The sequence below is a fragment of the Daucus carota genome, chromosome 5 (genome assembly GCF_001625215.2).
Source record: "Daucus carota subsp. sativus chromosome 5, DH1 v3.0, whole genome shotgun sequence".
NCBI lineage: Eukaryota > Viridiplantae > Streptophyta > Magnoliopsida > Apiales > Apiaceae > Daucus > Daucus carota.
In genome coordinates, this window is record NC_030385.2 from 34,940,408 (window position 1) to 35,010,983 (window position 70,576).

General features: G+C 34.6%; 8 protein-coding genes and 1 non-coding gene across 11 annotated transcripts; 6 read left to right on the plus strand and 3 right to left on the minus strand.

The window, feature by feature from the left end:
* Positions 1-7,157: 7,157 nt before the first annotated feature.
* On the plus strand, positions 7,158-7,865 carry LOC108221653 (ethylene-responsive transcription factor 11). The gene has a single exon (XM_017395517.1). It carries the CDS (start codon positions 7,158-7,160, stop codon positions 7,863-7,865), a length of 708 nt encoding a protein of 235 aa, XP_017251006.1.
* A 3,899-nt stretch (positions 7,866-11,764) lies between these two features.
* Positions 11,765-26,910, plus strand: LOC108224142 (double-strand break repair protein MRE11). Of its 2 annotated transcripts, XM_017398713.2 has the most exons (23): positions 11,765-11,885; positions 12,888-12,928; positions 13,400-13,535; positions 13,828-13,985; positions 14,855-14,945; positions 15,608-15,727; positions 16,372-16,440; positions 16,519-16,610; positions 16,741-16,843; positions 16,933-17,040; positions 17,144-17,206; positions 17,276-17,347; positions 17,460-17,537; positions 17,673-17,735; positions 17,807-17,867; positions 18,779-18,861; positions 22,929-23,042; positions 23,237-23,314; positions 23,579-23,647; positions 23,766-24,019; positions 25,485-25,599; positions 26,060-26,257; positions 26,561-26,910. In XM_017398713.2, the coding sequence occupies exons 2-23, from the start codon at positions 12,912-12,914 to the stop codon at positions 26,591-26,593; spliced, it is 2,175 nt and encodes a 724-aa protein (XP_017254202.1). In that variant the 5' UTR covers positions 11,765-11,885; positions 12,888-12,911; the 3' UTR covers positions 26,594-26,910. The 2 variants fall into 2 exon arrangements, with proteins under 2 accessions (XP_017254202.1, XP_063950377.1); XM_064094307.1 differs by lacking the exon at positions 11,765-11,885 and having other exon boundaries at positions 12,899-13,002; positions 26,561-26,744.
* Positions 26,911-30,241: 3,331 nt separating this feature from the next.
* Positions 30,242-31,563, plus strand: LOC108222527 (small ribosomal subunit protein eS24z). Its single transcript, XM_017396441.2, has 5 exons — positions 30,242-30,444; positions 30,537-30,578; positions 30,794-30,964; positions 31,069-31,155; positions 31,338-31,563. Exons 1-5 carry the CDS (start codon positions 30,361-30,363, stop codon positions 31,374-31,376), a joined length of 423 nt encoding a protein of 140 aa, XP_017251930.1. The 5' UTR covers positions 30,242-30,360; the 3' UTR covers positions 31,377-31,563.
* Positions 31,564-37,797: 6,234 nt separating this feature from the next.
* LOC108223372 (uncharacterized) lies at positions 37,798-47,197 on the plus strand. 2 transcript variants are annotated; one of them, XM_017397582.2, is made up of 11 exons: positions 37,798-38,134; positions 38,252-41,259; positions 41,381-41,519; positions 41,695-41,777; positions 42,603-42,841; positions 43,724-43,810; positions 43,926-44,025; positions 44,559-44,772; positions 44,848-45,284; positions 46,465-46,666; positions 46,894-47,197. In XM_017397582.2, exons 2-10 carry the CDS (start codon positions 38,368-38,370, stop codon positions 46,498-46,500), a joined length of 4,227 nt encoding a protein of 1,408 aa, XP_017253071.2. In that variant the 5' UTR covers positions 37,798-38,134; positions 38,252-38,367; the 3' UTR covers positions 46,501-46,666; positions 46,894-47,197. The 2 variants fall into 2 exon arrangements, with proteins under 2 accessions (XP_017253071.2, XP_017253070.2); XM_017397581.2 differs by having other exon boundaries at positions 37,799-38,134; positions 44,842-45,284.
* A 2,121-nt stretch (positions 47,198-49,318) lies between these two features.
* LOC108219983 (small ribosomal subunit protein uS13z/uS13y/uS13x) lies at positions 49,319-51,066 on the plus strand. Its single transcript, XM_017393595.2, has 4 exons — positions 49,319-49,462; positions 49,561-49,721; positions 50,504-50,692; positions 50,804-51,066. The coding sequence occupies exons 1-4, from the start codon at positions 49,460-49,462 to the stop codon at positions 50,907-50,909; spliced, it is 459 nt and encodes a 152-aa protein (XP_017249084.1). The 5' UTR covers positions 49,319-49,459; the 3' UTR covers positions 50,910-51,066.
* A 3,113-nt stretch (positions 51,067-54,179) lies between these two features.
* Positions 54,180-54,252, minus strand: TRNAV-UAC (transfer RNA valine (anticodon UAC)). The gene has a single exon. It is a non-coding gene; the product is annotated as a tRNA-Val (tRNA).
* A 1,457-nt stretch (positions 54,253-55,709) lies between these two features.
* On the plus strand, positions 55,710-57,219 carry LOC135152925 (uncharacterized). The gene is made up of 2 exons (XM_064094232.1): positions 55,710-56,445; positions 56,639-57,219. The coding sequence occupies exon 2, from the start codon at positions 56,647-56,649 to the stop codon at positions 57,202-57,204; it is 558 nt and encodes a 185-aa protein (XP_063950302.1). The 5' UTR covers positions 55,710-56,445; positions 56,639-56,646; the 3' UTR covers positions 57,205-57,219.
* Positions 57,220-65,267: 8,048 nt separating this feature from the next.
* On the minus strand, positions 65,268-65,861 carry LOC108222088 (transcription repressor OFP16). The gene has a single exon (XM_017395982.2). It carries the CDS (start codon positions 65,859-65,861, stop codon positions 65,268-65,270), a length of 594 nt encoding a protein of 197 aa, XP_017251471.2.
* A 1,322-nt stretch (positions 65,862-67,183) lies between these two features.
* Positions 67,184-68,791, minus strand: LOC108222416 (late embryogenesis abundant protein D-34). The gene is made up of 3 exons (XM_017396336.2): positions 68,194-68,791; positions 67,613-67,897; positions 67,184-67,527 (listed from the first exon to the last, which is right to left on the minus strand). The coding sequence occupies exons 1-3, from the start codon at positions 68,512-68,514 to the stop codon at positions 67,363-67,365; spliced, it is 771 nt and encodes a 256-aa protein (XP_017251825.1). The 5' UTR covers positions 68,515-68,791; the 3' UTR covers positions 67,184-67,362.
* Positions 68,792-70,576: the final 1,785 nt, after the last annotated feature.

Consider the following 70,576-nt stretch of genomic DNA (forward strand, 5'->3'; position numbering starts at 1 on the left):
TTGTTAGTATTTTAACCTTTTTATATTATTTGTAATTTGTATAACGAAAGTGTTGATTAGTGGGGGTCCTCAAAAATTAGAGTTTGAAGGGTATCTTTTTGATACACCACTTCACTATACTCAATAACTACACAACTTGATCTCACAGATGTAAGATGGAAGCTGCCCAGTACACTCTAAGAATCAACCAACAAGAAAAGTAATTCTGAAGAGTAATACTGAATATTAATAGGAACCTAGAAAAGATACAGAGAGCATAGAGATATTCATAATTCAAGCTAAGATCTACTTTTCTCTTTCCTAGTACATATATCCTTAGGCAAATGCAAATGCTAATTAAATGTAACCGAAATGAAATGCAATTAGTGACAGCCTGACATGTGTCCTTCATTCCAACCGTTAGAAAATCAGCCTCGCATTCCTCCCACCTGCTTTCCCACTCACTGTTTGTTGCTCAGGTCTGCCAGCTCAGCTTTGTTTTTTTCCATTTCTTGCATGTTTTCTTTTATTAGGCCTCCTTCCATTGACTTTTCCTTGCTCATCTTGTCCTGATATTCTGTGATTGTATCAATACTTCCCCCATTAAGGGATCCTTGACCCCAAGGATCAAATTGAGGGTATTGCTGCATTATCATTGTAGCTGATTCCCATGTAGCTTCTTCGACAGGAAGACCTTCCCATTGCACCAACCATTGTACTTCTGCAGCCTTGTTTTTCTTAACACTACGAAGTTGTAATACATTTGCAGGGCTTTTGGGTTGCATTGGCGGGGAGGGTTCGTAAATGACTGGCAGAGACATGTCCATTCTCGTTGGAGGTGGTCCAAAATGAGGTTTCAGCAAAGAGACATGAAAGGTAGGGTGGATCTTTGAAGAGGGAGGAAGCTGTAAAGTATAAGCAACAGCGCCTACTTTCTTGAGCACTAAGTAGGGACCAAAGAATTTGGCTGCCAGTTTAGGTGCTGTCCGGGCTGCTACAGAGACTTGATGGTATGGACGGAGCTTAAGATACACCCAATCCCCTACTGCAAAGTCACGTTCCGACCTTCTCTGATCTGCAAATTGCTTCATTCGATTCTGGGCCCGCTCCAAATTGTGCTTCAACATAGCAATAGTTTGGTCCTTGAGAAATAAGCTCCTGTCCACTACATCCAAGTTGCTTGAGCCTGCCAGATAAGGGCGATGAATTGGGGGAGGCTGATTATAAACCACCTCGAACGGAGTTGTCTTGGTAGCAGTGTGGAAGCTGGTATTATACAAAAATTCAGCTAATGCCAGCCACTTAAACCAATCCGTAGGCTTTTCATGGCACATGCACCGTAAGTAAGATTCCACACAACGATTGAGTACCTCGGACTGACCATCAGTCTGTGGGTGATATGCCGTAGACATCTTATGTTGAACACCTTGGAGCCGCATAAATTCTTTCCAAAAGTGGCTTATAAAAACCTTGTCACGATCAGAAATAATACTCTTGGGAAATCCATGAATCTTGTAAACAAAATCCAAGTAACATTGGGCGACGGTGAGGGCAGAAAATGGGTGAGACAGAGCCATGAAGTGTGCATATTTACTCAATCGATCAATTACTACCATAATAACATCCTTCCCTTTAGATTTAGGGAGACCCTCAATAAAGTCCATTGTAACTTCCTCCCAAACAGCAGTAGGAATGGGAAGTGGCTGTAAAAGACCAGGATAAGCAGCCCTATCATACTTACATTTCTGACAAACAAGGCAGTTTTTGATGAAGTTGGACACAGATGTCTTGATGTTATGCCAAAAGAAAAGAATTTTCTTCAACGTAACAGTAATGCCAGAGTGACCCCCCTGTGAAGAATTATGCATCCACTGCATAATCATAGTTTTTATAGAGTCATCATTCCCAACCATTAATTTTCCCTTGCGCGTAAGCAGACCTTGTTCCCATCGGTACTGAGGGTGTGAGGTTGGATTGGCCTGTAGATCCTGTACTAATTGCAATAAAGTCGGATCTGTCTCCCAGTGCTTCTTTAAGTCATTCAAAAGAGTCGAATGAACAGAGGAAACTGCCATGGTTAGTAGTTGGGACCCCGGAATGCGGGATAGAGCATCTGTAGCTCGATTCTCCTTACCAGCCTTGTACTCAATAACAAAATCGAGACCAGCGAGTTTTGATAACCACCTGTGTTGAAAGGGAGTAGACATCTTTTGATCAAGCAAATACTTCAGACTTCTCTGATCAGTCCGGATAACAAATTGATGGACAGACAAATAGTGTTGCCACTTTTTAACAGCAAAAACAATAGCTAGTAACTCCCTCTTATAAGCCGATAGTAAGGCGTTTCTGTCCGAAAAAGCCTTGCTAATATAAGCGATTGGATGTGAATTTTGCATGAGTACTGCTCCCATACTCGTGCCAGATGCATCAGTCTCAATGCAAAACGGTTTGGAGAAATCTGGTAAGGCCAATACCGGAGGATTGGTCATACGTTGCTTCAACAAATCAAAGGCAGCATGTGCTTCCGTAGTCCACTGGAAAGCATCTTTCTTCAATAGAGCAGTGAGTGGCCTGCAAATATGGCCATAACCTTGAATAAATCGACGGTAATAACCCGTCAAACCCAAGAAACCACGAAGGTGTTTGCTATTTTTCGGAATTGGCCAATCAAGTACAGCTTGAATCTTATCCTTTTCTGTGTGTACACCGGCCCTTGTAATCACATGTCCTAAGTAGTGTATCTCTGCAACCCCAAATGAACACTTCTTAAGGTTGGCCCGTAAAGAGTTAGCAGCCATTAGTTGCAGGACCATGCGAAGATGTTGCAAGTGTGCCTCCTTGTCAGGACTATAGATTAAAATGTCATCGAAAAAGACGAGAACCCCTTTGCGTAGTAGTGGCTGAAAAACATGGTTCATAACAGCTTGAAAGGTCGAAGGTGCGTTCGTTAAGCCGAAAGGCATCACCAAATATTCAAAATGACCGAAGTGGGTCTTAAAAGCTGTTTTGTAGACTTCCTGTGGATCCATGCGAATTTGATGGTACCCGGATTTGAGGTCAATCTTCGAAAAAAATTGGGTACTATAAAGCTCATCCAATAGCTCTTCGATGATTGGGATTGGAAACTTATCCTTGATGGTAGCTTTATTTAAGTTGCGGTAATCTACACACATCCGCCAACCTCCGTCTTTCTTCTTAACCAACACAACTGGTGCTGCAAATGGACTATTGCTGGGACGGATAACCCCTTGATCGAGTAATTCTTTTACCATTTCTTCAATTACATCCTTCTGCAGTGTGGGGTATCGATAAGCTCTCATATTAATGGCGTTGGTGCCTTCCTGAAGCGGGATTTTATGATCAAACCCTTTTCTAGCCGGGGGCAATCCACAAGATGGAGTAAACACTTCCTGAAATTCATCCAACACAAGTTGTATATCGGCATCAGTGCTCTGTCGGCCCTCTGTATCAATATCTGGAGAGTGATTATGTATGGCAGATAATTGGGGAGAGTAGTCCACGTCCAGCGGAATTAGTTGTAACATTGAGAGCTCCCCTGAATCATGCACCAGTTTATTCAGTTTTTGAGATGGGATGGTATTCCACTTCTTAGCCTGGATGCCCCGCAATCTTACTTTCTGGCCATGATAAGTAAATTGCATCGTTAGTGCTGAGAAGTCCCAAAGTACCGGACCCAGTTGTGAGAACCAGTGAATGCCAAGCACAAGATCACTGCCACTTAGCGGTAGCAAGAGTACATCTGCATTAAACTCCACGCCTTGCATTTTCCATTTGAAGTCACGAATGATTTTGTTGCAAATTAATTGGCCCCCATCCGCCACTTTTACTCCCATAGGAGTAATCTCTTCAATGGGACAGTCCGACCTTAAAGCCTTGGCCGAGTCAATGAAATTGTGGGTGCTGCCACTATCCAAGAGTAAGTGCAACCCTCTCTTGCCATGATGACCTGTTACGCGCATAGTCTGGTAAGTGGAGACCCCATCCAGAGCTTGCAAAGAAATTTGAGCACATTGATTGTCCGGTGCTGCAGTTTCAGCAACCTCTAATGTGGGTTCAATTTCTGGAGCTTCTTCCTCCTCAACCTCCAAGTGAAAGAGCTAAGGCTTTTTTCCTTTACATTTATGACCTGGAGTGTACCTTTCATCACACCAAAAACAGATATTCTTCGCCCTCTTGTCATTGAATTCAGCCGGTGTTAATGTGCGCCTATTAGTGTTTGTGGTTGTAGTAGTAGGCTGATGGGTTGAAGTGTTGGCTTTGGGTGGAGGGGTATATTGTTTGTTGTATTGAGGCGTAGGTAGGAGGGGTGGTTTGTGGGAGTTTTTGGTTTTCTTTGCAGAAAGAGAGGCCTCTTGAAGTTTTGCCAGGCATAAGGCTTGTTGTATAGATTTAGAAGCAAACATCCGGACTGACAGCTGAATATCATCTTCTAAGCCTCCCAGGTAGCAGCTGAGTAAATACTCCTCTGGTAGGTTTAAGCGACTAGTAAGGGCATCAAAAGTGTCATGATAATCCTGTACCGAACCCACTTGCTTCAGGGCTTTAAGATCAGCCATGGGATCATCATAAATATCACCAAATCGCACAGTAAGAGCCTCGACATACTTATCCCAACCCGGTAACACATTGTTGCACCTCTTAGCCAGGGTCTGGTGCCAAAGTAAGGCCTTCCCCTCTAAGTGGATTGCTGCGAGTTTCACCCTTTGTGGATCTGCAATCTCATCCAATTGAAAAAACTGATTACATTTGTAAATCCACGAACGCAACTCAGTCCCATCAAATTTGGGAAACTCAATCTTAGTCATACGAGAAGAAAAGCTGTTGTTTCTGCCTCGAAACCCTTGAGGGGTCTGCGTATTCTCACTGTCACCTTCAGGCCCTGCATTAGCAGACCCACGTCCCTCGTTTGCAACGAGTTTAGAAACTTGCATAGATAAGCCTAATAACAGTTCATTTAACTCTGCTATAGACTTTGCATTTTGCTCAATATTCAGATTGTTATTGTTACAAGTTTGAATCAAGCGTTGGTTTTGTGCCTCAAAGAGAGAGTTGAGATTTACCTCAATCCGCCGGAAATCTGTGCGTTCTGTTTCCTCATCTGATACGGCGCCAGAGCGAGTGTTCTTGCCTTGTGCCATGAGTCCAAGGAAGTGCTGGCTTGATACCAATGATACACCACTTCACTATATTCAATAACTACACAACTTGATCTCACAGATGTAAGATGGAAGCTGCCCAGTACACTCTAAGAATCAACCAACAAGAAAAGTAATTCTGAAGAGTAATACTGAATATTAATAGGAACCCAGAAAAGATACAGAGAGCATAGAGATATTCATAATTCAAGCTAAGATCTACTTTTCTCTTTCCTAGTACATATATCCTTAGGCAAATGCAAATGCTAATTAAATGTAACCGAAATGAAATGCAATTAGTGACAGCCTGACATGTGTCCTTCATTCCAACCGTTAGAAAATCAGCCTCGCATTCCTCCCACCTGCTTTCCCACTCACTGTTTGTTGCTCAGGTCTGCCAGCTCAGCTTTGTTTTTTTCCATTTCTTGCATGTTTTCTTTTATTAGGCCTCCTTCCATTGACTTTTCCTTGCTCATCTTGTCCTGATATTCTGTGATTGTATCACTTTTACACATATCGTTTGATCTCTAAATTGATGTGGGAAGTCTTTACTAATTAGAAAGATAGTTTAGATTTTTTCGTTGGTTCTGAATTATTGAATTGCAGTAATCTAGTTTGTACTCTCAAATAAGTTTAAATATATACAAGGAGTGTCATGAAATTGCAGTTATTAGTTGTTGTTGTTGGGTTTTCGATAATAGAGTATTGTTATTTTTTAATTTGAGTTAAAATTAATTTAGTTCATCTATTTGTGTTATTTTTATTAGGTTAATTATTGTTTTAACATCGGATCTGTTAACTTTAACAGTTAACTAGACGAGAGATGGTCAAATGGGTGCATATCGAAGCGCTTCTTAAACTTTCGGATGCGTATTGGAAAGAAATATCATTTGAGATCAAATCGAAAAAACGTTTAAATTTCTGGGATGCAAAATATTAATTACTCAAATACTTACCGCATAGAATTCATCTCGAGGGTTATTTTAGATTTTAAAACTATCATTTAAACATAAAATTAAGGATTTGAGTATACAAGTTTATTCATTGAATAGGAATTATTTGATAGAATTTCGTTAAAATTATTTTCTGTTGAATTTAATCCGCTGAATTGGACAAATTTTCTTGTATTAAAAGTTACAGGTGGTTATCACACTACTTGATTCTCTTTAGTCCCTCAAGCTAGAAAATTATAAAACAATTTGCTTATGGGGCAGGGGAACAAAATCAGAATACAAAGGGTGAGTTTCCCTAATTAAGTTGAAAGAAGTTATTTTTTTTAAATAAAAATGTGAATAATAAATGATATATAATTATGTTTAGATTCATAAGTTATTGTGGGCTATAAGTTATTTAAACGTGTAAACAATTCTAGAATGTTTAATGATTTAAAAAATAAAATATTAAAGTATCTTTATTGGGGTTTGACTAAAATGATTGTGAATATAATATAATATATCACAAATAACTGACAAGAGTAACGCTCTATAAAAATTGATTATTTTTATATAATTTTTATTCTTTTTATTGTGTGTATAAGTTATTTTTAGCCAAGAATTGAAAGAAATGCTCTTCCTAAATTAAAAAGAAGATAAAAAAATTAGAAACCATAAAGGAAAACCTTTAGCACAGTAATTCCGCTTCTGTAGACAACAACCCCGACAACAAAAACATCGATTTACTTTATAATTTTACAAGATTTTGATTTTCGACTTTAATTAGCCACAAATTATTGATTTGAATTTCAGTTGGGTTTGGGATTTATATGTGGATTTGTTTGTCCACAACCTCATTCTACAAAATTAGCTGATCGGTCAAGATCGACCCATGACGATATATTAATTTTAGCTCAAATAATTGTACGTTAGTGTTGAAAACCAATAATTAATCACCTCATTCAAGAATTTAGACCTAGTTGTAGTATAAAAGAAACCTAAGCAACTCAAAGTCTAGTCGTAATTCTTAAGTACTGGCTAGCTAGCATGCATTCAAGCTAGGTTCCAAAATTTCATGAATACTTCAGAAATGTCAAAACAAACAAATTTATCCGAATACGAGATATCATGTCTTCAATCTATTGAGCAGTTTCTCCTCAATGACAACTCAGAATTTTCTGAAGAAATTATTTCTAGTCACAATAGTGCTGCAGGTTCTTCTTGTGTAGAGGAATATTTCATGAAGGATATGCAAAATCTGATTAGCGAGGAGGATGGGCCGAACAAGAGGGTGGAGAAAGATGTCAAAGATACGACGTCGTCGTCATCGACGGTCGTGGCAGCTGCATCGAAGCGTTACAGAGGTGTAAGGAGGCGTGCATGGGGAAAATATGCGGCGGAAATAAGACACCCTATTAAGAAAGGGTCGAGGTTGTGGCTTGGAACATATCACAACCCTGAAGATGCAGCATTGGCCTATGACCGTGCTGCATATCTGATTCGAGGTTCTCGTGCGACTGTCAATTTTCCACACCTCATCAGAAGATCTTTGTTCTTGGATTATGCTCAACAGATTAATTATAAGAAGCCCATCAAAAGGGTTTTTCATGAGCCACCACCTTCACACACTTCTCCTTTAGCTAGCTCATCAGCCTCATCATTCATATTAAATAATTCTTCACCGCTTGATCAGGAGCTTTCGTCATTACACGATTTCTCTTCAACCTCATGGTCGAACGACAATGGTTTATTGAATGATATTATACTAGGTGCACAAGCTAATAAAGACCAGTTCTGATTCTGATCACTTTGGTTGCTTTATGGCGAGGTTACCATCATCTCTCTATTTCAGTGATATATATATCAACCCTAGCTATATACCTCATGTGTAACAAATTAAAGATGAAGTCGAAGCTATCAACAGTTTGTGTATTTTGTGTGTAAAATATATAGGAATAAAAAAGGGAGACTGAAGAACCTGCAGGCTGCAGGGAGTACATGATGTAGAAAACTATATGTTTGCATGCATTTATTGGATTCCAAATTGAATTTATTGCAGTAAAGATCAATTCCTAGTTAATTATATAAGGAGTTAGGCAAGTTTTTTTGTGTTGTAAAATTTGATGAGTTTGTTATAAGAGCATCATCATAAATGGTGTGGTAAATAAAGTTGTTTAAAATGACAAATCATCAAAAATATTACTATTTTATTTTCTTTATTTTCATTTGTATTTTTGATAATTTTTATATAAAAATTTGCTTTAATAGTTGGTATCACGTTGCCACATATTTAAACAAGTATAAGTATATTAATTAGATAAGAAATTATATATGTTTAGAATGATATATACACTTTTTTATATTCTACGAGGGTTCCAAAAGTTGGCAATTTTGCTTGGCGCTCCTTTCACTTCAATGGAGAGCTAACAAGAATGTCATGCCATATCATGACACATGACACTTTAGCACTCTTTTTGACACTTCCATTGGAATTGCTTTGATGGTTGACTATATTTTAAAAGAAGTTTTTTTTTGTTATTTTAATGTCGGTCCTGCATTAGTAAAGTTTAGTTATTCAATAGCCGATTGTATTTGGCGGGTAAATAAGTCTGTCGAGAGTTAAATTATGTACTCTAGAATGATTTGAAGCATTAATGCAATAAATTAAATTTATTATTATAATATATCTTTTTACATATTTTCTATAATTTTTGTTTATAATATTTTTGAGCTAACTGTATATAGCTAAACATTTATTATGGTTAGAGGTCCTTTTGTATGTATGCAATTGACAATAAATATATGAAATTACTCATATATATCGGATTTTTTAAAATGGATTTCTTCTTCATTATGCATGTCTGAAAAGCCAACCCTAATTTAAACTGATGATTGAACTCGCCCGTTTAGGTATTGAAGCTCAAATTTGACTAATATGTTTGTGAAGTAACTTCTAATGGGAAGTAATGATCCGTGACTAATTTTTAAGTTAAAGTAATATGGCCAAATGGTTCGTTGATATATTTATTTACTTCTATGAAAGCACAACTCAGATCTAACAAATTTCCAAGAGTACATCCATTTCAATGCAGAGAAGAGAAGCTTAAGTTCCTTTCAATACATGAGTATACTCTTTTGCTTTGCTTAGACAAACAACACCAATATGTCACTCGTTTTTTTTAAAAAAAAAACACCAATATGTCATTGTTGCGTTTACAACCTACCTACTGTTGGTGTCAAAAACTGAAAATTGTTTCAAAATTGACAAACATTCTGATTTCTGGGATCTGCTTGTCAAACATAAATAGGGGTCAAGAATTGACTTTAGGATCTTCGTTGATGTCGGAAACTTTAAATAGCTTCAACAATTATGAATTTAAACTCAAAACGGGCAAGAAATACTTGCATGCATGCGCGCAGCTGGACCTGTTTAACTCAAGATTTAAGATTGGAACTTAATTCCAAGCCGGAAGATAAATAACCAAAAAATAATTTTGACAATAAATTTTAATTTGTAACTAGGGAGAAAGGAACATAAAGTCAGCTGTCCCCAATATACTGGTATATTTAATAAGTAAAAGTTCATTAATCGAGTAATGCTAGGTGTTTATGAATCGCTACAATCTTTTTTACAGGATGACTCGTCTGAGATGTACAAAAATTAAGATACTGTTCGATATATGTGTTTCAGATAGTAATAACAGTTCTTTTTTTGACAAACATGTGAAAAATTGTTTGATAAATGTAAAAATGCTTTTTCTAGAAGAGCGGTATTTAGCTGAAAACTATTTTTATAAAAAGGAACTTAATATATTTTAAATGAACACAAACTAGAAGACCGATCTCTAATCCCAATCAATGCACCACCGTTCATAGTCCCACAAGAGCTCCGAAACTCAAGAATCAATACTTGCCTCTACCTTATCTTGTCACTTCACAAAAACTTGAGCGCTAATACTTGATCTCATTCCTGTTCACGAGACCCTATCTCGACCTTGTCAAGTTTCAGATTTAATCAATTCTCAGAAATCACAAACCTCAGGGATCTATTTATTGGTTTATATTTTAATTGTTATTTAACCGTTTATACTATAACAGGGCTATGCATATATCATCTAGTTATGCTCTGCTTGCAAGCACATTCATCATTAAAATCTCGACTTGACTAGTTACCAGAAGGCAGATATATATATCATTCAATACATGTGTAATCTTTTTCTTTAGTCCATCCCACTTGCACTTGCTAGCGGTTAGTCGATATTAACTCGAAGATATTCTGATGAAAGAAAAGTTGAGTAAGAACACGAATATATATGTAGTTTCCTTAGAGTTTAGTCTACCAGGAGGATGATATATATATTATATATACATAGAGGCCGTTTGGGTTAGCTTAAAAGAAGTGACTTCTTGTTTATAGTAAAGAAGAGGAGTAGAAATGAGAAGTAAATAAGTTAATAAAGTGTTTGGAAAAGAAGCTATAAGAGAGAAGTTAGCATTCTCAGCTTCTTAAAAGCGCTTCTACTTTTTTACACAAACGGGTCAAGAGAAGCAGAAGTCAGAATCTCTCAACCAAACAAGCCCATAGTCCGCAGGTCATAACAGGTAGGAGTAGTTTAAAAAAGATATATATTAAGCTTTTACTTGTAATAGAAACTGAAAAGAACTTTTGGATAACAAGGGGTAACGTAGTGAAGCTGATTCGATATTGGTCCGGCTCTCCTAGAGTGCGGGATAGAGGTCCTGGACCACATTCTTCATTTAATTCCAGTGATCTACTCCATTGGATTGCCAAGTCTATTTCCCAGTTGTGAAAACTGGGGAGTCCCCAGAGCTGCAGATGCTATGATTTCAGAGCTGGCTGGTTTCGTTTTCAGCTGCAGATGGGCAATTTGACATGACTCTACACACACATTCAATGTTAGCTGATCGTATAAACAACTAAGACTTGACACCTGTACAGTACAAATTAACTCATTTTATTTTGAATCATTTCTGAGATGCCAAGGAGATGCTTTCAGCCGTGTGCAGTTTGATGGTGATGTGAATGTGTTACAACTTTGAGACTGATCACTATGCTTTAACTGAACAGTTTGATATATAAGTTAATTTTTCTCCCAACAAATTAAGATTAATGTATAAATACGAGCCGAAAACTTTTAAATATGTCTCAGATCACCCCCTAATTATGTTTGGACAAGGATTAAGCACACTCCTAAGTACATTAAATTAAATAGCTCGGACTCATCCAAAAAGTATTAGAGCAGATAGTATCGAGAAGTGCTTAGCACGTCATATGTGTGCATTTAATTGGAGTAAATGCACAGTCATTCGAGGGAGGATGGATGATGAGCGTTGGTACACAATAATATTGTTAGAATAATTTTTTTGTTGAAAAACATGTGATTTTTTTTTTGTGAATATAAAAATTATAAACATTTTTTCTGAACACCTTTTAGTTAAAAACAAAATTTGGTCATTCCAAATTTTTGCAAAAAAAAAAATTTCGATATTATATTTTGATACAATTTATTGACATAAAAATCTTATGATAAAAAGAACATATATAATAGTGGATTTTTTTCTTTCAACTTTATGAGAACAGCAGTGAGATTTTTTAATTTGCAGTTTCGGGCTGGTGTAAACTGAACCCGTTAAATATTGTATTAGCCCAAAGTTAAATCCAACACAAAACCCAAACCAAAACATACACATGTATGCCTAGTCCGCGGCCTTTACTTTTATTCCCTCTGTCTTCCATTTTTCAACAATCTGCTCCTCCCTGCAACTCTGCTTCCTTCTGCTCTCACTTCGACAAGCGGTAATTTTTAGTTTATTTTTATTTATCGTATTCTACTTTCTCTTTTATATCTTATTTCATTTTGTTTTTTTGTCTGTACCGAGTCGTGATTTAAGGGTTTTTTTTTATATTTAATTTTTGCCTTTGAATTAATTAGTTCCCGGTGATTCTGGTATATGAATTGTGCTTTTTCAATGTTTATGAATTATAATGAAATGCAAGTACTTCGAGCTACTAATTCTCTCTTGTTTTAGTTGGAAATTTAAATTTTAAATAATGATGATGTTAATGCAATACGGGGATTATTGTAGTTGCCTATTTTACGAGCTAATTTCGATGATGAATCTCTAATATCTGAGCAGAAAGGAATGTGGTTTACATTCTCCCGAGTCGAAGGGAGTATTTATAAGTATGCTTATATGTGTTGTGATTTCGTCATTTGGAAAACTAATTAAGCTTACGCTTCGGCTTACTAGGCACCAAGTGATATAATAATACTAGTGACATTAGCAATAATATGCTGTATATGAGAAATATAAGATGAATTAAATCAAGTTATGATGTTACCCGGTCTCCATTTTTGTGCTATACTTGTGTCCACCAGACATGACATGGGTGTGGGTATGGGATCTGAGTTGGATCCTTCTTACTAAAACCGGACACTTCATTAAGTTAGACAAACCTGTATGTTCTTTCGATATTTAAATCCCACGATGGCTTAGAGTTCAGGTTTTTGGTTATAAAGTCATAGAAGGAGTTGTGGTTTTATTTCATGGTAGTGGATATTAGGAATTCATGGAGCTTTGAAGTTGCTGGATCAATTTTTATACAATTACACTTGACAGAGATGAATGTTATCAAATAATATATGGCAATATAAGGACTTCTTTGTGGTTGGTACTGATTTTGTGCAGGGATACTTTTTTGATATGTATGATGTTTCAACCCTTTATTTAATCTGCCCATGTCAATCATCTATGACTACGAATCATGTATAATATGTGTGTTATTGCTTTGTGGCAGGCAAAGAGGCCACACTTGGTTCTAATGGGTGATTTGCCAAGGTAAAATATCTGAAATACCGTGCTAGTTCATGTCAACCTACACCTGATATGATACTGTCATTAAACAATTAAATGTAAGCCAAGTAAATTTCAAATTGTCCCGTCAAATTAAATTATTGTGACAATAGGCAATTTGTCTTATGAAGTATGTTGACACAGTTGAACCTGAATTTAATACTATTAGCTTCAAACAATTGTCCCCCAATCATCTCTGAACAAGATATCATGCGTACTGGTCTTCCGTTACTGTGTTTAATATATAATATATCATTTAAGACACTTTACTACTTTAGCATGTAGGGTGTTTTTCCACGAAATGGTCAGGGTGGTGTGTTAATTAACATTACAATACGAACTTGTGTTTCTCTTTTATGTCTTTTAATAGTTAGTGAAGTTCGATACAGATTTTCTATTTTTAAGGTTTGCTTGCTTAGATGTATCTGTGTAATATATAACAAAGAGAAGTTTCAGGGAGGATACTAGTAATACGCTTCGAGTACTTGTAGCAACGGACTGTCATCTGGGTTATATGGAAAAAGATGAAATAAGGAGGCATGATTCTTTTCAAGCATTTGATGAAATATGTTCAATAGCAGAAAAACAGAAGGTTATGGTTTTCAGTTATTGTCTTGATTGTTTATCTTTTAATAGATCTCTTTTGTAATTGTATGTGTGTGCGTAAATTAATCAGTTTTAATTATGTACTGCTCATATATATTTTTTTATTTGTTTGTCTTGAACCTTTCGTGTGAATAAAATCGGAACCTGTCATATTAATGAAATTGGTTCCTTTTAATATCTTATTCTCACTAATATATTTGTCAATATACTTAATCACACAAGTAATTAGGTGCTTCTTATATGGTTAATGCCCCTCACTGATTTAATTGTGCCTTTAGGTAGACTTTGTTCTACTTGGTGGGGATCTTTTTCATGAAAACAAGCCATCAAGGTCAACTTTAGTGAAGACAATAGAGATTCTTCGCCGGTATTGTCTCAATGATCAGCCAGTACAATTTCAGGTTGTCAGTGACCAGACCATCAACTTTGCAAACATGTAAATGCTTCTGCCATCTTTATCATCTATTAAATTAAAAGTAGCTTATTGTCACTTTTTAGTAACAAGAATTAGTGTGAACTAATTTAGGTCAAGTCAAAGGTCTTCAAAGGAGTACATAGAAACACATAAATATAACAAAACAAACAATCATGTTTGTGTGTTGGGATAGTCTAAAACATTAAGGAAAATAAGGTAAAGCAACATAAAGGTGTGGAAAGTTCTAAGGTAAGTTTTCCATAACATAGTTTTCTCCATTAACAATGATTATATAGCAGCAGCTTTTATCGCGCACTGTTATCGATCTGCTTAGAAGCCACCTGAACAAAATTCTGTATTTCTTCTTCAGGAGGAGGGTTGTGTGGAGTTATTGGGATAGTTGGAGGGAGTACTGAAGATGACTCGGATATCTTTTATTTTTATTAAAAGAATTGTAAAATATCATCCTGTTGGTTTTGTGACATAAGTAGACTTATCCTCATTCCTTCAGTATGAAGAATATGGGCAGGCATAGACATGAGTAGCTGAGTCATTATTGCAAACATTAAAAGCCCATGAATTACTTCAGACCCAAATCTAGCTTTACATTGAATACTTTGAACCTTGCAAGCATAAATGTAGCTTTAGAAACTTAAGAAGCCATAGGTGAACTATTATTTATGTCACGTGATTGTCGATAAATGTCATCCCAGTGGGCCCGGTGAAAGTGAAGCCAAAAGCTAATCATAACTGTATAATGTGTCATATGGAATTGAATTATGTTCTTCAGGTTGATATGGGAGTTATATTTTACTTAAGAAATTAATTTTGTGCTATCATATATAAATGAAGTGTGAGTATCAATGTTTTGACCTATATTATCTTCTCAGATTTGGCCATGTGAATTACGAAGATCCACATTTTAACGTGGGACTACCAGTGTTCAGTATTCACGGGAATCATGATGACCCTGCTGGAGTGGTATCTGTTTTTACCTTATTGCTTACCAGTCGTCTCGCATGTGGTTATCTGCAATTAAAATCTTCTCTATCGGATGTATTAAATTTTAAATTATAGTTGCAATCGCCTACTAATGTAAATGTTTTCTTTGTTTTGCCTTCCTTTTTATATTTTGGTTTATTCTCAATCAGGGGTATGTATTCTGCAAGTCAAACTACCATAACATTCGCTTTCATAATTGGATATTTTAGCTATTTCCATATGTTGTCAGTTTTGCAATCCTTGTTAACTGCAATATTATTTGGGAACCTTTTGTCTCTGTTTATATTATTGCTTATACAACTGATTTTTGTTCATCTCTGGACCATTGGTTTCGAGTATTTTTGCCTATTCGGCTATTCCTTCTTGGAAGATCATAACTTCTGTTTACACAGAGGAAATATTGATGAAGATTATTATAGAGATTTTTAGTACAGTTTCTATGGTCAATTTTTTTGAAGTTTTTTGTTAGAATTCGAAAGGAATGTCTGAAAATTATCGAGCACTATACTCTTTGACTCTTAGAGATTCTAGAGTACAGTAGATGAAGAAATATAAAGAAGCTATATAGTTATCCCAAAAGTAATTATTCAAATGTAGTTGTCACTTTTACTCTGTTTTACGTTCATTTTGTTTTTTGTTAGGACAATCTTTCTGCAGTTGACATCCTATCGGCTTGCAATCTTGTTAACTACTTTGGGAAAATGGCTCTCGGAGGTTCTGGTGTTGGGCAGATCACACTGTATCCCATTCTTATCAGAAAGGTAATAAATCTATACAGATAAAAGAATAAAGGAGTCAAATTCTTTAATGCATGTCTTGTTTTCCTGGTAGGGTCCCCTTGTGTAGCAAAAAAAGAAGCTCATATCTTAAAGTGAGCTTGTTCAAGGAATCGGGTCAAGTTTCAGCATAATAGCTGAATGTTGTGTTGTTTGGAAACAAAATTTATATCATCTGGAAACATAAGACTGGTTATACAACCTTTTTTACCTTTTGACTAATCATTTTAATAAGAATAGAATTATGCATGACAATTGCTTTGGTTCATTTGCCTATAATATGAAGGCTGCATGTAATGAAAGATGCAGTAAAATGATAGAATTGATTGATCCTGATTCACATAAAATTTTAGAAGTTAACTTAGGGTCAATCTGAATATAGGCCGAGTAACTTAAGTTTACATGTCAACCCTTTTCAGTGGGTTTGAACTTAATCGTAAATGCAATACCTTACTTTCTTACTTATGTTGAGGTATGTGTTGAGGCATGCTCGAACTGTAAAACTTTTCACATATAAAAGTGGAGCTAGAACATATTTTAGTCAGCTGCGCCGACTCATTTGCAACACTAGCTACAGAGTAGAGAACACATGCCTTTTCTAATGGGATGATTGTCTACTCTGATTTCAGGGCTCAACTTCGGTAGCTCTCTATGGTCTGGGAAACATTAGAGATGAACGTCTGAATAGAATGTTTCAGGTACTTATTTAGACTTGTTTTATATGAAGATGTTTTGTTCAGTAGTCTAATGTATTGGGTCACATTTTGTTTTCATAGACCCCTCATGCTGTACAGTGGATGCGTCCGGAAACTCAGGAAGGATGCCAAGTGTCAGACTGGTTCAATATTTTGGTGTTGCATCAAAACAGGTTACATTAATTTCTTCTAATGGTGATTGCAACAGGATTGAAATTAACCTATATCTGAGGTGTTGTGCGCGCACCTAGTCAGTTTGAAATATTTCATGTTTATGTAGTTTTTTGTTTTTTATTACCTCAGAGTGAAGACAAATCCTAAAAATGCCATTAATGAGCATTTTTTGCCACGGTTTCTGGACTTCATAGTTTGGGGCCACGAACATGAATGTCTTGTTGACCCTCAGGTGCCACTAGAATGGGGATTTCTAATTGTTTTAAAACATGCTTTGTAGCTAAATTGAACTTATGTAAAAGAGATCTTTCATCATTGTAGGAAGTTCCAGGCATGGGTTTCCACATTACACAACCAGGATCTTCAGTTGCAACATCACTAATTGATGGAGAATCAAAGCCGAAACATGTCCTGCTTGTAGAGATTAAGGTTGGCTTTAGGATGCAAACAAGAGCCATTTTTGTTTTCTATTTTCTCTTGAAATCAAAGTTTCTCTTGTTTTATACATAACAGATGCTCAAATTGCATATAGGGTAATCAATACAGGCCAACCAAGATACCTTTAAACTCAGTGAGGCCGTTTGAATATGCTGAGGTATTCTTTTCCACATATGTTTATATAATCAGTTAAAAACTTGGTGCTAACTTTATCTTCATGATGCAGGTTGTATTAAAGGATGAAGCCGACATTGATCCTAATGACCAAAATTCAATTCTTGAACATCTGGACAAAGTGGTACTTTTGCTTTCCATTGTTTAAACTTGTCAAGATATGTTGTGACAAGAAGATCAATATTTTGAGGGTATTTGCATCTTATCTTTTATCCTGTCCTGTTTGCTTGCTCTAGGTCAGACATCTAATAGACAAGTCTTACCAGAAGTCTGTAAATAAATCAGAGGTCAAGCTACCACTAGTAAGACTAAAGGTAGTCCTGCTCCACCTAGAATGATAGAATGACAAAATTTATGGTCTGCATCATACTTCTTTCCGTTAATCGATCATTGTTAGCATCTTTGATTGTCCAACGTATTCCCCACATATATATGCACTGATTTGACAGGTAGATTATTCTGGATTCATGACCATAAATCCTCAAAGATTTGGGCAGAAGTATGTGGGAAAGGTAACTTTTCACAAACTATCTAAATAATAGGTTATAAACCCCAAACTGAATGGCTAATTTTAAATTCTTAGGTTGCAAACCCTCAGGATATTCTAATTTTCTCAAAGGCTTCAAAGAAAGGTCACAACGTAGGTATGGTTGTTTATTTTGGTTTGTCTTTCTGCCGAGTAGATTACATAAGTTATCATTCATTAATTGCATAGTCATTAATGGTCTTGAAGTGTTTTTGCTTTCAATGAATAATCATAGGTCGTATAGTAGATCAGCACCATTGTCATATAATTTATTTGCTGGAATTTTTTGGTTTACAAATATAGCGTTATTTGCCTTTTAAAGTATTCATTATGTATTTTGCTGGATGTCAGATATGCATAGATATTATTACAATATATTTATTTGGATGCTGGGTCTAGGCCTTTATTGCATAGAGAGTCAAGGTTCAACAAAATCCAGGCAACAATGCTGTTTTGGAGTCTGTTAATACTTAATAGTCAACTACTTAGGAATCATCAAAAATCTCGTCCCATAAGATTACCTTTAAAAATGCCTTCTATTTCTATGTTTGATGTCATGCACTAATATAATATAAATTCATGATATTAAATAAGAAAATATAAATTCGTTTATGCTTTAGAATTGTGAATCTGCGATTTCCAAATTGTTTGGACTTGAGCTGTGACAGGACTGCAAACCACTTGTCAATATCATAAGCTCAAGACTGCTGTGACATCAACAAAAATTACTACTTCAAATAACTCTATAGGTTGCAACACAAGCTGATAAGAAGTCAACTATTTCTTTTAGAGTAATACTTAAAATTTTGTTCTGAGCCATAACTTTGGCCCCTGGTAATTTAACCTAGACCTGACCCTGTTGGATAAATCATTGTCAGTTTCCTCTTATATATTACAGACATGAGTAATTCATATGATGTTGAACTGTGTCGCCTTGTCATCAGTCTTGGTAAATATAATTTGTTTTGAAGAGAATAATGTTGCTGCTAGTTTGCTAATAGTGATAGTATAATTGTTTATTTACTGCAGTAAAAATTGATGATTCTGAAAAGCTACGACCAGAAGAATTGAATCAGCAAAATATCGAGGCTTTAGTTGCAGAAAATAACCTGGTGAGCAATTGCTTCATCATTCATACATCTTTTCAGTTTAAACAAGTACACATTCTAATGCTTGTCTATAAAAAATGAATGTACTGAGTTGCATTATAGTAGCCATATATAGTTAAAACACACTATTAGAATTAAATAAAACTCAAACCACTAAAAAATATATATGAAGTTCAAGAACAATATTTTGTGTAGCTCAAATTAGTTTTAAAACTTTCTTATGTACGCAGCGTGTGTACTAATCATGGCGCCCCATGTGACTATTTATTATGAGTGCACAATGTGACTTATTATTTCATTGTTACGAATATACACGTCATTTGGATAGATATATTATATGTTATGTAAATATATAACACACAAGTGGATGCATATGTTCCGAAGGATGCATAATTATCACACTAGAAAATTTATATGAGAACTTCTTTTACTTGTGATTATCTTTTGAGTTGTACTATTTTTAATAGTTTCTTTTACTTGTAATATTGTGGGCCAAATTCCTATATTCTTTTGGTTTTGACAATCTATTATTAGAATAAATTAAAAGGCAAATTGCCATATTTTTATTGAATTGCCTGTTCATATTACATATTCTCAAGTTATCACTTACTCTCTCCGTCCCACTCATATCTTTACAGTTTTTTCACTGCTTGGGACACATTTTAAGGTGTATATAAAGTATAGTTTCATAACTTATTTTTAAAATTTACTTTTTTTGAATAAAAATAGAACATTAAATTAAAATATTAAATTTTTATTTGGAAGAAAAAAAATAAAAATAGTTTGTGAAACTATACTTTATAGGAGCATTAAAATACATGTCAAAGCCTCGGTCCCGAATGTAAACAATCAAGTGGTACTGAGGGAGTAATTTATAAGCATAAATAGGGTACAATATTTTAATCGATATGGCAGTGTGGTGTGCAAAAACTGTAAGGCATCCATATCGTCACACGTACATGTGACGCCCCTAGATCCACATCCCGCAGTTCTAGTCCGTCACTAAACATCTGGTTTAAAACAACAATTGCATTACATATTAATATTACATAATCCAACTCTTGCCCCACAAGTCCAGGGTCGATCGTCTTACAACATTACTAACGAGTCTAACTTTATTACATAAAGGGAAGTCTGATTTCAGACCATTATAATAACTATAGCTCGTACTACCAAGCGCTATAGTCTAGCAGTCTCAGCTTGGGTGATGTGCCTTTTCCCAGCCTTTGCCAAAAATGGGCGGTTCTCTTGAGTTGTGCCATACTCACTATTTACTGCTCAAAAAAAAAAAAAAATAGATGCAAGAATGAGCAATTAAATTGCTCAGCAAGTCCACATAGAACAAAACAACAATCAACAGAATATGCACGTAAGGCATAGAAAACAATTCAAGTCAAAGCAACAAAGCAGCTACCGTCAAATGACAACACAAGTTCAAGTAAAGAAAACGCTGGTCTTCCACCTCTCGGTAACACTACATGGCTCGATCAGCACCATTTCGTGAATACCGTTCTCCTGTGTGATCTTTGCAGTCTGATCGTAACCGCACAAGACACACCTACCACTCTCATTTGCTAGCACAAGGGTTAACATTTGTAACCATAAACTATCTGCCTTACCAGATAGTAAATTCTCAACTCTCTCCCTCTCCCTCCCTCGCGAATCCACCGTCGTCACCGGCGGCGTCTCCCCGCTCCTAAGCCCTCTGCCACCACAACACATCTCAAAACCCCCGCACACGAGAATAAACACACGCACACTTCTCTCTAAATCTCTTCTCTGTCAACCTCGACGCCGCCGAGAGTCTCCGTCGCGACGCCGCCGTGAGCTCCGGCCGAACTCCGCCTCTTCCTTTTCAGCTCCGATTCTCCACCCACTAAACCAATTATATCCCAACCCTCCTTTAATTCAATTAACCAACAACAATCAACAAATCCCTAATTTCATATAAGAACCCTAGCCGCAATTTCTTTTCCTTTGTTGAGTTTGGGTAGAAGTACAAGAATTTTGTATGGAGAGAGTCGGTGTACTAGCTTTACTACTAAAACTATAATTTAACTGTTAATACTGATAGGTAAAGAACTAAAGCCATAATTGAAATTTGCCATAAATAGCTTATTTTATTTGTAGAAGAGGGTGAAGGCATTGAATAATTACCTTGTGAATATAAAGTCTCAAACTACTCCTTTTATTCCTCTTGACGTAATAATACTCCTGGCTCTCCTTGCAGTGTTTTTTGTAAAGATGAAAATAAAACTCATTCTCTAGTATTTATACTGGTATTGCTAATTACCATTAATACATCTAATTGTTTTTAAATTAACTTAATTAACTATTTATTTGTCTCGATTTGTGTGCCTTTCCTTGGGCGCTAAGTATAGTACTTGGTCACTACGAAATGAATTTCGGGAAGGCAATACTCGGGAATACATGTGCTTGCTCTGGGGTTTTTATAATATTTAACCATAATCAACTTATAAACTAATCCCTAGTTTAATTATTCTTGGGCAGTACTCAGTCGAGTACCTAGTTTTTGATCAATTCCATGTGCAAATATTTGCACCAGCTTAGTCGGTTAGTTTTGTTTTGTATTATTTATTTACTTATTTATATTTGCTCGCAAACTAAAGTCTCGCAATCACGTAATCTAATTTGTTTATTTAACGAATATTTCAGTCCTGAATCATTTGATGATTTCTATTTAAATATTAGAAATATTATTCGGAACTGTAAAATACTAGAATAATTAATTAAATAATTATTCTAATTCTTTTATAAAATATTTCGAAATTTCCTTAACTAAATATAACGAAATATTTATTTTAGCTAACCCGTAATATTTGTAATGTTTCTGGTCGTAACAACAACTATACTCCTACCAATTTATTTACGTAACCAACATTTAAGTCTTAATGGTACGTGATTTCAAAAAAAAAAAAGAAGTCTTAATGGTATGTAATAAATTAAACTTGCTAGCCAATAATATCTAAACTTTTATCAACCTTAAATATTTTACGTACCAATATAATATTTTCACAAATATTTAAATAAAAGTTTTAAACCGCATAAAAATTAAATAATCAGTTTATTTACGTACTTGAAATTTTGCGATTTTTACATTATGTGCTAAGGCAGTGACTTGGACACCGCAGGAGGACACCACAACCTTTTTTTCCCCAATATTTGAATAGAATATCAAGTTTTGTTTCATAAAATTCAACAATATTTGTATTCATTCATATAAAAATTTGTTTTCCATGGAAACCATATTTATTTAGCAAAAAACAAAATTGTTTTCCGAATAAGTAATTGCAACAAGGACTTTAAAATCGCAAAAAAAAAGAAGCAGCTAATTTTGGTTTTGAGAATAGAACTTTTTAAGTTCATTTTTTATACGTAAATGATGTGATTTTCATTATTTGTCTTTTGTAGATACTGACTTGTTAGTATACAATTAAAGTATTGATTTTTTTTGTCTAAGGTTAATGCATTGTTGTTAGTATGTACTACTATTTAGAGTAGTATATATTGCAATATATAAATTTTTAACTACTATTAGATGTAAAGGCTTCAGGGCCATACGCCCGTATCGCCATAGTGTTGATACACTCTTTTAGTGATGCAGGGTATATATTTCTTGAATGTTTCATTTGGAATCCTTACAAAAACGATTGTATAAAGCTTTTTTTTTATGTTTATAGAACTTCATTTTTTAAAATAATATATTTATATGTGTACAGTGTACTGTATATATCTGTAACAGTTTATGGAATAATGTTTTTTGATATAAATTCTTGTACTAATGAACAAAAAAATTATGTTTTTTAGTCATAAGTGTTGGGTTCTGGATCTATTCTAATTTCTAACATGTGGCACACAAATTATAATAATAATTAAACATTGGTCTTCCTTTATAAATCACGCTTTAAGAGAGCCTCAAATTGTCAATGCACTCGTCGAGCCACTAGCTTTAGTAGTAGTTAAGTATATCGAATATAAAAAGTAGTTATAATTGATGATGATGTTCGATGCTTATGTATTGTGTATCTAAACAATTGTTGGTCTCTCAGCAAATGGAGATCCTTCCAGTCAACGATTTGGATGTTGCATTACACAATTTTGTTAATAAGGACGACAAAATGGCTTTCTACTCCTGTGTGCAATACAACCTTCAAGAAACCCGTGTAAGCTATCATTTTCAATCCCAGTTTTGTTCACAACCTTTTGCCATTGGTTTTGGTTTTGGGTACATTTAGGTGACATGTATGTGAATGTATTTTCATAAAAACAGATACTGGTAGTCTGTGTTGTTAACTTGTTATTGCTGGTGCATAAATATATTTCATTTTTGAAATTAAAGTAACTGTGTCCTTATCAGAGTAAAATTGCTCGAGATTCGGATACTCTGAAGTTTGAAGAGGAAGATCTGATTGTTAAGGTTGGAGAGTGCTTACAGGCAAGTTGTTATGATTCTTATAATATTTGCAAAATGAAGGTTGGGCAATATCCTGTTAGATAGACCTACGTTTTCATTTAAAAAATCATTTTTTAATTTTATGCCTAATAGTTTATATTTACTATCCTGAAATGAAATCCATAGGATTTGGTGATCATTCCTATACAATAACCACAAGTTATATTGGTACCAGATTCCAGTTGGCATATGAAATTCTTTTTGGCCTATATGAATCACATGGTCAAGCTCATATGTGTTGTGCAGGAACGTGTGAAGGAAAGATCGCATTCTAAAGACCCTGCTCAGTTCACATCTAGTGGACAGTCATTAGAGGTAGTTTGATCTCATATCTAGCTGTTAAATTTTGCATCGTTGTTCTATTGTATTCTATTCAATTCTTTTCGTTGCACATTTGGCTTATGTACCCGAACTTGTGTTCATCTATATGTAGAATATTAGAAGTACCAAAGATGTCGGAAGTGCAGTATCTTTTAGTGATGATGAGGACAGTACTCAATTATATGGTACAAAGTCCACCACCAGAGGCAGGAAAGCAGCATCACAATCTTTCAGGTCCTCTCATGATGCTTCTGAAATTAGTAAGCCGGCTAGAGGGAGGGGCAGCAGGGGTAGGGGAAGAGGCAGAGGCTCTTCAAATTTGAAGCAGACGACTCTCGATGCGTCTATGGGTGTACGTTCAGGAAGGTATACTTTCAGAGCTAATAGTCCCTTGGATATATTCTGTCTAAAGAAAAGTATATGACTCGTGTATCCCAACTATGAGTAATGTGACGACTGTTAGATAATTTATAATGTTGATCCACTATCCATGCAAATGAATGAGTGTCCTTTAACAATTTTAGATGGAAAAAATGCTTTTGGGACTTGTGAACTTATTACAGCGTCCCTACTCACTAGGCTGTAACGATAAAAGGCTGTATGCTATATTAACTTTATCACATGTTTACTTGCTTAGTGTGGGTCTTATGTAGCGTAGGTTGAAATATTAATTTCATGTTCTTGTTTGATTGTAAAAACTTGTAGTTGACCCCGGGGCCCAGAACAGGTCAAAATCGCCATTAGAAGTGTTTCATCTAAAGAGAGATTGTTTCCCCGAGTACATTTTCCTTCCTTCTGAGATAACACAAGATTAACTAAAAAATTGATCAACTGTTGCAGATTAATAGGTCTTAGAATGTCTGATGTTCTTAGAAATTGCAGGCCATGTTCATCAAGTCATCAACACCTTTACATCAAGATGTCCTCGACTTGTTAATTCAGTAATCAAGAGTTATTATAGTTTACAACTGAATTCCACCCAGACTTGGTTAATATGTCATCTACACTAGAAAGAAAAAAAAAATGTTAGTATATTGGACTTTTGAGTGGTACTTTTACTAGTTACCCCTGCAGTCTCTGTTAACAGCTCTATAAATGGTCTCTTTGCTAATGTTATGCATAGTGTCCACTTCGTGCTGCCCCATCCGTTACTAGATTGTCTGGAGTCCATTTGTTTTTAATATTGGAAGTGCTCCCCATATGTTATTAGATCTCTGGGTTACTTTATTCTTAAAATGTTAGACCACAGCACTCCATAAATTGCTGTTGCTTACTCAGTCACTCACTCGTCCTATTTCCTTCATCATTTACTTTTAACATTTTCTTTTAACTTTTTATTCTATACTTAGAGCAAACCCACTGAAATCCTTAGCTAAAAATGGATAAAAGATGCCATAAAAAAATTGCAGAGTATATTTAAAATTTTCTCCACTCCAATGGGGTATTTCCCTTGTCTAAACATTTAGCCAACCCTGTGATGTTGGCTAATATTTGTCAAACCTCTGCAGACCTGTCATCATCTATTACCATATTAAAATAATATGTTCTGTTTTTAACGACTTGAAATAATAATAACGTAATATTTTTAAATTATAGCAAACCATTATGACCGGTCCTATCGATGCACAACGCGTTACAGGTTCAACAATATTTTATATCATTTAGCCAACACCATTGGAGATTCTCTTATATCCTACCTCCATCCCTTTACCATCGATCAGGCAGGACAAGTACAGAAATTTGGAAATTTTATTTTCATTTTGGAGAAAAGTTTGTCTCAGCATTATGTTAGTTTTCCATAAATATTCATAAATATTTAATTTGAGTGCAGATCTGCATCAGTTGCTGCTACAGCTTCAGTTAGAAGTATTGCTGCAGAGGAGGAGAATGTCGATTCTGCTTCAAGTGATGAAGCTGTGCAATTTAACGAGGTTGAGGACAGTTCGGTATGGATCATCTTAATGTTATACTTTATAGAACATAATCATATCGGTTCTCTTTGTTTCCCTGTCTATGAAGTACCAGGTAATTTACTAGAGAAGTTCATTAATAAGGATATTTAGCTATATGTGCTACACATTGCATTCATATTCTATATGACCTGTCGGTACCAGGTAGCAATTGTCGTGACTTCATTCGACTTCTTATTTTACCCACAGTTCATGCTACTTTGATATTAGTTGCAGACTGATGACTACTAGATAATATCCAAGAAATCTAGATTGCAAGAGAATTTGTGTCAAATTTATCAATAATCTGCAATGGTTTTGTTCTGAACCTATAATGTCTCATTATGAAATTCTGTTGCTCTCAATTAGTTTTTTGCTGTACTTTGGCTGCAAAACTCATCAACTTCATGCTTACTTTAATAGTCTCTTTAAGTAAAATATGTTTTCCTATTGAAAGGATGAGGATGTCAGAGCTAACAGCCGCAAAAGACCTGCTGCTCCAAGAGGAAGAGGCAGAGGAGCATCTTCCTCCAAGAGGGGAAAGAAAACAGATAGTGTGACATCTTCAATACAACGAATGATGATGAACAGAGATGATGATGACGATGACGACGATGATAGTGTAACAAAAAAAGTACCTGCATCTCAAACTCGGGTAAGTAGAATCAATAAGCAAATGTTAGTAAAAGCTATTTGATTTTAGGGGAAAACTCAGCCGTGCCATCAAATGACAAATTATAACTAAACTTTTTCAGCAAATTCTGTTCAAATTTGTAAAGCTATAAACAACTTTAGACTTCTTCGTACCATTTGCTTAAATTCTGTGGCATGCTAAAACTTGGATGTTAATATATGTATGTCAGCTACTAGTAAATGTCATTTGCAAGTCTTTTTACAAGAAATTTTTTCTACCAACTAATTTGACTAGACTACAAACTAAGAAGTTTTATGTTTGTAGGTAACAAGAAATTATGGTGCCCTGAGAAGGTAGGTAATATATCAGCCGTCAGCGAGAACTCTCTTAGAAGGTGGCCTGCCCTGCGATTGAATGGTTCATGCATGTTTCTGAACCTTGTGTGTTCCAAGAGGAGAGCATGTAAATTTGTAATGCAGTTGGAAATGGTTTTGCTTTTTGAGGAATTAACCCTTGCATGGTCATTGTACTGCAGGTTTTTTTTTTTTTCTTTTTTTTCTTTTTGACACAACTCAACCTAACAAGATTTGAATCCTGTATAAAAATTTGAACAGAAACAGGAAGCATACTGTATAAACAAGTTGAAGCCGTTTATGGAAGTAGTTTTTCGAGCCTAGGCTTGTAATATAAGCCCAAATCATTATTTCTTGACAGGTTTATGGATACATGATTCTGAATATAATTAATTACCGCATTTATTTCTTAAAAGTTATAGCTTAACGGATGCATTAGATGTTCTAGTCCTTGTCTTAACATGGTATGATGTCTCATAAACAACCGTGACGATTGTATTTTCTCCCTCATCTTTCTATTCCCTTTTTACCTAGGTACGATGTTAGCCTGCATTGTGGCATGATTGTCATCTTTGCTAAAACTAAAAAGAGAACAAAGTTAAATAAGACACTAATATGGAGAAGATTAAGAGGTAAAAGTACTATGTATAATCTGCCTTATGGCATGGTTGTCATCTTTATTAAAACTAAAAAGAGAACAAAGTTTTTGTTTTTTTTTAAACGAAAAGATAACAAAGTTGTGTCATCTATATATTGATTTTAATCAGCAAGGTGGTAGTTCACAAGTGAGATTTTAACCAAAAAGTGGCCGCTTATAAGCAGTAGTATCAGACAAGTTGTGTCCTTCTTTGATGTTGAAATTGACATCCAAACACTTTCTTTCCAGGTCGGCATTTTACTGCTACTTGTCAAGTTTTTGCCAAAACTTCATATATATTGTTTGCTTGACCATCTGGGCATATCTTATTTTATCATAGACTTATCTGGCTTTGAGTTAAGGGTTTGGTCCATTGGAATTTTGGCGAATGCATTCATGTTTCCTAGCTCAAACGGAAACCAGTTCGATTCATGTATGTTCACCAAAACTATTCATCTCCATTGGGGATGGGTAGAATGACGGTATTCACTTTGGTCATCTTGGCTTATTGCATTGATTTAAACTTAAATCAAGATATTTTGTTATTAGTCCAGCATTATGGATTAGTCTTTAGTCTTTTGGATAAATAGGTTAGTTGGGGGTATTTTTATCATATCTGTATTTTTGATAGTGCTATGGTATTGGAATAGGTAGCATTTGTGTAGTAGGGACATGGTGTTATGTTACCAAAAGTACCAGAACTCTTTGGGTATGTCAAGTTCATGCTGGAGGTTATATTTTCCTACTATAAATTGTGTAATATAAAATGAGGGTGATTGAGTAGGCTAATAGATATAATATGATCCTTGATTAACTCTCGAAGCTTATTATTTTTTTCCAACCTTTTGCAAGAGGTGATCCAAGCCTGGAAGCATAAGTTTGTTTATAATCGTTAATCCTTTCCTGAATCTCATGAAGTCGAGAGGCTACAGAAATATACTATATACTCCCTCCGTCCCCTTTTACATGTCCATTTTGCTTTTCGAGAAGTCAAATTGACCAATTTTTGACTAAACATTACAAATTATCTACTCATCATTTCTAAAATCTGAAAGCTGCATATTAAAATAGATTAAATATACTTTCTAGTAATATAATTTTTATTATTTTTCTCAATTATCTGATACGTGTAAAGTTCAGTCAAAATATAGTCAATTTGACTAGTCAAAAGTCAAAATGGACATGTAAAAGGGGACGGAAAGAGTACTACTTTACCTCACAAAAACTTTTATAACATTATTGTTCGCACCACATAGGTTATGATAATTTAGGAATAGTTTAGTACTCACGTGTCTAACCAAAGTTCGGCTTTGGTTAGACTTTTTTACTCTTATTTTTATTTCATTTTTATTAGTTTTTTTATTCTTATCTTTGAATAAGAGGGTTCTTCGAGGAATTTAGGTCATATTTAGAATCTCTTTTCGTAATATATCCATTTTTTTACTATGCTTTTGTTTGCTTTGATTTTCAGGATCATGGAAAGAGATTTTTGGGTTTTCTTTATCAGTCTATAAAATTTTATTGTCTAAACGTCCGGAAGTATTTTTGCGTATCTTTCGGTTAGATGATAAATTTTTTGGATGAATGAAATCCCCGATGCGGATATTGTATCTATTATACAACTCATCTACGAGTATGTAGATCCCGACAAAAAAAACATACTCCCTCTATCCCATTTTAACTGATGTTTGACTTTTTAACACCTATATTGAGGTGATAAAAAGTAATATCTACGCTCAATGAAAAAATTCAATTCTTATATCAAATAAAAGTTTAGAATCAAAATTTTTATTTGATATAGGTTTTATTAAAAATAATTATGTTTAGATGTGATTTTTTTAACACCTTAAAATACGTGTAAAAAAGTCAAAAGCAGTTAAAATGGGACGGAGGAAGTAATAGATAACAAAGTTAAATAAGACATTGAAATGAAAAAAAATTAAGAGGTAAAAATAAAGAAAACTAAAAAGAGAACAAAATTAAATAAGACACTGAAATGGAGAATATTAAGAGGCCATTTATTTAAAGATGGGCTGGCCGTTACCTCAAAAATTTAGTTAACCTGTAAGCAATTATGCTCTAGTGGTATTAGTTATAATCATTACTTATATTTAAAATATTAATTTTTTATTATTTTAATTAATATATAATCAATTATAAAATTAACTAATTTTGTTCTATATCTGTGAAATAAAATAATATATTTAATAATAATATTTTAACGTTTTTATATTTACGTTAATATTTTAAAGTAATTAAATATTTTTTTGTAACTTAAAATTAAATAAGTATTGATCCTCTACTGGTATTAGCTATAACAATTAGTTATATTTAAAATAATATATTTGTTATTAATTTTAAATATAAAAGTAAAATAAATTTTAACAAAATTTATTCTATATTAGTAAAAATAATATAATATATTTAATGATAATATTATAACAATTTTATATTTATGTTAATGTTTTAAAGTATATATTTTAAATTAAAAATAAATAATGATCATAATTAAAAACATATTTTACTATATTAGAATTTTAAAATTTTAGTTAACAATAAAATAACATTTTTATACTTAATAATATTATAATATTGTGCGTTTAAATGGTGCCTTCAATATTTTAAATTAAATATTTAGAAAATGACTTAAGGTATTATATTATATGTTATAAATGAAAGTAAAATTTAAAAGAAGGTTTGGGCATATATTTTAGATAATGATTTAGATAATGGAGTGATGATCAAGTGTTCCATTATTTAGATATTAGGTATAATCTTAGATATTATATCTAACAGTGTTGGAGATGCTCTTACTTGTTAAATAGTGATTTATCATAACTGCTATAAATTATTATAATTATTATAATAATAAAATAAACTAAAATTTCCTCAAGTCAAAACGTACTACTGCAGTTGCCTCTGATTTTATGATAAAACTGATCAACTGGTTTATTGGGGTCAAACATGAGATCCGGGATTTAGATATCTGCCTGCAACAAACCTCATCAACACTGCACTCCACTGATAAATCAGTAGCTTAGCATCTTATCATTATAAATATATATATACGTGCATGCATTTATTTGCAGGCATTTGAACTAGTAACATAACATAGAATTATCATATTATCAAAAATGCCAATTGGGGAGAGGCAATCGGCCTTTACTATTCGAACCAGGAAGTTTATGACCAACAGGCTTCTCTCCAGAAAACAATTTGTTTGTTCCACTGCATTTTTTTTACTCTAGACCACATATATCTATGTTTTTTTACTTCACATTCATAATGATATGGTGATATTTTCTTGCAGGTTGTTGATGTTATTCATCCGGGACGTCCTAATATTCCCAAGGTTCGCTCTCTTTGTATTTTTCGAAATGTCGATATATCTAGAAAGGTTGAGGTCTGCAGTTTTGTGTGATGATCTTATTGTTGAGAACAGTATATATAAAATGATACCATGTTGAGAACCAGTCCATCTAAAACCTTATGGTGTTAGGGGAAGACCCGGAATGTATAGTATGAATTGATCCTGTTTGTTGTTTCTTTAATTTTATTTACTTCCAGGGGGAACTGAAGCAAAGGATTGCCACAATGTATGATGTGAGGGATCCAAATAGCATTATTGTGTTCAATTTCAGAAACCATTTTGGAGGGGGGAAATCAACTGGCTTTGGTTTGATCTATGACTCTGTGGAGAATGCAAAGAAATTTGAGCCAAAATATCGACTCATCAGAGTAATTCATATGTGCAATTGAACTCGTATTGTGTCAGAAATAGTACATTATGTTTGTCGATGAAATTCAGAAGAATGAGATTTTTGTTTTACATGTGTTGACAGCATGGCCTGCTTACTAAGAAGGACAAATCAAGGAAGCAGCTCAAGGAGAGGAAGAACAGAGCCAAGAAACTCAGGGGTGTAAAGAAGGTACTATATAAATGTCATTGCAGATTCAAATATGAATTTTCAAATTAATATAATGTTTCTTTTTGAATTATTGAATCGTTAAAACAAAAAAAAAAAAATTACTGAAATAATTTAGGTGCCATTTTTTTGTTCATATACATCTATGTTATAGTATGCTAAAGATTGCTAAACATATAATGCAGAGCAAGGCTGACAATAAGAAGACTGGCAAGAGGAGATGAGTTTTGAAATCTGTTTGTGCTCCCAGAATCCAATCCACAACCTTGTCTCATCATAGTTCTGAATAATAATGGATTGTATTTGTTTTTAGTTACTTATGTACTGTGTTTACTTTCCTTAGTGCATTAGAATAAATTTACTTCTTATCAGTGGAATTGATGACATTAGTTATGCTGATATTGAACAAAATGTCCAGTGTTTGTGATGGTATCTGTTTATGTTGATTTTTTATATTGTTAATCTGTATCTGTTCTGATTCGAAGAATAATTAAAATTTGTAACGACGGTTTGTAGAATCATCTGTATTTTATTGAGATCTCCATTAAAACTCAAGAATAAAGCTATGTTAAGATTATGGTCAGTATCTTGTTGTTTAGAGTATGCAAAACAAAACTAAACTTCTGAACAACACAATCTATCAATTTTACTGCCAACTTCTGAAATAGAAAGATGGAGAATGCTTATAAAGCATAACACAATCTGTCAATTTTGGTAATGCTAGTTTGTGCAGCTGTGAGTTTGTTGTCACGAGCTGACATTGCTTAGAATCATTTGCATGGGAAGAAGTAAGAAGATATGGGATCTGCAAAAGACCTTGTCGCCTTGGCCTGCTGTTGGGCCACAAATCTAAGAACATAGAACGTGTAAAAGAGCTTGATAAGTACTGACTTAAGTGTTGCACTGTGTAGGCAAGGTCTGATAGTATGAGTTTCAAAATTCAACTTGCCTACTAAACATCTTTAAAGAGTAGTAGCATCTGTATAAAGATCTTCTTAGTCCATTGTTATTTTGAGGTTTAAAGGATGGGGTGTGATCATAGTCTTGAACTCATTAATGCTATTATAGCATCATGAAACAATTCTCTTGTAAATTTTTGTGGAGTAACAGCAATGCCAGGGTGTGTAACATACCTCTCTGGCAAGAATAAATTTTGATTATTTAACATATTATTGATAAATATTATCAAAAAATTACATAATTTTCCAAGATTCTATTAAATGTTAATACAAAATGACTTGAAAAAATATATTTGAATTGAATCTCAGTATTATTTTAATTATACTCTAATAATTTATATCTTGTCCTACTAATCTAACATATATTTGTCCTATTATTTTTAAAAAAAACTTAGTTATATATTTTTTTTAATTTATAATGCGTTTTTGAAGATTAAGATTCACCGTCCTGCATAAGATGATCATATGAAAAGTATTTTACATAATATATTTTATTTCTAAGGATCATCAAAATTCTGATTTTAGCGATTATGAATGTTATGTAAAAAAAAAGCGAGACAAATGATAAAATTAGGTTGAGATACATTTAAAATCAACTACGGGTTAAAATTAGGTTGAGATACATTTAAAATCAACTACGCGATATGTATAACGCTGAGCCGAGTTGTATTATTATATTTATATAATCAGATAGAAATCCATGTCAAGTGTATAATAACTAATTTCCGTTTCAAATAATATTTATGATGATCATGTTGTTTAGAGTGTAAGTGCTTATTTTTCATTTTTAATAAAATATGTGAGTGTGAAATATAATATTTACAACCTAATAGCATTAATAATAATAATAATAATAATAAGTACTATATTTTTTAAAAAAATTATGGACTAAAAAACATATTTTGGCTGATTTTTTTTATATATTCAAATTCATAAGTATATAGAGGTCGTTTTTATATTATACACCAAAATGAGTATTGAAATTTTTGAATTTTAAATATATTATACCTTATTGAAAGATTGTGTAATTTATTGTTGAAAATTATTAAATTATGTCATCTAATACAACATAATTTTGGTTAAATCTCCATGACTTCTTTTATACTACATAATTAAGAACAAATAACAACATATTTCACTAATCTATGTATTTCAAATTAGAGAAATATCATGTTTCCATGTAAAAAAAAGTTAAATAAAGATTTTAACAGTTTTCGGATGGTCACATGTCTAACTTTGAGTATAAAATAAATATGGCATTTGTGATTGACTTGAATAAAAGATTTTATGATTTCGTTATAAACTAAGGACCCATGAAACATCTATTTAAAAAATTTTAATGACAAACAAATGTTCTCATGATACACATTTTCACTCATTAATTATGTTTAATCACATTATACACCCTCATCACACTATCACTCAACCGCATCATACACATTCATCACTCATAATTAACGAAGAGCGCCTAATTTATTATAAATGTAAGTGTTTATATAGCTAAACACGATTTATACTCAATCTTTAGTATGTATGTATTATTTGAATTTTTTAAAATAGAATAAAATTATTTAAAATTCAATAACATCGTTTAATCTAAAAACAAGTCATTTAGAGGGGGTTTTACCGGAGTAATACTATATACCCCAAATTTTGTCTCAATTTATTTTCCACATGAAGTGGCAAATAAATGACTGATTTTAGTTGGGTAATTTATGTGCATACAAGGTGTCCCATTATTATTCATGTGAGTGGAAGTGTGGAACCAATCGAAGATTGCTGACTAGGATTTGGGAAAAAATTGAAAATAATTTTTGAAATATTTAACATTTTCCTTTGCCCACATCTAATTTTATAAGTATTAAAATACAATATTTATAATCAATGTGAATAGAAAAATTATATATTTTATTATAAATTAAGAAGAATCCCCCGACATATTTCAATTTGAAAAATTTAGATTATAATCAAATAATCACATGATATATGTTCATCAATTATATTTTTTGGACCCAGAACATGAGACCGTCCTAATTCATTCTTCCGAAAAAGGTCTTAGCACCTTTTCCTATGCAAGAGGGTGAGTAGCTGAAGACCCTTTTCCTGTAGGAGTTCATGGATGATGAGAAATTAATCAAATAATACACACTTATGGCTCAATCACATCATACACATTCATATATCATAATTAATGGGTTGATTATTTTTTGATAATCAGCGTGCATTGATCGAGAGGGGGAAAAACCCACTCCCATAAAAAAATACCAGCATCCGGGGCTTAGCCCCATTACAAACCACAACAAGCAAATCAACTTTGAAAATTACAACCCCTTACGGGCTTAATCTCTACGCAGAGAGCCAATTCACGAGAATAGATTAAAGCAAGATTATTAGATATCTTAACAAACTAAAACTGATTAACTTGTCCTTTCATAAAGTGTATATATGAAATTAATCACATTATGCGCGGTCATCGCTCAACCACATTATATATATTCACCTGTCATAATTAGTGAGCTGGTTAACTTGTCCTTTCATAAAGTGTATGTATCTATGACATCTTGTGACAATTTCAAATAAATGAAATTACAATCTTTTAATATTTTAATTTATAAAATTCTGATCTTTTTCCTAATTCTTGTATTTATTAGAAGCGAATAGATTCGATATTTATCAAATTATTATATCATTTAAACAGTTGAATTTGATTTTTATATTTTTAGAGAAGACAATGATATCTAGTATGCAATGCATCACTTATCCTTAAATAAATAAAATCTATATCCACATATCATATTCAATTTTATAACTCCCTTTTCTATAATTATATTCAATATGCAGTGCATCATTTATCTTTCAACAAAATTGAATCTACATCTATTTATCAGATTCAGTTTTATTACTCCCTTTTCAATAATATCTATCTCTGTCAATTATTTTGAACAAATCCAACATATTTGGTAATATATAATTTCATATATAACTACATATAACTTATTTTAGAATGGGTTGGTGAGTATCTATCAACCAATTTTATATAAATAGTCATAAATGTAAAATTTTGAAAGGGGCCTACATTAATTTTTATATAAACAAGTTAAAGAATGAAGCCTACAAAAATCTATAGGATATTTGGTTAAGTGAAGACGAGGGGGCCCACAAATTGGTTTTATAAATTAAAGATGGTCCTACATCTAACTTTTAGTATAAAAAAATATAATATCACTGATTGATTTGAATAAAAGATTTTATAAGTTTTTCATTACTCCCTCTGTCCCATTTAATTGTATACGTTTCTTTTTAACTGCTCGACACGCATTTCAATGCTCTTATAAAACACAGTCCCGTAACTTATTTTTGAGATTTTCTTTTTCTGAATAAAAATATAACATCCAAACTTTAATTCAGAAAAAGAAAATTTTAAAAATAAATTACACAACTACACTTTACAGGAGCATTAAAGTCCGTGCCGCGTCCCCGTCCCCCAATGTATACAACTCAGGGGGACGGAGGGAGTATAATTTAAGGCCCTGCAACATATCTATTGAAAATTTTGGATTACAATCAAATGTACACATCATACACACTCATCAGTTATGTTTAATCATATTATACACACTCATCACACTCATCATTCAACCGCATCATTCGCTCAACCGCATCATGCACATTCATGACCAATAATTAATAAAGACCGACTAACTTATCTTTTGATGAAGTGTAAGTGTTTACATAAATAAACACAATTTATAATAAATCTTCGATATGTATATATTGTATGAATTTTTTTACATAAAATAATTTAAAATTCAAAATCATTGTTTAACATAAAAACAAGTCATTTAAAGGAGATTTTTACAATGAGTAATGCTATGTAACTCAAAATCTGTCACTAAATTCTTTTCTTGAATGCGTGACAAACAGATGGCTAATGTTAATTGGATGGTTTATATGCATACATGGGTCCTATATTATTAGTGTGAGTGGAACCAATCATAAATTAACAACTAGATTCGAGGAAAGAATTTGAGAACCTTGTTTGAGATCACAATTTTCATATGATCCTATATCTAACTCTGCGAGTATTAAATAAATACAACATTAATGATCGATTCCAATAAAAAATATAAGTTTGTATTATAAATTAAGGACCCACAACAAATTTTTGATTTAGAAAAATTTAAATTACTAACAAAATGTTGATGTGATGCACATTCATCAGTTATGTTTAATCACATTATACGTACTCATCGCTCAACAACATTATGCACATTCATCGATCATAATTAATGAGTTGGTTAACTCATCCTTTCATAAATTGTATTTATCTACGAGATCTTGTAATAATTTTGAATACTAAATAATTTATTTATATTTTATCTAGAAAATCTTGATTTTCTTTCATATTCCCATAATTCATTATAAGCAAGCAAAATCGATATATCTATGATTGTTATATCATTTAAACAATTGATTTTGTATTCATAACTCTTTTACGAAAGATATTTATATTTATATGCAGTGCATCATCTTTTAATAAATAAAATCTAAATCTATCTATCAAATTCAATTTTATAACTCCTTTTTCAATATTTATATTCAATATGTAGTACATCACATCTCTTTCAATAAATAATATCTATATCTATCTATCAGATTCTGTTTTATAACTCCCTTCTATCTATCAATTATTTAAATCAAATCCACAATATCTGATAGAATTTAATTTTATATTAATTACATATAGCTTGTTTTAGAAGGGCTTTGTGTGTATCAAATAGAGCCTGTTTGACTTTAGTTTTAAGTCGAAGTTTAAAATTACTTATGACTTTAATCGGGGAAAAAATTGACTTTAATATTAAAAATGTATATTTGTATAATAAGTCAGAAATGAGCCCAAAACTGACATAAAGACGCAAGTTAGTCTGAGACACTTTTTTCAGTGACTTAATTTATTTCAATTCTGAGAAAAGTTACCCATAAATTATAATTTTCTTATAAATCACTTTTATTTTTGTTGTTACATTTCTAATAACCATAAATTATTAATAAATCAAAATCACTCAAATTGACATTTCAATCTTTCAGCTTAGAGCATCTCCAATGGTACTCCTAAATCATTCCTTAAACAATAATATAAAATATGACTCCTAGTGAGTTAGTACTTTGAATAACGTGTGAGCTCCAATGCTACTCTTTATAGTTGCTCCTAACTCATATTTTATTATTATTTAGGAGAAAAGTTGGAGAGAGAAGTGAATAGAAATAGAAGGAAGTGATTATTTTATTCAAAGAAAATAATTTAGGAGCACCTAGATGCTCTTTAAAAGAAAGGAGAGAGATGTTGCTCTTAAATTTTTAAAGAGCTATTAGGAGCCCATTGGAGCTCTAATTTTTCATATCCTCCTAAATCTTAGAGTTAGGAGCTTGTTTGAAGAGCCCATTGGAGTGCTCTTATCACATTAAATCATGTTACATAATACCTCATAATTTTAAGTTCAGGCAAAATCAGTTATCCTCTCAGCTACTTTTAAATAAATGATTATATTTTAAATGGGGCCCACATGAGATTTTATATAAAAAGTTAAATGGGGGCCTACATAAATCTATAGGATTTATATTGGTGAAGTGAGGACAAGGGGGTCCACAATTGGTTTTTGGTTATTGGTTTGTAAGTTTCGGATTTCAATTTTGGGATTAGAGAGGAGCGAGGGAAATCTGGGATTAAATTAATTTCAGTCTCGCTGTGGCGCACACTAGTATATAAGGACTCGTAAGAATACACCAAACACAACTCATATGAGTCTTGCATAACTATACACAAGTACTAGGAAGAAAATATAAACCCCTTCAGACAAACATAACCGATATATACAAATAAACACATATACACACACAGCTCTAGCCCCTCTTTGTATCTAAAACCCTTGTTTGTTGAAACTCAACCGATCGCGTCTCTTCGGCTCTTTTTCTTTGGGGGCTTGTTGGGATCAGCTTGGAGTGAGAAGGGTTTTTTGTCATTGGTAAGATTGATTTTTTTTTTTTTTTGATTGATTATTGATTTTGGTGTGTTTAATTTGTGATTTTTGTATGTGGGTATGTGTTGATTTTGGTTTATCGATTTTTGTTTGATGTTGTAGAGGCTGTTGGTGTTGTTTTGTTGATTGAAGGGGTGATTTTAGTTGGTGGGGTGTGTTTGGTTTTGGCTTTTGGTGGAATTTTATTTTTCTGGGGGTGTTTGTTTGTGTTTGATGAGATGAGGGAGGGTTTGAGATCTGGGAAGAAAGGGGGTTTGTGTAGTTTGAATGATAAGGGGTTGGTGGAGGTTGAGAAGGTGGAGTTTGGTTTAGAGGATGAGGAATGTAGGGAAATTGGTGGGGTTGTTGAGAATAAGAGTGGGAGGGGAAGGCGGGGGAGGAAGCGGAAGAATGTGGATGTTACCAAGGAGGGTGATGAGGTTGGAGTCGGTGTGGGAATGAGGGGTTATGGTCATGGGGATGTTGATGGTAGTGGGGATGCTTGTCTTAAGGAGGCTAAGGAGAGCGATTTTGTATTGGATGGAGATAAAGAGGGGAATTTGATGAATGTAGATGACGGGGATAAGGTTGATGGTAATGGTGGTATTGTCGATTCACCTTTGAAGGGAGCTATTGAGGGTGATCATGAAGCTCTTGAAAAGGAAGAGGTTAATCTGATGAATGTAGATGACGGGGAGACGGTTGATGCAAATGGTGGTAGTGTTGATACACCCTTAAAGAAGGTTGATGATGGTGATCGACAATCTGATGAGAAGGAAGAGGATAGTTTGATGAACGTAGATGATGGTGATCGACAATCTGATGAGAAGGAAGAGGATAGTTTGATGAACGTAGATGATGGTGATAAAGTTAATGTTAAAGGTGGTAGTGTTGATACACCTTTCAAGGATGCTGATGAGTTCGAGTTAAAACCTGATGAAAAGAAAGATAACAGCCTGGTGAATTTGGATGACACTGATAAGGTTGTAGCTGCTGTGGAAATGACTGTTGATACTAATGATGATTCTGATGCTGGTGTAGATACACCTGTGAAGGAGGCTGACGAGGTTGAACATGAATCTAATGGAAAGAAAAAGGTCAGTTTGATAGACATGGATGAGGGTGACAAGGTTGTAGCTGGCGGGGGATTGAGCATTAATGCTAACGGCGAAGTTGATGAGGCAAATGAGGGTAAATATGAATCTGAAGGGAAAAAAGTTAAAGTTCAGAATGGTGCGAGCGAAGAGATGAAAGTAATTAATAGCAGTCTTGATACTTGGGAAAATAAGCAAGAGCCTGCCAAAAAGCGTCGAGGTAGGAAAAGGAAAATCGTGGAGAATTCTGATTGTATTGCTGGTGATGGAAAAAAGAGAGTCAATGATGGTATGGGGCCTGTTAACCGAAGGGTGTTGCGCTCTAATAGAAATGCGTATGAGGAAAAGTTTGATACTAATGAGGATGAGAAGCCAGTGAATTGTGTGACTCCAAAGATGTGTACAGGTTCCCGTGGAAGACCTCCCAAGGTGCTAGAGGGAAATCAGGCAGTCGTGGACGCTAAGACTGATACAGAGGAAGATTCAAAGCCTCAACACATTGGCAGACCTAAAAAATTAACTGGCCGTGTCGGTAGACCCCGTAAGGTTATGCTCAACCATGAGGAATCTGGTGAAGAGGACGCTGATTTGGCGAAGGATGTAAAGCCCCGATGTTTTGGTAGGCCGAAAAAAATAAAAAGGCGTGGTAGACCCCCTAAGGTGAAGCCTAACAATTGCGCATCTGGAGAAGAAGATTCTGATTTATTAGAGAAGGATGAAAAGCCTCAATCTGTTGGCCAGTCAAAAAAGTTGAAAGGTCGTGTTGGTAGACCCCCCAAGGCTGAACCCAATTGTAAGGCATCCGGTGAAGAAGATTTCGCCAAGGAGAAAGATGAAAAACCTCAGGATATTAGCTCCATGGTGGTGCATGGAGAAGATGGGGGACTGATGTTAGCATCGAGGGTGAGCACTGATAAGAAACAGGAGGTTGCAGGAGAAAAGGAAACTACTAGCAACCAGTTGAATATTGAAAAGAATAAAGCAGAGAAAATGGGTTTAAGAGAAGAAAAGCAGGCGATCAGAGAACAAATTACAGACATGCTAAAAAAAGCAGGGTGGACTATTGAGTACAGAGCAAGGCAAAGCAAAGCCTACGCAGATGCAGTGTATGTTGACGGTAAGGGGAAAACTCATTGGTCAGCGACTCTAGCTTACCATAAGCTCAAGGAGAAAGTTCAAAATCAAACTGCTGACAGTAAAGAAGTTTCTGCTTTCGAGCCAATACCATCAGAGATACTAAGCAAACTTTTTCGAACGACAGTTCCAGGAGCGAAATGTCAGAAAGGCAAAACGAGTGTTAGTAAAAGTGTCTCAAGATTTAATGGGAAACACTCATTGAAGAAGAAAATTGCAATCAAGGGAATAGGGCCCAAAAAAAGGCTAAAAAAGAAAAAGAGTTCTTCATGCAGAGCAGGTGAAAGAACATTGACAAAGGGTATGAAAGGAGATGTGTCTGAATCTGAACAAAATGATTCCCCTAGATATTCTCACAGGGGAATGTCTCGGTCAAAATGGGAAACTAGGAAAGGTAGGAAGCCATGCCCTTTATTGGCTCGTACCTCCGGAAAGGGTTCAGATGCAGATATTGATGGCTACATACTTTATGATGGGAAACGCAGTATGTGGTCCTGGATGATTGACTTGGGAACTGTTTCTTTTAATGCACGGGTTAAGTACATGAATAGTGAAATGAAAAAGGTATTGGCTGAGGGAAAGCTTAACAGAGATGGAATTCTTTGTGGTTGCTGTAATAAAGTTGTCACAATTTCCGAATTTCTGTCGCACACTGGGATTAGCCTGTCACCTGGCTCTCACCCATATAATGATATATATGTGGGGTCGGAATTGTCTCTCTCCCAGTGCTTACTGGATTCATGGAATAAACAAGTAGAATCTAATCCAATCACATTTTGTAGTGCTGATGTTGATGGTGACGACCCAAATGATGATACATGTAATATTTGCGCTGATGGTGGCGACTTGATCTGTTGTGATGGTTGTCCATCTACATTTCATCAAAGCTGCTTAGATTTTGAAGTAAGAATAACACATTAGATCTGGTTCATTCAATGAGTTTAATTTATTTTTCTTTATCGTTATATTGTATAGTGATGTACATTTTTCCACTTGTGAGTCTAATACTGTTTCTGTTTTGCAGAGGTTTCCTTCTGGAGAATGGCGGTGCTTACACTGTCTATGCAAATTCTGCAAAACAATTGAGGGGAACATCTCTCAAGGGGATGATGATGGCAAAAATTTACCTGGATTGCTTAAGTGCCGCTTGTGTCAGGAGAAGTGTATGCCCATTACCTCTTTCTTTAATTCGTTTTTCCAGTTGTGATATGCCAGAGCCGCCCCTCCCCCCCCCCCCCCCCCCCCCCACACACACACACACACACATCCTATAAAAAAAACCTGATCATTTTATATTGCTACTAATCTACTGATGACCAAAACTGTTCCCTTTTGTAGTCCACCAACATTGTACCCTAGAGCAGGATGCGGATAAGATTAATTTAACAGATTCCTTTTTCTGCGGGATAAAATGCCAGGAGGTATGATATTTTACTTGAATAGTGTAATGGCTATGTTGGTGTGGTTTGTATCACAAAAAGAACCTCTTAAATCTACATTGTGTTTAATGCCTTATTTGAAGCAAAGTAGTCATAAATATACATGATAATATTCAATAGAACTCTTCTGAATTAAATGAATTTTATGCTCTGTGGAAAAGTTTTTATGGAAACACATATATATTACAATAGTGTGATAAATATAGACGTATCTTTCATTTCCTATTTTTGTGTGCCAGGGATTTCAGCAAACTGTTTAAAAGGTGATAATAAATAAAGAGTAAACAATTGTTGAAAGATCTTTTATTTGACTGGTAATAGCTGTGTTGACGTTGATATCATGTCAAAATTTCTGTTATTGCTGATTTATATTTATACTTTTTGTAGGGGAAGGATATACCTAGTTTTTTTTTTTGCTAATATATACCTAGTTTTTTTTATTGTATTACTTACAGTTGGACAAGTTTAAGGTCTCAGCTACAGACATATGTTTATGTTTATATTTTCTTTTGGTTCTAATTGCAACCTTACATCTGAATCGTATGGGAGAATCTGTCAAGCTAGTTAACATTCTTGCAGAAGTAGTACAGAGATTTGATGCTGTGTGCACGATATATCTTAGACCTGTATCGCAAGTTCTTTTTTCCTTTCTTATTTCTCGGCGGTTGTGAAATATAAAGTCGTATATTAAGTGGTTGAATGCATTTTTTTTTTCTTTTATTTCTTTTTTTGGTTTCTCAATGAAATTTATCTTTCTTACCCATTGTTTTAATTCATTTAATTACACATATACCTGTTTCCTAACAGATCTTTGAGCGACTACAAGCACTGATTGGGGTTAAGCATCAGCTGGAAGAAGGCTTTTCATGGACTCTCCTTCAGTATTATGATCTTAACCAAGATAGTTCTCATGTTAATGATCCCCAAAAACTTGAATGCAATGCCAAGCTAGCTGTTGCATTCTCTGTCATGAATGAGTGTTTTTGCCCCATTATTGATGAGAGAACTGGGATCAATATTATTCACAATGTTGTCTACAGCTGTGGGTAAGCGCTGTACTATTGTTAACTTCTTGAATATCTGTGTAATAAATTACAAATCAATCTTTTTTTCTATATGATTTACTGTTTTGTTATTTTAAAGTTTATATTTTGCACTTATTAGTAGGTTAAATGCTGATTTTATAGTTCTTATAATCATGAGTTGTATCTCTTTCGAGAGATAACACGTTTTTATCAAGTTTGTCTTAACATACCACAAATCAGAAAAACCCCCAAAACACCACATCAATCTAATGGGTATCTGTGGTGTGCGTGCCAAGTGTCACGCATAACAGAAATGCGTGACACTTGAAAAGTATATGATTCCTCGCGCATGGCGTGGAGTCTATAGAGAAAAGCATTCGATTCCTTGCGCATTGCGTGGAGTCTATATACTGAGAAGTATTAAATACCACGCCCATCCCATGGAGTCTATACTGAGAAGTGTGTAATAGTGCGCGCATTACGCGGAGTCTTTACAGATGTCCATCATGACTAACACATGTCACAAGTATTTTCATTTACTATTGTTATGTGACAAGAAATATATTTTGTGAATCAATAAACTGCTAGTATTGATAAGTCCATAAAAACATTTTTATTGATTTGATTTTTCTGATTCTTTTAAGCTCAATGTTTCTTTTTTCAGTACCATTTGGTTTTGTCTATGTGGTTGTTTTATAACAGTATTTATCTAGGAAGTTTGTCAAGGTTTATCTCAAATTTGTTTGCACTTCACAGCTTCTTCAATTATCTTTTAATTTATGGTGACTGTTTAATGATTTATTTAGTTGAAGTTGACTAGGTGGAAAAAGTTGATCACATTTCAGTTATCACTATAATTTTGCATTAGCAATAATGTTTCCATTTTGAAAAAACAATTCTCAGGTCAAATTTTGATCGTCTGAATTTTAACGGGTTCTTCACCATTATTCTGGAGAAGGGAGATTGTATGATTGCCGCAGCATCTATAAGGTCAATGGAATTCTGATATATTGCCTTAAAAGGCTTAACATATTTCTCCTGCTTTAATATAAGAACTGATTTTATAACTGTCAACAAATGTATTGTTTTTGCCTCTTTTAAATAGGATCCACGGAAGCCTGTTGGCGGAGATGCCATTCATCGGGACTCGCCATATGTATAGGCGTCAAGGGATGTGCCGGCGACTTCTAAATGCAGTTGAATTGGTAAGTTGGGCTATTTTATGTAAATTCAAATAATCACTGGCAAGTATTTTTATGCTATTATTTTTTAAAAAGTATACCTATATGCGTGTGTAAGCGTACAACTAGACCAAAATAAAGTGTGTGCTTTGCACCACTTGATTTACCGTAAGGGTACAAATACAAACTATGGTTGTGTTATTATTGTTAGTAATATTTTACCTATTTACTGGGTACTTATAGGCAACGTGTATAGTTGACAGGGTTGTAGTTACTTAAGCTTTAGCAGGATAATAGCTTGAATTAGCTGTTATTGGCAAACAAATGGTTGCGATCTGAAATGATTGGTTATTGCTTGTGATATTGGTGCTTGTAACTTCTAAAGAGTCTCTTTGAGTATTTTACTTTTTAATATCATGCATGATCCATACTGTTGCATCTTTGTATCACCGAACTTTGTTATGTTATTGGTGTACCTTTACTTTCTCTTGCATCTATCAGTTCAACTAATAGCTGTGCTGCTTGTTTGGTGTCGCCATCTTTCAATCTATATCCAGGCTCTTTGCTCTCTAAATGTGGAGAAACTAGTTATACCTGCTATATCTGAAATGTACCAAACTTGGACGTCAGTTTTTGGTTTCTTGCCCCGTGACGAATCAACTAGGCAAGAAATGAGGCGAATGACTGCAATTGTATTCCCCGGCACTGATATGTTAGAGAAACCAGTGCAGAGAAATGCTTTAGATACACCCAACCTGATTTCAGCTACAGGTATTTCTTGTGTGTTCTTACTGTCCTGAATTTTTTTTGTCATTGTTCTAAAGTGTATTTTTCCCAAAGTTGCAGCGCCAGCTGACCTTTATGCAGAACATGATGCACCACTTGATGCTCATATTGGAGGGCAAAATTCTTCGACAAACATCATTGAATGCTCAAATGCCATCTCTGGCGTTACAAATGTGCTTACTGAAAAGACATTTGGGGATGCCAGTATGGATTTCTATGCAAATCCTATTGATGCTTCATCCGGTATTCATGCCCCGAAAGGGGATTATGGGGCTTCGGAGAGTAATGGCGGTTCGATTGTTGACATACTTCCAGTTGAATCACAGTTGTGCTCCAAACCCTTTAAGCAGTTGTCTGATGTCGGGACTCAGGTTGATCCTTCTGTGGCTAATACTGAGAAGTGTGAACAAATGCGTAACTTGAGTTCTTGCCCTGTAAATCCTCGTTGTACTTCTAGCACTTATAGTGCGCCTGGGGTTCCTGACCTGGTTCCCGAGGTAATACTAAGCTCTAAAAGTGGCTGATGACATTATGTTTATGTTGCCTAGTCTCACCCAAGTTTTCACCTGTTATTTTCTTTAAGAAGCAAAAGTGACTTTACATCTATTTGTAAACTTTATCATTAGAATAACTATCAACTTTTTAAAGACATTTTACATCTATCTGTGTTTATTATTTGAATATCTATCAACTTCATTGATGACTTGCTGACTATTGTAATGTTATTGTTATACATAGATTATATACCGAATGATTAGGTGTAGAAATGTTATAGGCATCTATACCAGAAGTGCTTTCTTATAGACATTTCACCAGTTCTTTTTTTTAAGTAGCAAAACTGGCTTTACATCTATTTGTAAACTTTATCACTAGAATAACTATCAAATTTTTAAAAACATTTTACATCTAGCTGTGAAATTTTTATTTAAATATCCATTAACTTCAGTGATGACTTGCGTGATGACTTGCTGACTATTGTAATGTTATTGTTATACAGAGACTATATACCAAATGATTAGGTGTAGAAATGTTATAGGCATCTATACTAGAAGTGCTTTCTTATAGACATTTCACCAGTTCTTTTCTTTAAGCAAAACTGACTTTGCATCTATTTGTAAACTTTATCACTAGAATAACTATCTAACTTTTACAGACATTTTACATCAATCTGTGAAATTTATTATTTAAATGTCTATCAACTTCAGTGATGACTTGCTGACTATTGTAATGTTTTTGTTATACATAGACTATATACCGAATGATTAGGTGTAGAAATGTTATAGGCATCTATACTAGAAGTGCTTTCTCATAAATATTTCACCTGTTCTTTTCTTTAAGAAGCAAAACTGACTTTACATCTATTTGTAAACTTTATCACTAGAATAACTATTCAATTTTTCAAAGACATTTTACATCAAACTTTGAATTTATTATTTAAAAATCTATCAACTTCAGTGATGACTTGCTGACTATTGTAATGTTATTGTTATACATACATTATATACCGAATAATTAGGTGTAGAAATGTTATAGGCATCTATACTAGAAGTGCTTTCTTATAGATAGAATATATTTTCTTGAAGAGTCTACTTTTTCCCGCTTTGTGAATTGGCTGCTTGAAAATTAGACATCTTCTCCTTCAAATTGTCATCTTACAAGTTGTTGAATTAATGGCAGGTTGGTTCTTGTCGATTGAGGAGTGGTGACATGTAGTCCTGTACCAAATCTAGACTTTGCCTCAAGTGTTTAGGGTATATTGGCTGGCTAGGCAGAGAAAAAACATACCCCAAGTGCTTTGGCAGTCTAAGTTAGGGGTTGCGAATTTTGTACATGATAAATGTGAATATTTAGCTTCAAAGAGGGCAGACATCTTAATTAGGTGTGTTTCACATTTGAGTTTTGTTTTAACTTTCTTAATAGTATAAAGTGATGCAAACTGATTAATGATATGCATATATTCTCTCATTGTTAGTTAACTTTACTGTAGGTGCTTAGCCAAAAAAAAAAAAGTTTACTGTAGGGTGTGTTTTACTTTGCTTGTATGTTTAGACAAACTGCTTTTATACTGCGTTTGCTAAATATTTCTTCTTTCTTCTACACATGCAGCTGTAATTTTGTTACATCCTTCAACAAAGTAGAGAAATACAAATGATTAAAGTAGCATGTGGAGATTATCAGGCATTGTTGATGTGGTTGTGAAGTCCCGACAAACTGGGGAATGAGACTTGGGGCAGTTGATTCTGATATTGGTCATAGCTTCTGATACCAGTAGATTAGTCATTGCGACTTCTAACTTTTTTGTAAATATTTTCCTCCTCCATAAGACTTGCAACTTAGAACCTCAAGTTAATTAATTTCTCATTCAAGTGATATGATTTTTATACAGGATGTTGTTCCTGTTTATACTCTATCATTGATGTACTAGGTGAATGAAATTGCTGTATGCATGGAGTCAGGGGTGGATCTAGGAAGAGGCACGGGGGGACACGTGCCCCCCCTAAATTTTTTTTTTACAGTTTTTCACCATTCTAAATTTTACAAAATTATAGAAGTGCCCCCCCCAAGATTTGAAAATATATAGGTGTTTTCCGAAAATTTGCTTGGTGCCCCCCCAAGATTTTGGGTCTAGATCCGCCCCTGCATGGAGTTGATATTCAACTGTTTTTTTCCTTCTAATCTTCGAAAATTTTGCTTCATGGTCATTATTATATTTACTGCATATTTACGGTATATATTACCATTGCGGTGTAATCAAAACATGTTTGCTTATCATTGTATATACAGGTATAACGTATAACTCTCTTCTGGCTGGTTTAGAGTTTGGATGACTGTTACGGTTTAGAGTTATACAGGAGTCAGGAGTACTTGTTGCTTGATTCGATTTTTCTCAAGTTTGTTAGTGTACACTTAATTGTATCGTAATTAAAGTGTTTTTCTCATATAATATCCTTTTTTCTTCTCTTTACTTTTAAGGTGTATATGAGAAATGATAAACTTTCATATATAAATCACATATAAGTACTATTAATAGAAAAACATATTTACACAGGGTAAGAGAAAGAAAGGACAGCTCGGTCGAACATGTGCGTGACAAGAGAAAAAGAGGCCGGTCCAGTCGAACGTGAGCGATCAATTAAATTTGGACATGAGAGTCTTAAATCTTGAATGACATGGTACTAGATACGAATAATCAGAGACGGTGTACTAGAGCGGCTGAGGCTCAGAGAGTCAGTTCAGTTCAAAAAAACTCACGTGTCTTGCGGGTGGCTCTTTTTGGCTTCATTCAATGACGGCGGATTTCATGACAAAGATGAGTTCCATTTAAAAAAAAATATGGACTATACATGTCGCGCAATACTTTGTCTTACATGAATTCAGGAGTATTTACGGAAATAGTCTTTCAACTCTTCTAGAATAGGACATGATCTACGTATATTTTACTGTTCCCCAACCCTGCTCTGAGCGTGATTTATTGGATATTTTTTATTTGGTTCGGTTTATTATTAGTAAAAAAACGGTCATTAAAATATTTTCATTCTTAAATTATATCCTTCTTTTTCTCTTTTATTTTTAAGATTTATATAAAAAAATGATAAACTTTTATATACAAGTTATATATAAGCATTATTAATAAGAAAGATGGTTAAGTAAGCATCTTAAAGCAACTCCGGTAAAAAAAATTTATTTAAAATAACATAATACAATGATTATATCTAAACTAAAGTATTGTATAATTTTAAAATTGTCTATAATTATTCTAATAATAATATATTATTATTTTGTATTATTTATTATAAAAATTATACATAATCGGATTTTCTAGTGTGTGCTCATTTTTATTTTTTTTTTTGGCCGAAAGTGTGTGCTCATTAAATGTAATAATAATAATCATTTTTAGCGACGTAATGGATTTTATTGGTTCTAATTTCATTAATATTTATAATCCTCGCGAGTACAAGAAACTCCACCCATAAAAAAAATCTTTCATTTAAGTAAAAAATAATTGTTATTGTGTGCCGATAAAGACCGATATATAATATAAATGTGATGATTTTACTAAAATCACATAGATGGTTAAATTTATAATCTAAGTGCAATGTTTGTCATTGATATTAAATATGAATGTTAATTAATACGTAAAAGTTTTGATAGATTAATTTTGATTATTTAGAATACATATTTTCTGAAAATTATAAGATAATGAAAATTTATATTTTTCGAAAAGTCCATAATTTATGAGATATTAAAATATAATATCCACATTATAACGATTTTAAACTATATTTGATCTGCATTAGCTAAAAATCCAATATAATCAAAATATACCACAATATTTTTTTCAAGTTTTCTTATTAACTTATTAAATCTGAATTCAATATAACCTTGTATGAAACCGTTTAGCAAAAAAAATAAAATAATAAGAAATGAAACCGTTTCTTCAAAAACCAATTTTTTTGTTGAATCACCCAAAAACTCAAATCAAACCAACTTCAATAACAAAGGGACTAATTTGCCAATTTATAAAACATAAAGACCTCTCTGCAATTATCTAACCCAAACTCGTACTATATAAAAATATAGATACACACATATCACTAAACCCTAGCCGCGACGCCTCCGAGATCTCCAATTCACTGCATCGGTGCCTCAAATCTCATAAATCTCCGTCAAAATGGTGAAAGATCGCATCTTTTTGACAAAATCGATAGAAATAAGCTTCGAATCAGATGTATTGATGTGAAATTTGATTAATTTGTTTGTTTTTTTTTGCAGTCGCTGGTAGCAAATGAAGATTTTCAGCACATTCTGCGTATTCAGAACACTAATGTTGACGGCAAACAGAAGATTATGTTCGCGTTGACCTCGATTAAAGGTATTGGAAGGCGTTTCGCTAATATCGTTTGCAAGAAAGCTGATGTTGATATGAACAAGAGGTATGCCTTTTGAGATCTCGTATGTATTGGTGTGTGTGTGTTGTAGTTTGTTATGTGTTGGTGTTTGAGTATGTGAAATGTGTAGTATAAAGCTCGAATATGTGTGTTCTATATAATTTGTAGTTAGGTTTGTTAAAGTACTACATGATATGGATTATATGAGACAGTTTTACGGTAAGTGAAAGCGGTTATTCAGGCATTATAAACTGCAAACTAGGCTTGTTTCATTAAGAATTGGTAAGTGTTATTATATTTTAGATGTGTGAATTTAGTGTCTGTGTCATGTATCATCGTTTAGTTTCCATTTCTGCAAGCTCGTGTTGTGTTGTAAAACTATCTACATCTATATGTGATGTGCATATAGTGGATTGGATGTGGTGAACCCCTTGTATTATTCTGTTGAATGTAATTAGATTTTGCTCAGGATGATTACCCAACATCCTTCACAATTGGATGAGTGTTCCAAGGATTTATAAGATTACTGATCATATTAGGTGTCTAGCTTATGGTCATAGCCCCTGCTTATACAATATGCTTGTACACTATGGTAAAGTGCTCAATTCGTTTGCAAGTCGAAATAGTGCTTAATCTATAGAATAAAGGGATAGTTGGTGTGAATATGTGAAGTCTTTATTTGGAATAATTCATTTAGACCACCCTGATTTACCTACTGTACTACATGAGGTGGTTCATATTCCTTACGTTCGATGCCTGCCTTACATGGGCAAGCGTTTCTTTTACTTTACATCTTGTAAAATATTTGTTTATTGGACTCCTTGCAGGGCTGGTGAACTTTCATCTGCTGAGATTGACAGTTTGATGACTATTGTTGCGAACCCACGACAGTTTAAGATCCCAGACTGGTTCCTGAACAGGAAGAAGGATTATAAGGATGGAAAGTTCTCTCAGGTGACATCTAATGCACTGGACATGAAACTAAGAGATGATCTTGAGCGCTTGAAGAAAATCAGGTTTGTGCCTCTGTAGTGTTAATATGTGTATCGGGAGTATGTCCTAGTCTGATTGATGAGCACAAACTGTAGGCAAACATATCTTAAAATGTGTTAAATTTGTTGTTTCAGGAACCATCGTGGTCTCCGTCACTACTGGGGTCTTCGAGTACGTGGACAACACACCAAGACTACTGGTCGCAGGGGAAAGACTGTTGGAGTCTCCAAGAAGAGATAGATTTGCTTATTGTTGCTCCGTTTTAAACCAGTTTTGTTGGATTGATCTGCTTCGAAACAAATCTTAGACTAATGGGGCTTTCTTTATTTTGTAGCTGTACTTGCTTTCTCGTCTCAGTAAGAATTCAATATATATGAGTTTAGACCTTTCTATTTAATCAATGTGTTTGTGTTTGATGTTTATCCAAACTTTAATAGAAGTATTGATTCGCCAATAAGCATGTGGGGTATTTACCCACAGAATTGTTCTTGGTTGGGTCATGATGTTGTTTTGTACTCCTATATATGCATGCCTCGAACAGTTTGTTCTATGGTCCAAGTGTTCAAGGACATATATTTGGACAGCTTGTTTGGAGCTTGTGGCTAATAATCCATTGCTCTGTCGACTTTGTAATGCTTGGAAAATGTCCAAGCAATTCCAAGATTTTATGAGGGATGCAGCCAGTTAGTCAAGCTTGTTAATTATAAGGTTCTTCCCGTCATTGTTTATTGTAGTTGGTTATTGTGTTCTCTATTCTAGCAAAATTTTGGCCATGTGGTTGTACCCTTTCTGCTAGAAACATGGTCAGCAACTCTAGTATTTTTTTACACAAGAAGTATATGCAGTTGAAAGTTCTACAGCAAAGCCTGGATGTCAACTCTAGTATTTTTTTACACAAGAAGTATATGCAGTTGAAAGTTCTACAGCAAAGCCTGGATGTCAACAAAGATGTGGCAATCTTGTAGTGGCAGCCACGCTTACAATCAACAATCCAATCAACAATCCAGTAATTACAGATTGCCCTGATACAAGTAATGGTCAAGAGGTGGCCTTACCCGGCCCTTTTACTTTCTCAGGCACTGGAAATCGATTTACAACCATGGGATGCGACGATCTTGCTTTGATATCCCGACAAGGGTTATCTATTGGAGGGTGCATTCATTGTAGATTTTGTTTGTTCTAATGATATCTGTCGATGGAGATTGAAGTTTAGCAAACCATTTTGTACCGGCAATGGAAGAGAATCGTATATTAGATATTCTTGACATGCGGACTATGAATGAAGGCGTGAAAGACGGTAACATAGCATTTGCGAACCTCGCACGTAGATGTTTGAACGTGTGTGGGAGGAGAAGGCCTACAATGAATTAAGTCGCAGTAGAGTTGGATAGTATTAGAATGTCACATGGATCAACTACTGCTTAAAATCACCCCAACAGGTTACATGTCCAATAACAGAGCTAATGACTCTTCAGACCTTGCTCCAAGTTGAATAAGCTTTTCTGAAAACAAGATTCTTACAATTGATTCAAGATTTATTATTTATATTAAAAGGCAGTAATGCCAAAATGCAAAAGGGAAGTGTATGCTCCCTCCCTCTTCCTGATTTTGGTGAATTAAAGCACAAATTAGTTGCTGTATTACTTTGCTTGTTTCTAAAATAAACATTTCAACGTACAACTAACTTATGTTTTAGGGTTAATTATCTAACTCATCGTTGAAGTGGACAAATGGTATCAACTTCATCACTGATCTCCGCGGGATCTCAAGTTGCTCACTAAACTCGCTTAATGGTATCAAACTCATCACTGCCGTTAAAAAAAGTAACGGATGTTAGCCGAAAAGACAGATTGGCGGTTGACGTGGCACATTAATAAAAAAGACCGAAGAAAAACAAACGAAAGAAAATAAAAAAAGTAGAAAATAGAAATGTCACATAATTTGAAGTTTATATAGAAATAAAGTATGTAAAATTTTTATTAAATTAATTTTAGGATATAATTATCTAAATAAACGTATCGAACTAACTTTTAATATATAATTAACTAAACAATTAAGATTAACTTTTATGTTTTTTATTAGATTATAATTATTTTTGAATAATATTGAAATGTTTTCTCTTTTAATAAATTTTAATTATGTGAATTTTGGCAAAAAAATAATTAAAATTTATTAAAAGAGAAAACATTTCAATATTATTCAAAAATAATTATAATCTAATAAAAAACATAAAAGTTAATCTTAATTGTTTAGTTAATTATATATTAAAATTTAGTTCGCTACGTTTATTTAGATAATTATATCCTAAAATCAATTTATTAAAAAGTTTGCATACTTTATTTTCATATATATAGACTTTAAATTACGTGGCATTTCTATTTTCTACTTTTTTTTATTTTCTTTCATTTGTTTTTCTTCAGTCTTTTTTATTAACGTGCCACGTCAACCGCCAATCTGTCACTCCGTCTAACCTCCGTTATTTTTTTTAACGGCAGTGATGAGTTTGATACCATTAAGCGAGTTTAGTGAGTAATTTGAGACCCCGTGGAGATCAATGATGAAGTTGATACCATTTGTCCACTTCAGTGATGAGTTTGATAATTAACCCTTATGTTTTATTGGAATGTCAAACAAGAATTCCTCCATCTTTGAAGTTTTCCAATGCATCTTTTCAGAGCATAGATCCTGCCAATGATCAAAGAGGATGCATGTATGCATTAATTGTAGATCAGCATTGGTATGGGAACTGGAGATACCTACAGTGTGCAGAGTATGAAACGAGTTCCTGCTATGCTGGACCGGGGACCAACCGGTTCTTGTCAAAGTCAATCCTTTGGAGTGGCTAATCCCTCCGTGAGTAGCTCCATCTGTGGACTGAACACTTTTTGTACGGATCAAAGCTTGTGCTCTTGTTGGGAAGGTTTTGAGGGAAATCTTACTTGTTGCTGTTCAAACATAATATGTTCATGGTAAGCCTCCTAGGCTTCTCCCAACACCTTGAAATTTGGGGAGAATTGATCACTTAACATGGTATCAGAGTTCATGTTCACGGGAGACTCAACACTTTGAGGTTCCGTAGATTACTCTTTCAGGATGTGCCAACTAATTGCAATGCACTGGTACCGGGCTTTATGTAGTTGACAACCAAATTGTTTACTTTAAAGCAGCTGGAGAAGGCAACTGACCATTATAATGTCGTTTGAATCCTTGGACAAGGTACTGTCTATAAAGGAATGTTGGCAAATGGAAAAATTGTAGCAGTGAACAAGTCCAGAATAGAAGAAGGTTGTAATTTTATCAGCACATAGATGCTTGAACATGAATGGGAGAGAAAGGCCTAGAATGAAACAAGTAGCAGCGGAGCTGGACAAGACAATGAAGATGCTGAATATTCTTTAACTCGACTCAATGATGCTTGGGACCTGACTTCTATGATTCTACCTCTTTCAGCTCCTCTGCAGCTATCAGTCGATTTCTAATTGCCGAGTTCGTTTGGTAGAAAAATAAAAATGCTATCGCCCAGGATCGAACTGGGGACCTTTTGCGTGTAAAGCAAACGTGATAACCACTACACCACGACAGCAAGTTATGACCTCGTACGCTAATTTCTAAACATCCTTATACTGATTCAGTACATAAACGACATGTTTTACATGTAACGAAAACGACCACTTTCCTGGCTTATATGGCTAAAAACTAAAAAAAGAAATTACATTTCTTCCTATGTTTTTATGAAATTATATGGCTTTGCCTATGTTTCTTCCTAGATCAACTTACAAAAAGTTACTCTTTATAAACTTCTTGCGTTATTAATGTTTTTAAGAAACAAAAAAAGGAAAATGTTAAATGTGCAAAGCACCTGTGAGTAGCATGATATTCAGCCATTCAGGCAACTACCAATCTCCCACTAAGCTTCCATGATAATATATTACTCCCTCCGTCCCCCTGAGTTGTATACATTGGGGGACGGGGACGCGGCACGGATTTTAATGCTCCTGTAAAATGTAGTTGTGTAATTTATTTTTGAAATTTTCTTTTTCTGAATTAACGTTTGGATGTTATATTTTTATTCAGAAAAAGAAAATCTCAAAAATAAGTTACGGAACTATATTTTATAAGAGCATTGAAATGCGTGTCGAACAGTTAAAAAGAAACGTATACAATTAAATGGGACAGAGGGAGTATCAGTATTAATAAATTGATATTCTCAATTTATCAGCGTGGCGCTTATTAATTTGGTTTTATTTCATATATCTTTTGGGCAGAAGTACGAGGTCGGGTCATAATACAAGAGAGGTTACCAGTGTATCTCCGAAAATTTATTTTATAAAATAAATTGTATGTTAACAAAATTTCATATTTAAAAAATAATATTCATAACTATATCTTTAAGATATATCTAATAATTTTTATTTTCAGATAAATAAAAACTGAAATATTATAATCACTAAAATATCAATCTTGGGAAAATAATTTTGGATACCTAAACTATCTTTTAATTTTATTGAATTTCTAAATTTAAAATTATGAAAAAAGACAAATCGAAGATTCCACAATTTTATCTATGAGATGGGCCTACATCTTGTCTTGATAGAAAGACACTAATCAAGTAATCAGCCAGTAGATGACAACACAATAATGTCTTCTACTGTTCTACATGAGTAATTAAAAATCATGTTTCCTAAGCGTCCTGATTAATCAATCCCCCTTGCACTTGTTCAGTGTATTTTACACAAATTCCAAACGTAATCATTTTGTGGATCAACTTGAAAAAGTAATTATGGGCTTTTTATTGATCATATGAGAAGTTTCTTTTAAACCTCGCTAAATTAAAACTAATTCAATATCAGTGTTAACCAAATTCCGACCGACTTAAAAATAAAAAATTTGTTGAGTTTGGTGACTGTGGGTATCTTTAAAAAAACAAATATATTATTATTAATATCAAAGTTTATGAGATCCGTATTCGTGAATGGTTGTTTTTTACATTCCAAAAACGACAGTTGACATGTGTTAGAAAATGGAAAGTTTAAAGCATATTTTTTAATATGTTCTTGATGTAATTTCCGGGACATTTTCTTAGTGAAATCCATTGAGAAATAGAGTTGAATACAGTGGCTTGAAAGAGCTTGAAATGAGAATGTGATTCATTGAATCTGGACAAATGAATCTGGTCAGTATCTCCAACAGATACAGATTCATTGAACCTGGACAAATGAATCTGGTCACTATATCTGACAGATACAGATTCATTGAACCTGGACAAATGAATCTGGTCAGTATATCTGACAGATACAGATTCATTGAACCTGGACAAATGAATCTGGTCAGAATGTCTGACAGATACAGATTCATTGAACCTGGACAAATGAATCTGGTCAGAATGTCTGACAGATACAGATTCATTGAACCTGGATAGATGAATCTGGACAGTGTGTTGGTGGCTTGGTCTCACTATAAATAATGAGCCTCGACACTTGAGTTGGAGCACGGGAAAAACACAAACACCATTCTCATTATTCTCTCTTACACTCTCACCATCTACTCCGATATATACACATATACATACTGTTCTCGGGCGAACTGAGGTGTTGATCGCTGTTGATCGTACTCGTGTCTGTGAGCGGTTCGGTCTGTGCTGTTTTATCCTGGGAGCGATATTGCGACTACCCATCACAGCGTAGTGGGGCAATAATCACTTCAAGAACAGTCTAGTCTTCATCGAAGGGCTAGGCGACTCAGCTGTTCTGTATACTAATTCTAGCGACGGTGTAAGGTGCGCCTTTCTCTTCTTTTCTTGTAATTTATCAGTCACTGATTATTGTATATACGATCTTCGTGCATGCTATATTGTTGTGGTTTCGTTGGCCTACACTTGTTTATATAATATAACTGCTCTATACATTGTTGCTGTGATTTTCACTGTGACTCCCAACAATCTTGAAGTGATTAGCTGTTATATTGTGTAGTAAGCAAGATGGTTAATGAGATTGCGGATTCTGTTGTTGGTGGTGGTGCTGGTTCTGGGTCTGGTGTTACTAGTAACATCGATTGGACTACGTATCGTTTTCCACAGCCCATTGATTTATCAGGTATTCCTGATAAATTCGGTGGGGGAGTTTCTTTTTCTCGCTGGCAGAAAAAGATGAAACTGTGGCTTACGGTTAAGGGTCTATGGCCGGTGTTGCAGTATGAGAAACCAGTTGTGGTACAGGAAAAGGCTGAAACCCTTAAGGCCTATGCTATGTGGGAGGAAAAGGATGGGGTGGCTAGGGCTGCTATTCTAGCAGCCTTAACGAACACTCTGTTCGATGTTTACTCATCTGACTCCTACACTGCTAAGACCTTGTGGGAGAAACTTGATCAGACACACAATACTGACTCGCAAGGGTTGGAAAAGTATTCTGTGGCTAAGTTCCTGGACTTCAAACTGGTGGATACAAAATCCATGACTGAGCAGGTGCATGAGTTTGAGACGTTCGTGCATGCTATATTGTTGTGGTTTCGTTGGCCTACTCTTGTTTATATAATATAACTGCTCTATACATTGTTGCTGTGATTTTCACTGTGACTCCCAACAATCTTGAAGGAGTCCGGAATGGACCTTCCTGAAAAGTTTTTGGTTATGTCTGTGATTGAAAAACTCCCTAAGTCTTGGGAAGAGTTTGCACTCTCCCTGAAAAGGCAGAAGGGAGAGATCACTTGGACTAGCCTGATGCTGGATATCTCTGTGCAGGAGCAGCACAAGTCCAAACAGGGACATGTGATGCCAACTGAATCTGGTAGCTCGAAGGTCAATGTAGTGACTGTGGGACAGAAAAGAAAGTCTGTCGCTAAGAAGGTGAACACTAAGCCCAAAACTGACAAGGGCAAGGCTAAGAAATCAAAGGCCAACAAACCATGTTGGTCTTGTGGACAGGTTGGTCATTGGAGTAAGGACTGTCCTGTAAAGAAAGCAAAGAAAGCTGAGGTGGTAGCACAAGCAAATACTGTGCTTGGAACCACTGATGGGCCTGTGCTTAACATGGTTGTTGGTGAGGCTGTTGCTTCTGAAACCAATGACGGGTATGTTAAGTACAACCCTGAACTATTTTCCACTTATCTGTCTAATGAGTGGTTGATTGATACGGGAGCTAATGTGCACATTTGTGCTGATATTACTCTGTTTGTATCTTATCAACAGGCTCATGGGATGACAGTGACGATGGGGAATGCTAGTGCGGCTCAAGTTCGTGGAATAGGAAACGTGGACCTGAAGTTTGCTTCAGGGCGTGTTCTATCCCTTACTAGAGTGCATCATGTTCCCGAGATTCGTAGAAATATTATTAGTGGAAGTTGTTTAGTTAAAAATGGCTTTGAACTTTCTTTAAAGTGTAATAAAGTAGTTATTACTCAGACTGGTGTGTTTTTTGGCAAGGGCTACTTGTCAGACGGCTTGTTTTTAATAAATGTGGAGCCTGTTTTAGGCGGTTTTATTAATGATATTGCTTCTCCTTCTGTTAATAATATTGAATCATCCGATTTGTGGCACTCTAGGCTTGGTCATTTAAATTTTGGTGCTCTAAAGAATATGATGAACTTAGAGTTGATTCCAAAGCATGCCATTGATAAGAAAACTAAATGTCAAGTATGTGTGACAGCTAAACTAACAAGGAAACCTTTTCATAGTGTGGTTAGGGATTCTGACTTGTTAGATTTAGTGCACTCGGACATATGTGAATTTGGTGGTGTGTTGACTAAGGAACACTGTAGATATTTCATTACCTTTATAGATGATTGTAGTAGATATTGTTATGTTTATTTTCTTAAACATAAAGATGAAGCACTTGAAAAATTCATTAGATTTAAAACTGAAGTTGAAACACAAACTGGTAAAGTACTTAAACGTTTGAGATCTGATAGAGGTGGTGAATATACGGGAAACACCTTTAATGAATTTTGCAAGAGCAATGGTATAATTCATGAGGTGACTCCACCATATACACCTGAGTCTAATGGGGTGGCAGAACGAAAGAACAGAACTTTTAAAGATATGATTAACAGTATGTTGATTAATTCGGGGTTGCCCAAGTACATGTGGGGGGAGGCTCTGAATACGGCTTGCCATATTCTGAATAGAGTCCCTCTGAAACATATGGACAAGACACCTTACGAATTATGGAAAGGCAGGAAAACTAGTCTAAAGTATCTTCGTGTGTGGGGGTGCCTTGCGAAGGTACTTGTCCCTGAACACAAGAGAAAGAAACTAGGGCCGAAAACTGTTGATTGTATCTTTCTGGGCTATCTCGAAACCACTACAGCTATGAGATTTTTAGTATTAAAATCTGACATAGATGGTATAGTGGCAAACACGATAGTTGAGTTTCGTGATGCAACATTCTTTGAGGATGTCTTCCCTATGAAGACTGGTATACCTCAAAGTTCTTCTAGTGTTGATCCTACTCACACATCTAGTTCTATTCCCGATCATGTGGAAAAGATGACAAATGTGGGGGCAGATCCTACTAGTAGCTCTACTCCTAATGAAGTTGAGGAACCTAGAAGGAGCAAGCGTGCAAAGGTAGTTAAGGACTTTGGAAGTGATTTTATCACTTACAATGTCGAGGACGAACCTTTGACTTTCCGACAAGCCATGGATTCTTCGGAATCTAGGCACTGGAAAGGCGCTGTGAAGAGTGAAATTGACTCTATTGTTTCTAACGGAACATGGGAGTTGGTTGACCTCCCTCCTGGGTGTTCTACTATAGGATGTAGGTGGATCTTCAAAAGGAAGATGAAACCAGATGGCTCAATAGATAAGTATAAAGCCAGATTGGTTGCTAAGGGTTTTAGGCAAAGAGAAGGTATTGACTACTTCGATACATACTCTCCTGTTGCAAGATTGACAACGATCCGAATGCTTGTAGCATTGGCTTCCGTACATGGTCTTATCATCCATCAAATGGATGTAAAGACAGCTTTTCTTCATGGTGATCTTGAAGAAGAGATTTATATGGATCAGCCTGAGGGATTTGTTGCATCTGGCAATGAGAGCAAAGTATGTAAGTTAGTCAAATCCATCTACGGCTTGAAACAAGCACCTAGAGACTGGCACAAAAAGTTTGATGACACTGTTTTGACTTTTGATTTTATAGTTAATGATAATGACAAGTGTGTCTACTATAAGGTTAAAGGAAATGAACATATTGTGTTGTGCTTGTATGTGGATGATATACTACTGTTTGGAACCAATATTGAGATTATTAACGAGACAAAGAATTTCTTGAAAAAACACTTTGAAATGAAGGACATGGGTGAGGCGAATGTGATTCTTGGACTCAAGTTGACTCAGTCAACTGAGGGAATAACCTTGTCACAATCTCATTATATAGAGAAATCTATACTTGAGAAGTATGGTTATTCAAATTGTAGAATTGCTAGTACACCATATGATCCAAAAGTTGCTCTTATCAAGAATGCTTCAGGTGTACCTGTGTCTCAGTTAAGATATTCTCAGATTATTGGTAGTTTGCAATATCTTGCTAATGGTACTAGACCAGATATAACATATTCTGTGTCTAAGTTAGCAAGATATACAAGCTGTCCAAACAGAACTCATTGGGATGCTCTAGATAGAGTACTTAGATATCTGAAAGGCACCATATATCTTGGGTTGCACTACAGGAGATATCCGAGTGTGCTTGAGGGATATAGTGATGCAAGTTGGATAGCTAAGAAGTCTGGTTCCAATGGAGTGACTGGATATCTGTTTACCCTTGCGGGTGGAGCAGTATCCTGGAAGTCGACTAGACAGACTATAGTAACTCGGTCTACGTTTGAGGCCGAGTTGTGTGCATTGGATGCCACGGGTACGGAGGCTGAATGGTTGCATGGACTCATGTCTGTGTTACCTGTAGTAAGTCGTCCGCTACCGGCAATTTCTGTTCATTGTGATAGCCGTACAACTATCGACAAGATCAGAAGTGTCAAGTATAATGCTAAAACAAAGAGACACATCCAAGTTAGACTTAAGTCTATAAGGGGTTTGGTGTCTGATCGGACTATTGCTATTGAGTTCATTGGAACTCAAGATAACATAGCTGATCCACTGACTAAAGGGCTTGAGCATGCTGTTGTCCTTAAGTCAAGGTTGGGGATGGGACTGATAACCCATCATGATTCATCTACAGCGGGAACCCAATACATCTGAGAGGAGATCCCTCAAAGTGTATTCAATGTGGTAAACAAGCTGTAAGGGTGGATCGGTAGTACCTTTAACTACAATGTAGATACTCATGCATCTGAGTCTATCCCCTGCAAACCTAAAAGGTACTGACACTGCAAGTATAGCAAGAGTTTTAGAACTCTGAATGGGGTCAAGTCATTTGACGAGATGGTTGCAGTACATCTCTGGAGATGCCCAGCTAAGCGAATGTAATTGTGAGGTCGCAATTAGAGGAAAGGGTTATTCCTTGAAACATTCGACGAACAGGATCGAGACACGACCATTAATGTCTCAAAGCCGTAGATCGGCACCATAGCCTTTGACTTGTCGTCGTCTATGGAGTGTGGTTACACCCAACGGATAGAGATTCAAGGTGAAACAATCCATCTATATCCGGTAGCCATCGAAGTAGGGGACTTAGGAGGGTTCAAACCCGGAAGGGTACCTACTCTGAAAAACAAGTCATGATGAGGACTAATATGCATATCTATATGGATTTGTGGGGGATTGTTAGAAAATGGAAAGTTTAAAGCATATTTTTTAATATGTTCTTGATGTAATTTCCGGGACATTTTCTTAGTGAAATCCATTGAGAAATAGAGTTGAATACAGTGGCTTGAAAGAGCTTGAAATGAGAATGTGATTCATTGAATCTGGACAAATGAATCTGGTCAGTATCTCCAACAGATACAGATTCATTGAACCTGGACAAATGAATCTGGTCACTATATCTGACAGATACAGATTCATTGAACCTGGACAAATGAATCTGGTCAGTATATCTGACAGATACAGATTCATTGAACCTGGACAAATGAATCTGGTCAGAATGTCTGACAGATACAGATTCATTGAACCTGGACAAATGAATCTGGTCAGAATGTCTGACAGATACAGATTCATTGAACCTGGATAGATGAATCTGGACAGTGTGTTGGTGGCTTGGTCTCACTATAAATAATGAGCCTCGACACTTGAGTTGGAGCACGGGAAAAACACAAACACCATTCTCATTATTCTCTCTTACACTCTCACCATCTACTCCGATATATACACATATACATACTGTTCTCGGGCGAACTGAGGTGTTGATCGCTGTTGATCGTACTCGTGTCTGTGAGCGGTTCGGTCTGTGCTGTTTTATCCTGGGAGCGATATTGCGACTACCCATCACAGCGTAGTGGGGCAATAATCACTTCAAGAACAGTCTAGTCTTCATCGAAGGGCTAGGCGACTCAGCTGTTCTGTATACTAATTCTAGCGACGGTGTAAGGTGCGCCTTTCTCTTCTTTTCTTGTAATTTATCAGTCACTGATTATTGTATATACGATCTTCGTGCATGCTATATTGTTGTGGTTTCGTTGGCCTACACTTGTTTATATAATATAACTGCTCTATACATTGTTGCTGTGATTTTCACTGTGACTCCCAACAACATGTACACAAAGCTTTAATCTGCCAAGCAGGAGCATTGCGCACAAATCATGGAGTAAGAGTAAGAGCATGTGCACGTCGCGGCCAACAGTATTTAGTTGTCTCTGCTCGCGAATAAACCACTCTTCGCTTCAACTAACACAATTAGCCAAGTCGGTACTAGCACTATGACAGCCTGACTTGTCATAATCTACAAATGCAAAATTCATTTTGCTGCGGCCTACAGCCTACAAGTAACTAAGGGCAAATCCAACAGTGATCCAAATAATCAAATTTAGAGCAGAAATAATCAAATTTGGGGCAGATTATCCCAAATTCTCCTCCAACAGTGATGCAAAAAGTGATCCAAATTTGGATGAGTGAATAGTACTGATCCAAATTTGGATCACCTACTTTATTATAAAATAATGATTCTGTTATTTCTATATCTTTTGTTTATCGGACTTAAAATTAATTTGTGATTATTAATATATAATTAATAATAATAATAATTAATAAAATTAATGTTTTAATAAAAATTTAGAATAATAGGAAAGCAAATTTCATTGAAATTAAAAAAAAAGTATATTGCATGCATGAAATAAAAAGTACATAAAATGCATAAAATAAAATTACAATACTGGGAAATGACTAGAAACAATATGATAAATATAAATTTTGATTTAATCGAACAGATTATTTTTGTTTCCTTCGAGATAATCAAAATATTGTTCGTAACTATTCATATCAAATTTTGGGATGTTTGAGTTTCTTCATTTCCTTGATTTTGAGTTAAATATAAAATTTATGTAATATAATATACAACAAATAATTTGGATCAGAATTTGGATCACGCTGCTGGAGTTGGTTAGAAATTTGGATCAGAATTTGGATCAGTTGGTGATCTAAATTTAGATTTTTGGATCACAACTGCTGGAGATGGCCTAAGAAACGAAATCGAAGCTTAATCGGAGTGAATTGTCAAGTGTCAAATTCGATGGTTACGAGTGTGCTAACCTTCCTGTGTGTATTTTTTATTGTCCCATTTAAAAATATATGTTTAGTATTTTGCATATATTTTTTAATGCCTTTAAAAAAATAGTTTTATAATTTATTTTTAATTTTTTTTTTCTGAATATAAATTTAATTATTAAATATTTATTCATAAAAATTTTAAAATTAAATTATTGAACCACATTCAGAGAAATATTAAAATGGGTGTTGCTCCCTATGTATAAAGTACAGCTCTGGAGAGGTATATCTGCAGATTGCGAAAAAGTAATTTATGAAACAAAACCGAGGTTTTGTTATTCTCTTAAGAGCAAGAACGATTAGTTTCCAACATCGCGCCCCCGGTCAATTCATACGCCCTCCGTTTCAAAATGTATGACACTTTTGACTATTTGCACTTAGTTTAAAATCATTTGATTATATATTTATATTTATTATTTTTGAAATTTTATTTTTTTAAATAAAAGTATATAGTCAACATTTTAAAGTAGAATTTTTTTATAAAAAAAAATGATGATTCTAGGTGCTTGGTCAAAATACACTTTGAAATGTGTGTAAAAAGTCAAAGCGTCATGCATTTTGTAACTGAGGGGAGTAGTAACAAGGGTGTTCTTAAAAAAGGTTTAATTTCCAACACCATACAGTATAATTTATGAGTACAATAAATACTTCAATTCACAATAGCAATAATAATGCATATGTATCGTAACATGTCTGCACCAACATAATTGGAGACAAAAATATACGGGGGACCAGCGAGAGATTCGTACACATCAAAACTTTTATAATTATAGTTTCCAGCATATTTTTTACATGGTTCTTCGCTCAAGTTAATTAAATAATTTTTAAATGAAAATATGAAAACATCTTCAAATTATTAACACTTTTAATAATCACTACTTAATTGAATTTTTATTAAATTGAATTGGAGTGCTGTGTGTTTTAAAAAAGAAGAATCTCTTTATAAATATATTATGTAATTGTGTAATCCACGCATGTAAATAATATATTAGTTTATAAAAATATTTTTAAAAACATATTTTATAGGGTTTCGACCTATGAATTTAGTAAGTTATCTCTTCACGTTCTTTTTTCTACAAGGATTGCCTTTCTGTTGGCGTAACATCTCCTTCCTCCCTCGATCTTATAAAATGTAACCCCCTAATATATTTATCACTCCTAATCAATATTATTATACTATTGTTATACCAGTATAATTATGGCTCATAACATTAAAAAAATATCGTAATTAATTTTATTAAATAAATTATTGATTTATTATTATATTTGACAAATAAAGTCAAATACAACAGTAATATCAGTTAAAATCTCTTTACAAATGATCCACCTTTAATCACTAAGATAGACATTAATCATTGTTTCAAAAAAAGAAAAAAAAAAGTAGACATTAATCACATTAATCTAGAAAATGTTTTAACGTAATCCTAAGAATTTGGTACACCAGACTAATGTACAAACATAATCTTAAAATTCTAAGTACGCTGTACACCAGCTTAATACAAACGTTAAGCAAGAATAAATATTAAGCAAACTATTCCTATCACACCTTATAAGTTGAAAGTACTATTTTGTATTTTACATCTATTGTCATATAAATAAATACTTTATTTTAATCTAGCTATGATCTTTACTAAAATATTTGGTACATGCCCGCTAGTAAAAATATGAATATTTACATGCTCAAGTAAGCAGTAAGATTTCGTATTAGTAGTGATGAACACAAGATTTATGGAGTACTTCTTTAACGAATAATTGAAAACTAAATCACATCACAACCTAGCTAATAGTACTAGTTCAACCATACCCTGGTACTCTACTACCTACCCACATAATTAATTAGTAAATGCTGTATAGTTAGCAGATATATACAGTAATTAGATTTCATAAATGCATTTTCTTCTGTCATGTCATATTCAATGTCTCCGAACTACCGCCGCCGTCCCGGTCAACTAACCCTCCACCGGCGATGACGTCATCAGGCTGACAAGCAGGTCAGCAAATGCTCCAATTATGAACTTGTGTGTGCTCTTAGGGTTTAATGAAAGATAGCACGTGAGTAGGTCATGCAAGTAGTCCATCTGCTCCCTCGCATCCGCCAAGTCACGTGCCTCCACCATTTCTTGCATGGATCGCCGGAAGTCCAGATAAGGGTCCGGAGAAAAAGTCGGCACCGGGACTCCACCGTCGACGACTCCGTTGTCTCTCTCCGGCAATGATGACGAGCAAGATGATGAGGACAAGGATGACGTGGCGGATTCGGTGATGGAGTTGGAGTGGCCCGGGGAGGAGAAGAAGAAGCGGCGGGATTTGTACACGGCGGCGAAATCCGGCGTGGTGGAGTCGGTGTCATCGGATTGCGGCGAAGGAGGAGGCATGGTGGAACTGGAACTTGTAGTGGCATGATTGTAATTATCTGGATCATGATAGAGTGAGTTGAAGTTGTTGATGAGGATTGAAGAGATTTTGCTAGGGTTTTGATTGTTGTTTTCTTGAGTTTGTTGTTGAATGGGAGATGAAGATTGAGATGATGATGGGGGATGCATGATGTTTGTAAAGCACATTTGGAGATTTCTTCCAAATGTTCTTGGCATTTTGGTTGATTTTTCTAGCTGTCTTGCTTGATTGTGAATGTTATAGAGACTTAAAGGAAAAGATGAGAAATAATTAGAAGTGGGAAGTAGGGAACAAAGTAGATGTACTGGTTTTGGTATTGTCTACTTACACTGTCTACTCAAGATTGTCAAGGCCAGCTTATTGTTTACTCTATTTGTGTGTGTGGAGTCGGAGAAAAACACCTTGAGAATTGAGATATGCATCATACACCTACACATGATATGATGGGTGTTATTACTACTCATTTTATAGTATTAAATAATAAAATGTATTTCTCGAATAAAAATTTAATGTTTAAATTTTTATTCAAAAATAAAATATATTACGAAATTATATTTTATAGGAGCTCTAAAAACATGCAAACAGTGAATATAAATAACATGGAGGGAATAACTTGTAAGATGATGAATTATATTTTATAATTATATTGATCAACTGATTTATGGTATAGACAATTTGAGACTTTCACACGACGTTGCCGCACAAACGTTTGAGAACTTCTTTATTGCTCTTATTTACAAATATTAATTTTTTACTAAAAAAATATCGGACAGAAAATGTAAATTATGAAGATATCAATGATCCAACCAAACTTATAATATCTGGACCGTATATTAAAAATTAGTCGTACAAAATATAAATTGATAACGAAATATATGGTTATTACGCCCGTACAGAACTGAAGCAAAGCAGGAAGCAATATGCACATGGGACGCTGGAGAAGGAAGGTGCATGCCGGGCACTATATTTTAATCAAGTTTTTGTTATATAACGTGCGGAAAACGACAATTGATGAACGCCCCAGCTTATCCTGTCATCGCCAATGTTTTTTATATATAACAAAAAAAAAGATTTAACAAAATAAAACAATAAAGACGATGACAAGAGAACAATAAATCCAACATCTTGAAAATACATGAAGAGAAATCGGAGTACGGTTTAATTACAACTCTGAGAGTGGCCCAGAACAACAACAATCTGCTAAGTAAAGGTCTGACAAAGACCATAACTGCAAACGGGCTACATCTCGAAGAACTTTGGGCCAACAATCGATTTGAATAAAACAGAGGCTCTATTTTGGTTTTCAGCCCGGCGAATTTATAAATCGGTTAGAAAATATAGTTGGAGTTACCAATTGAGTACAAAGTTTTAACAGATATTGCTGCTCCTAAATTAAACAGTGTTGAATTCATCATTTAACCATCACAACATAACTTCCATTAGTCTATTAATACCAAGAAGCTGAGAAATATACACCAAAACCATTCCCTTGCATTCAACCAAAACAGCAGTCCACACGCACTGCATCAACTAGTACGCAAGCTTATTGATACACACAATATGACAATAGATACTACATTCTCAAACCTTACTGTACATGAAAACACACACCTACATAATAATACTTGATAGATATGTTTACATGGAATATTAGAAAGTTGGGTCTTGATTAAGCCTGGCTGCAGCAGCCATGGAAGAAGCCACTCCACCAGGATAAGTCATCATCTCCGGATTGTTCCTCACTTCTGCCCCAACCACTCCCTCCGCATCTTCCCTCGTCACCGCCTTGTCTTCAGCCAACCTAATCGATGCATCCTGCACATTCATCGATTTCAATATTTTCTTTTGTCATGATTCGAAATAACTAAAATCAAATATGAGCAGCTGCTATGTTACTTACAGCAAGGACATCACCGAGCTTAGTTTTGCTGGCAACATTCATGGTACGAGCATTATAATCCGCGGCAGATTGAGCAGCTGCCGCCACTCCACCAGGATAAGCATAGCCACTTGCTCTCACTTCAGCTGCTTGTATAGCAGCTGCATCACTCTGATCTACAGGCTTATCTCCCGCGGTTAAGGCAGTGGTCTCCAAAGCCTCGCCTATAGTAATCGAATCACTGCCGAGCACACCAGCCGGGCTTGGCATCTTAAATTTCCCTGGTTCCAAGTATTGCCCCACCACCTACACATGCAGGCACCAAAATATGTCACAACTTTCTCCTTTTTTTGATAATTAAAGACGTACATAGAAACCCGCCTTATTTCTCGACAAGGTTTGAAAACTCGACATCAGGCACAGTAATAATTTTATTCACGAACGGGTAAAAAATAGCCGAACTTTAAAATATACCCCGTCAGGTTCTATTTATAACTCATTTTTGCACGTAACTTTATATGTTGTGACCATACAAATTTTAGATTTACCTCATAGTGAGGGTACAAAAAATCAAACAGATCAGAGGGAGTATGTATCAGTACCTGTCCTCCGACAGCCTCGGTAATGATTCGAGTTCCAGCGATTTCAGCTTCAGAAATAGTGACCCCTTGTTCACTAGCTATGGGGGTGCCCTCGTGGCGGCCAACGACGCCGCGCTGCAGATTAGCAGCCGCCGCCGACTGCATGACAGAGGCCGGACCACCCTTCTGCGTCTTACCAAGCACCATATTCTCCGCAGCCTGCATGGCGGAGGCGTCGTTGGGGGCGACGGGTTGGGAGCTCAACTGCCCGGAAACATCAAATACGTCGCCGTATTTGATGGGCTGTTCTTGTTGGGGTCTGCGTGGTTGTTGCTGGCTCATCTTTGTATTTTTTTTGTTGAGGATTTGTGTGTAAATTTCTGTTGCTAGAACGGAAGATGATTATATAGTAATAGAAGCTGCAGGTTAGAGGAAATGAAAGCTAGATATATGCTGATAGTCGATAGACATAAGATTTGTATCGAATTATTTAAGATTTAGTAGCGAAACGTGTAATAGTGGAGGATGTGATACGTGTGCAGTGTCTTTATATGTGGCAAACTCTGCCATTCCCACGTGTGATAAACTTGTGAACAATCAGGCGAATATACCACAAAGTTACGAATACATGGCCCATGTTACTGCGGGGTGATTGGGTTAACTTAAAAACGAAAGAAGTGGAGTAAAAAGTAAAAAATAAATAAGTTAATAACATATTTGAAAAAAAAGTGAACGCTGTAAGAGAATAGTTAACATTCTTAATTTTCTAAAAAAACTTTCACTTGTTAAAACAAACGGTAGTTTCTGCTTCTACAAAATAAGCTTCTACAAAATAAACAGCCCCGTACCTCTGTTTGCTGTGCTTGGATAGGCAGGCTGTTAACTTATTCTTTTTTCACGTATATCTAAAATTTTGGTCGTATATTAAAAGATTTTGTTCTAAATATTTTTGTGTCATATTTTTGTTTATAAAATAAAATTTTAAAAATAGTAATTTTAAATATGTTATTAAATTTTTTTAAAAGTAGGTTTATAAATGTAAAAAGACTAAGAAGAATTCCAACAATCACCTAAAAAATCAACTCTTAACTATTATGAGTTAAAATTTCATGCACATTCCAACAGTCTTCCTCTATTTTACACTCCTTTCTTTAACCAGCTGAACCAACCCTTGCGAGCTAAAATCACACATGTATATTGGAGATATGGAGAGGGGAGAAACTCTTGAAAATGAGGAGAATAAAGGAACTCTCAAGGATTCGGAGAAGATTTAGAGGGCACTTGGAGCTTATTTTGAAAAATTTCCTCAAATTTTAGCTTAAGAGCTTGAATATAGAGTTTCTTGCAGATGCTATAACATGAAGTAAACCAATTAACAACACAAATGAAAATTCTAGTGACTGCAAGAATATGTGGAACTCAAAAGTATTATCAAGTGTAAAGTAGTTCATTTGGAGAGCAGCAACTACATGTCCATCTACAAAAGAAAATATTTTGAAATAAGCATGTGGATGTTAATATTCTCAGACCCTTATCTACATTACAGAGCCCGAGACCATAATTCATGTTCCATTAAATTGTTCATTTGGTTAAGATCGTTAGGAAATATTGAATGATTTTCATCAAAACATTAATCATGATTTGTTTTTAGATTGGCTAGAAAGTAACTGTGAGGATTGGACAATAGATTAGAGAGGTTATGCTTTATTACTCAATATGGAAATGTATAAATGATTCAGTATGGAACCAAACAAGGTTGGAGATTTCAAAGGTCATAGAATTAGCAAAAACGATTCTTAGTCATCAAAAGAATGCTCAAGACAATATTTTTTTAACCATTTGTGGGGATTAATGACTTGCGAGGTTGGGAATGGGGACTGAACTCCACCAATTGAACATAAGACTAACGTAAATATTGATGCTGCAAATTTTAGTTCTTCAAACTGTTTTAGCTTTGCATTTGTAGGTAAAAGTCATAGGGGAGAATTGATCAAAGCAAGATCAAGCTGCAAGCCGAATAATAGCACGTTGGAGAGTGTTGAAGGAATATAAATTATGAAAGCCTTAAGCTGGATCAAGGAATAAAGAATTTAGGACGTGACGTGATAGTAAAACAGATTACCTATTGCTGTCTTTAAAACAAGAAGTATTTTAATTTCACTATTATATTTCGATTATCTGAATTACAAGCCAATGTCGTGGTTGTTAGATTTCTCAAGCGGTTTGCGAATAACGTGTTTCATTGAAATTGTTTTTTAACTGATTATATCCGGAAGGGTAATGATTTTCCTTCGGAACTAGTTCATGTATTAGTAAGTAATTTGAAAAATCAAGAAATTTTTTTCTTTTTTGACAAAAAAAAATAATCTCTTGAACTAAAATTGAACCATATCTAATCAAATCA

What these genes read in the sequence shown, in the direction of transcription:
- LOC108221653 (XM_017395517.1), top strand. Translation starts at nt 7,158, where the DNA reads ATGTCAAAACAAACAAATTTATCCGAATACGAGATATCATGTCTTCAA.
- LOC108224142 (XM_017398713.2), top strand. An exon ending in TTGAACATCTGGACAAAGTG is followed by an intron (nt 17,348 to 17,459) that starts GTACTTTTGCTT and finishes TGCTTGCTCTAG; the next exon opens with GTCAGACATCTAATAGACAA. An exon ending in AGGTTGGAGAGTGCTTACAG is followed by an intron (nt 23,315 to 23,578) that starts GCAAGTTGTTAT and finishes TGTGTTGTGCAG; the next exon opens with GAACGTGTGAAGGAAAGATC.
- LOC108222527 (XM_017396441.2), top strand. Translation starts at nt 30,361, where the DNA reads ATGCCAATTGGGGAGAGGCAATCGGCCTTTACTATTCGAACCAGGAAG. An exon ending in TTCTCTCCAGAAAACAATTT is followed by an intron (nt 30,445 to 30,536) that starts GTTTGTTCCACT and finishes ATTTTCTTGCAG; the next exon opens with GTTGTTGATGTTATTCATCC. An exon ending in GACGTCCTAATATTCCCAAG is followed by an intron (nt 30,579 to 30,793) that starts GTTCGCTCTCTT and finishes ATTTACTTCCAG; the next exon opens with GGGGAACTGAAGCAAAGGAT.
- LOC108223372 (XM_017397581.2), top strand. Translation starts at nt 38,368, where the DNA reads ATGAGGGAGGGTTTGAGATCTGGGAAGAAAGGGGGTTTGTGTAGTTTG. An exon ending in CAACCTGATTTCAGCTACAG is followed by an intron (nt 44,773 to 44,841) that starts GTATTTCTTGTG and finishes TTTTTCCCAAAG; the next exon opens with TTGCAGCGCCAGCTGACCTT. An exon ending in TTCCTGACCTGGTTCCCGAG is followed by an intron (nt 45,285 to 46,464) that starts GTAATACTAAGC and finishes AATTAATGGCAG; the next exon opens with GTTGGTTCTTGTCGATTGAG.
- LOC108219983 (XM_017393595.2), top strand. An exon ending in GATGTTGATATGAACAAGAG is followed by an intron (nt 49,722 to 50,503) that starts GTATGCCTTTTG and finishes GACTCCTTGCAG; the next exon opens with GGCTGGTGAACTTTCATCTG. An exon ending in GAGCGCTTGAAGAAAATCAG is followed by an intron (nt 50,693 to 50,803) that starts GTTTGTGCCTCT and finishes TTGTTGTTTCAG; the next exon opens with GAACCATCGTGGTCTCCGTC.
- LOC135152925 (XM_064094232.1), top strand. Translation starts at nt 56,647, where the DNA reads ATGGTTAATGAGATTGCGGATTCTGTTGTTGGTGGTGGTGCTGGTTCT.
- LOC108222088 (XM_017395982.2), bottom strand. Translation starts at nt 65,861, where the DNA reads ATGCATCCCCCATCATCATCTCAATCTTCATCTCCCATTCAACAACAA.
- LOC108222416 (XM_017396336.2), bottom strand. Translation starts at nt 68,514, where the DNA reads ATGAGCCAGCAACAACCACGCAGACCCCAACAAGAACAGCCCATCAAA. An exon ending in CCGAGGCTGTCGGAGGACAG is followed by an intron (nt 67,898 to 68,193) that starts GTACTGATACAT and finishes CTGCATGTGTAG; the next exon opens with GTGGTGGGGCAATACTTGGA. An exon ending in AGCTCGGTGATGTCCTTGCT is followed by an intron (nt 67,528 to 67,612) that starts GTAAGTAACATA and finishes ATGAATGTGCAG; the next exon opens with GATGCATCGATTAGGTTGGC.